Source organism: Lagenorhynchus albirostris, chromosome 17 (assembly GCF_949774975.1).
Source record: "Lagenorhynchus albirostris chromosome 17, mLagAlb1.1, whole genome shotgun sequence".
In the NCBI taxonomy this organism is placed as follows: Eukaryota; Metazoa; Chordata; class Mammalia; order Artiodactyla; family Delphinidae; genus Lagenorhynchus; species Lagenorhynchus albirostris.
This window is the reverse complement of record NC_083111.1, coordinates 40,059,208-40,131,296: the sequence shown is the minus strand read 5'-3', so window position 1 is coordinate 40,131,296 and position 72,089 is coordinate 40,059,208. Positions and strand designations below refer to the sequence as shown.

The 72,089-nt window shown below is 37.2% G+C and overlaps 1 protein-coding gene and 1 pseudogene across 7 annotated transcripts; one reads left to right on the top strand and one right to left on the bottom strand.

Annotated features, from left to right (window-relative positions):
- Positions 1-17,565: 17,565 nt before the first annotated feature.
- TMEM67 (transmembrane protein 67) lies at positions 17,566-63,838 on the bottom strand. 7 transcript variants are annotated; one of them, XM_060128089.1, is made up of 29 exons: positions 63,619-63,838; positions 61,708-61,796; positions 59,977-60,070; positions 58,943-59,042; positions 57,399-57,468; positions 57,232-57,306; positions 52,318-52,380; positions 50,671-50,825; positions 50,449-50,557; positions 49,539-49,625; positions 49,150-49,215; positions 47,313-47,469; positions 46,811-46,934; positions 45,087-45,192; positions 42,323-42,379; positions 41,157-41,255; positions 39,159-39,257; positions 38,817-38,903; positions 37,214-37,313; positions 36,980-37,119; positions 35,300-35,440; positions 31,035-31,115; positions 30,433-30,549; positions 26,421-26,537; positions 26,210-26,314; positions 25,558-25,660; positions 22,402-22,544; positions 21,322-21,460; positions 17,566-17,997 (listed from the first exon to the last, which is right to left on the bottom strand). In XM_060128089.1, the coding sequence occupies exons 1-28, from the start codon at positions 63,809-63,811 to the stop codon at positions 21,380-21,382; spliced, it is 2,958 nt and encodes a 985-aa protein (XP_059984072.1). In that variant the 5' UTR covers positions 63,812-63,838; the 3' UTR covers positions 17,566-17,997; positions 21,322-21,379. The 7 variants fall into 7 exon arrangements, with proteins under 7 accessions (XP_059984072.1, XP_059984067.1, XP_059984070.1 ...); XM_060128084.1 differs by having other exon boundaries at positions 37,007-37,119; positions 63,619-63,828; XM_060128087.1 differs by having other exon boundaries at positions 37,088-37,119; positions 63,619-63,828.
- Positions 32,522-32,964, top strand: LOC132508225 (signal peptidase complex subunit 1-like; annotated as a pseudogene).
- Positions 63,839-72,089: the final 8,251 nt, after the last annotated feature.

Genomic DNA, 72,089 nt, shown 5'->3' with positions numbered 1-72,089 from the left:
CACTCCTACACCCGCTATGAGGGGACGAGCTCCGAGAACAAGAGATGACTGGGTGGAAAAGGAAAGCGCTCTCTTGCGCCACCTTCTGGTAACTATGTGTATATACAGCATACAGACATTTTCTGCTCATAATCTCTGCTTGCTCTTCTAGATGGTTAAGACATAGTTACTGGATTACAGTAGAAGGTAACCAAAAGGTCCAACAGTGGAAGATGGACTGAGAAAATTTTTATAGACGACTACTGTAGAGGAGGAAAAATAATTTTCCTTTTACTCTTCTAAGTTCTTAGCTGAGACCCCTGTAATAAAGACATTAACAAGAGAAAACCAGGAATTTTATTAACGTATATGTCATGTATACATGGTAGAGACCCAGGGAAAAATGTGTGACTCCTTGAGGTGGCTCTCAGAATTCAGACTTAAATGCCATTTTAATAGAGAAAGGGGAAGGGAATGTAGCCCTCTCAGCAGGGAGTGAATGATTTTTAGGAGAGATGGCTGGGCACTTAGAAGAGCAGGTGGGAGGTATGATGATTTGTGGTGAAGCTTGTCTGGTCTCCTCTCCTGTGGTAAAAGTCAGTCTTCCCGGGGAGGGCACTTATCACCGTTGAGCTCCTTTTGGAGAATCTGTCTTGAGGCAGATAAAGGGAGTTCAGAGAAAGCCTCTCCCTGCATTTGCTGCTTTTCCAGTAACTGTAGCTGAAAACTTAAAAAAATATACAAAGCAGCATATTTTGGGGTTGCATACTCTGCTGCCCTTCACTATTTTCTAACATGAAATGCTATTTACAATACGCAGTTGAGTGAAAAAAGCAGGTTACCAAAAGAGTGTGCAGCCATTTCAGTGCTGTGAAAACAACACACAAGTCATATATTGTATATATACAGTCAGAAACATGGAAAAAATATGAAATGGTACTCTTTAAGGTGTTAACAGAGTTCTAGGCCCTGGGGTTAGATACAGAAGCAAACAGGACAGACAAAGCTCCTACTTGTGGACCTTTCATTCTCCTGAAGATATACATAACTTAAGAAACAAGCTAATAAATAAATAAATAATATGTGCCGCATACTGTTACCAGTGCTGGGGTTAAAATTTTGTGTACATGACGTGTGGATATGGTCCATATCCTGATAGAAGTCTCAGTCCTTCTGAGGAGGCAGGCAGGAAAACAGGTTAAGTGGATGCCACGATCAGTGCTATGGAAGAGGAAGTAAGGTCGCTGTGGGCCTGAAGGGAAGGGGTGCCCGACCTTATCCTGGGGGTCAGGGAAAGCTTCCTGAGGAGGGAAGTCCAAGCTGACAGCTGGAAGATGAGGTAGGAGTTAGCTGAAATAGGGGGGAGCTTTCCAGAAAGAGGCCATTGCAGGTTGGAAGGCCTTAAGGAGGCAGGGAGGTGGGAGAACAGACAGACACGCTGGCTGAATGACAGAATGAGTCATTCCGAGAACCGAGTCTGGGTTCTCTGGTGCTTAGAGTTTGAGTATGGACAGAGCAATGAGAAGAGAAGAAACTGGAGAAGAAAACAAGAGAAGACCATGAAACCATGTTAAGCAGTGTTTGGACTTGACCTTGAGTTACCTCTCAAAGATCATCATGAGTAATTCAAGGGATCAGTAAACGGGGTTAGCCCTAGTATGTTCCTCCTCAGGAGGAAAACATTTTAAAATAATGATGTTGTTAAAATCAATTTCTGAAAAATATTTAATCACATGGGAATATTTTATTCTATGTAGTTTTTTAAAAAGTAGGCTACAAAACAATGTGTACCATTATGGAAAAAGGTATAAGTTTGGCATCTATTATTTAAAATGCAAAGAAAAATGTCTAGGGAAATACATTATGGTTAAAAGGTAATCTGTGCTTATTTATCTCTAGTGATAGAATTTCAGGTAGTTTTTGTTTTCCTCTCTTTACACTTTTCTCTATTGCCCAGAGCTTCTACAAGGAATATGTATCATTTTTATGATCAGAAGAGAAAATTTAAATGCATTAGAAGTATGATTTGGAGATAGAGAGCAGTGTCTTAAGGGTCAGAAATCTCCAAGCATCCTAATGATGTGAAAGAGATATAGGCAGTGGGAAAAACTCAGACTCAACACTGAAGGTCCATGAGATTTTACTCTCATTTTTCTGTAACAATTTGAATTGTAATCTGAGCAGCACTAAAGTAAGCTCTGTTTATCATTTGACAATAAGACATAAATTTCCCTATTGGCAGATAAATTTCACCTGTACAACTACTCTATATGTACATATTTTTGCATGTCTAATAGTGTCATTTGCATATAATTTAAGATCATAAGTCATGTTGGAAGAATTCTGAGCCATACTGATTGTACTCAACAAGCAAGGGAAACAATCTAAATTATATCCTGTCTCTGTTTAAACTATTATCAGACCAGCAGTGGATGTCCTGAGGAGGCTTTCATTCCAGCTCTCCACTGAGGGGCCTTGGATCTACCACAGAACTCCTTAGGGCTTCAGTTTTCTGATCCATACTTGAGGGAGGTAAGCAAGTATTGCTAAGGTCCACCGAAGTCTATTATTTGGGGACTTCTTTTTCCCCATGGTAAAACTTGACAACATCCTAAAAACATTCTACACTGAGCACTCTCTTTGGATACTAATAATCTTTATTTTACAAGTTTTACAGAAAAGAAACAATTTTTTTTTAAAAAGAAATGTTTGAAGCTTCTTTCTCATTATGGAAGGTGGAAAAGACAAGGCTGATTTTTTTTGTTTGAGAAATACCTGGAAAGAGCTTTTGGGTTATAAAAGGTGAGCTCTGTCTGGCATATTCTGGAAAGAGATATTTTGACAGAGAACCTAACTGTTCTGTAGGTAAAGTAGAGAGATTGCGGATTTGCAGTGGTAAAATGAGTGGTGACTATCGACAGAAGTGACTTCAGCTGTTATTCTATAACCTCCAGTAGACACCCCCCAACCCACTTCAAGTAACATATAATCTAAGTTTTTAAAAACAAGGTGCTTCTAAACAAAGGACACTTGGACAGAGGGACTTTACCCCTTACCTCCAATCAAATTTTCCTCCCCAAGCCCCTTCCATATAGTCTGATAGTCACCACTGGCAGAAGGAAAAGGTTTAGGAACCCTGGGGACTCCAAGAAGAAGATAAATGGGAAAAAGATCAGGATGGAGAAGAAGGTAGGTCTCAGCAGCACACAGCAGGCCAGCGCCTGAAAGTTAAGAAAACAATGTAAATTCCCCACAGTGGAGAGTTGGCTGAAGGACTCTGAGAACAACAAGGCTTAACATTCAACTTGAAGTTGTTTTCTGATCCATGCTATGCTTTAACCCCTCCTCTGTTATTCCAGGTCTTTGGCAAACTGTTAAAACATACAGTTATCTAACAGGGATAAAATGGATGCAAAAAGGTATTAACAGATATAATCAAAGAAAAAAAACCTCAAAATGAAGATTTGAATCTCCAGAACTAAAAGTACACGTTCTATTTGAAGAAAATTAATATCAGTATGTTTAACTCTAAGGTAAGTAATTGGACTTTAAAGATAAAATTCTTTAAGCATCCAGGCAGAAAAAATAGTCACCTACAAAAGAAGAAAGTTAAACTGCCCTCAGACTTCTCTACAGCATTATTTACTGTCCAGACATCATGGAAGAGTCTCCAAAATTTGGAAATAAAATTTGACTCAAGGATGTTAGACCTAAGTAACCTGTCTTGAATTCGAAGTTTAAGAGACAAACATCTTCAGACATGAAGGAACTCAGGGTATATGACATATACAACTCCTACTTGAAAAAATAACAAAAAAACCCCCAAAATTATTCAATGATGAAATTCAGCCAAGATAATGCAAATGTTAAAAATATGGTAAACGGGATTAATGTAACACTCAATTACAAACAATAAAGTAATGTCTCTGGGTCCAACAAAACTAAATATAAGCCAAGAATTTTGAACGTAGTCAGACTTTTCTTGAGTATAAAGAGAACAAATATTATCAAACACGGAAGAAATCAAGACATGGATCATCCATGAGACTTTTCTGGAAAGTACAACCTGCCAATGGAATTAATTCAATTGAGAGACAAATAGCACATAGACATCAAGAGTTAGATTTTGAATATTAGAAATACTGCAGAATGGAGGCTTCCCTGGTGGTGCAGTGGTTAAGAATCTGCCTGCCAACACAGGGGACACGGGTTCAAGCCCTGGTCTGGGAAGATTCCACATGCTGCAGAGCAACTAAGCCCATGCACCACAACTACTGAGCCTGTGCTCTAGAGCCCTTGAGTCACAACCACTGAGCCCATATGCCACAACTACTGAAGCCCATGCACCTAGAGACTGTGCTCCACAGCAAGAGAAGCCACCACAATGAGAAGCCTGCACACCGCAATGAAAAGTAGCCCCCGCTTGCCACAACTAGGGAAAGCCCACACGCAGCAAGGAAGACCCAACACAGCCAAAAATTAAAATAAATAAAATAAATAAATTTAAAAAAAGAAATACTGCAGAATAATAGGGAGTTTCATACTCTTTTAGTGGAATTTAAATTAGTAACATTGTTCTAATAATAATGGTAATGATTTTAAAAATAGGTCTGAATAGTTATACCCTCTGTTCCAATAATTCACTTCTAGTCATTTATTCTGATGAAATTATTAAGGATTTGAAAAAAAGATATCTGATGAAAGACAGTGATGTCAACACCATTTGTGAAAGGGTAAAATTCTTTTTTGATTTTCTAAGACAAGAATAGTTATGGAACATCTACAATATTATGCATAAAATTTCTGAAAATGTATATCTTGCAATTTTTTATTAGTGTAAATTATGTTCTTTCTGGATACAGAAATAGGCTCATACTGGATGGATAGATAGATAGATAGATAGATCAATAGGTAAATTAACTGATTTGGGAAACCCAGACATGTAGATGAGACCCCGCAAACTGACTATTACACACTCAACAATTAGTATATAAAGTAATAAAGTAAGGTAGCCTTTGACATTTGAAATAAGGAAATTAAAACAATTTTTCTATCCTGATGAATTTTTACAGATAATTTATGTAAGCAATATAAATCTGCCTATGTGTAGTTGTTAGTCCAACTCTGTTGGCAGTTTGGGTTTCTAGAGTGAAATATAAGCCTAAGAAAATTTATGAGTAAATTTATTTTTAGCATTTAATTTTTCAAAATATAGTTTCAATGTATTTTGTATTTATAAAATATTTCACAGGGCAAAAAAAGAACTTGTGAGTAAATTTATTGTTATGTAAACTGGTTGACTTAAAAAAAGGGTGACATAAACTCAAAATGGACTAAAGACCTAAATGTAAGGCCAGACACTATAAAACTCTTAGAGGAAAACATAGGCAGAACACTGTGACATAAATCACAGCAAGATCCTTTTTGACCCACTTCCTAGAGAAATGGAAATAAAAATAAACAAATGGGACCTAATGAAACTTCACAGCTTTTACACAGCAAAGGAAACCATAAACAAGACAAAAAGACAGCCCTCAGAATGGGAGAAAATATTTGCAAATGAAGCAACTGACAAAGGATTAATCTCCAAATTTTACAAGCAGCTCATGCAGCTCAATATCAAAAAAGCAAACAACCCAATCCAAAAATTGGCAGAAGACCTAAATAGACATTTCTCGAAAGAAGATATACAGATTGCCAACAAACACATGAAAGGATGGTCAACATCATTAATCATTAGAGAAATGCAAATCAAAACTTCAATGAGATATCATCTCACACTGGTCTGAATGGCCATCATCAAAAAATCTACAAACAATAAATGCTGGAGAGGGTGTGGAGAAAAGGGAACCCTCTTGCACTGTTGGTGAGAATGTAAATTGATACAGCCACTACGGAGAACAGTATGGAGGTTCCTTAAAAAACTACAAATAGAACTACCATACGACCCAGCAATCCCACTACTGGGCATATACCCTGAGAAAACCATAATTCAAAAAGAGTCATGTACCACAATGTTCTTTGCAGCTCTATTTACAATAGCCAGGACATGGAAGTAACCTAACTGTCCATCAACAGATGAATGGATAAAGAAGATGTGGCACATATATACAGTTGAATATTACTCAGCCATAAAAAGAAACGAAACTGAGTTGTTTGTAGTGAGGTGGATGGACCTAGGGTCTGTCATACAGAGTGAAGTAAGTCAGAAAGAGAAAAACAAATACCGTAGGCTAACACATATATATGGAATCTAAAAAAAAAGAAAGAAAAATGGTCATGAAGAACCTAAGGGCAAGACGGGAATAAAGACACAGACCTACTAGAGAATGGATTTGAGGATACGGGGAGGGGGAAGGATAACCTGTGACAAAGTGAGAGAGTGGCATGGACCTATATACACTACCGAATGTAAAATAGATAGCTAGTGGGAAGCAGCCACATAGCACAGGGAGATCAGCTTGGTGCTTTGTGACCACCTAGAGGGGTGGGATAGGGAGGGTGGGAGGGAGACGCAAGAGGGAGGTGATATGGGGATAAATGTATATGTATAGTTGATTCACTTTGTTATAAAGCAGAAAATAACACACCATTGTAAGGCAATTATACTCCAATAAAGATGTTAAAAAAATAAAAGAAATTAAACAAAAAATTTTTAAAAAGCTGACAAATAAAAAATTCGGAAATCAAAAAAAAATACAGATGTCTAGTGTTAATAGTACTTCAGGGAAAGATGGAAGAGGGGTGGGGTCCCCATAGGGGTGACGTGGCAGGAGCAAGACCTGTAGCTGCAGGAGGTGAGATGAGGAGCAGGACTTCATCAAAACCATTCAGAGTGAGAGTGACTCCAAGAACATAAGCCAACACGGCTCCCACTCGCACCGCTCCTCTGCTGTGAGCCATGCCACACCCCTGAGCACCTGCACTTGTGCACACACACAAGCGCACAGAACTGCCTGACTCACCCCACAGGCCATTTCCCCTTACCTGTCATTAAGGTCTCTTCATTTAAATGATTGAGTTTTAGTATCAGACGCTGTGTATACTCCCCAATTCAGTGTGTGTAAAACTAGGAACACTTAACACGTGACTGTAACAGAAGTAAATATACAAGATGTGACCTGGGTTTCGAGGGTCTTTTTTTTGTTCGTTTTTTGTTTTTTTTAAATAAATTTATTTATTTATTTTTGGCTGTGTTGGGTCTTCGTTGCTGCGTGCGGGCTTTTCTCTAGTTGGGGCGAGTGGGGGCTACTCTTCACTGTGGTGCACGGGCTTCTCATTGCGGTGGCTTCTCTCTCTTTTTTTTTTGCGGTACGCGGGCCTCTCACTGTTTTGGCCTCTCCCATTGCGGAGCACAGGCTCTGGATGCGCAGGCTCAGCGGCCATGGCTCACGGGCCTAGCCGCTCCGCGGCATGTGGGATCTTCCCAGACCGGGGAAGGAACCCGTGTCCGCTGCATCAGCAGGCGGATTCTCAACCACTGCGCCACCAGGGAAGCCCTGCAGTGGCTTCTCTTGCTGCGGAGCAGAGGCCCTAGGCACACGGGCTTCAGTAGCTGTGGCAAGCGGGCTTAGTAGTTGTGGCTCGCAGGCTCTAGAGCGCAGGCTCAGTAGTTGTGGCGCACGGGCTTAGTTGCTCCGCGGCATGTGGGATCTTGCCGGACCAGGGCTAGAACCCATGTCTCCTTCACTGGCAGGCGGATTCTTAACCACTGTGCCACCAGGGAAGCCCTCGAGGGTCTTTTTTTATCCTGATTCATTCTGTGTCAACTGAAGAAAAACGCACAACCTAAAATTTGCGAGTTAAGTTTTATTTGGGGACTTGACTGAGGACTGTAGCCCTGGAGACAGCCTCTCCGACAGCTCTGAGGATCTCTTCTGGGAGGAGCCAGTATACACAGGAGTTTTTACTGGAAAAAAAAAAGTGTAGTCGAACATCAAAAGATTACTGCTATTCACAAAAAAACAGACATCTCAAGTTATTGGTTTTAGTGCTTTTCTATGTAGGGGAAGATGCAGGAGTCTGGGCTCATTGAAATTATTTCCTAGATGGGCTTCTTAAGTATTTAGGGCCAGTATTCAGAGCACAGAATGTTTTCTGGTTTTCTTCCCCCTGAATTCCCCTCAGGGCGCACCATCAGGAGGGCAGCTGCAGTGGCTGATGACTTGCTAGTGGGCAACATTCATTGTTTATTGGGATGGCAGGGGACATTCCATTTCCACATCTGTTAGCTTCCATGACCCACCGCAAGCTGAAGAATGGTCCAAACCCTCTGTCTCTACTCTTGCTGCCCTTGTAAAAGTGAAGTTTAAAGTACAAGATCATGAAACCATTCTGTGAGCCAGAACTTTCTTTGGTTATTCATGAACATATGTGAGTAAATGCCTTTTGGGTATGATGATTATAAGTGTAACAAGATGGGAGGAAAATTCTGTTAGCCACTGATGCAAACATCCCTCTCAGGGAGAGCTTGCCTCCCTTAGGAAAATGCCATTCTTGCCCGAGCTAAGAGCTGAGTCTACGGTGGTGGGGTATGTCTTGTTACTCCGCAAGGAGCTCCTGGGTGAATTTGGGAGGGGTGTGGGGAGAGGAAGAGAGGGAAGGACAGAGACAAAGGGAGAGAGGAGATGTCCAGTGCTGTGCCACGACTGGGATCTCCTGAATCTTCAGAAAGTTAAAAGAAACCCAACACAGAATACTTGGTGTGATTGCATTTCTCATGGAAACCCTCAGTGGGACTGAGAAGCCAAGCAGCTAGCGCCCATGCAGTCACAGGGAGAAGAGCCCCTGTGCGGGTGACAGACAGGATCAGCCTGCTGGGGGGAGATGGAGGAAGAAGCTTAGAGAACAGAAGCCGAGGTCTGCGGCAGGCGTGCACACTCGGGAAGTGGACTGAGATGGTTAGTGAAAAGATACCTATAGGACAGATGAAGGAAATGTAATGAGTTTGAGGGAAGGCTTGAGTGGAAGAGCTCGTCCTGTCCAGCAGGGACATAGGAGCCCAATCCTTATAGGAAGAAGAAAAATATACCTATCTTATTTTCTGTTCTTAAGAGGAGTGCAGGCATTCTTGGAAACTGTGTCATAAAGCGGGATGTTACAAAATAGAATCTATTTTAATCCAAGGAAAATTATTATAGCAGAGTAGCATCCTGACTGAGAACTCAGCATTGCATAAACCATAAATACAACCAACACGAATCGTGAAAGCAAAGATACATATAAATTTACATAACCACTTAAAACTGTAACGTTATTCTTGAGTTCTTTAAAACAGATATAAATGTAATATACACAGAATTTTATAAAAGACTCCAGTATGCTATAAAGTGAATAGCTGTAAAAACAACTAGTGTAACCAATTTAACATGAAATATGTTAGTTATAATAAAAATTAAACAATTAATAATATTGTGTTTGCCTTCTTAGCACTTAAATGTAGTTTTCTGGAACAGTAAGTATAAGCCTTAAAGGGGTTATTCAAGAAAGCTTGAGCTAATGCCTTCTTTTTTCTATTAAATGTCCCTGAATTAAGCAATGCTGCTGGCAGTCAGTCAATTAATCAGAAGTTTCTTAAGGAACAGAGTTGATACTCACTACTTGCTTGCTATTCTTGTTGAGGGTGAAGATGATGTCTTGTCAGAAAACCATGAATAGCATATTTAGAAGAAAGAAGCAGAGAGGAAGGTATGAGAGGAGGATTCTCCACTGTGTCATTGAGTTGAGTGGGCTGTAAGTGGGTATTTGCACTCTTAGGAGGTAGGACATTGTATCAGGTGAAATTCCTACTATGGTTTAACTAGTGTGGGCTGACTGGGAAGTAGTTGTTGAGGGGGTGTTTAAAAGTCAGGATTGCATTATATTGCATGTAATGGACACCTGTCTACAAATAGGGGTTTATAGTTCCCAGTAACAAGAAGTACCAGCAGCCCTGGGCTGACCTAACTGCTCGAGGCAGTCATCAAAGACCCAGTCTTCTGTACTCTCCTGCTCTGCAGCCTCATGCTTGAGCTCAAGATGTCTTCGGCACCTCCAGGCATAATGACCACACTCCAGGCAGGAAGAGGGAAAGGGCAAAAGTATGTTAGTTCAGTTTATCCCTCTTTATCAGAAAATCAATAGCTTCTCAGAAGTACTAATGAACTTCTGCTAGCCTCTCATAGGCCACCATGAAACATGGCCACCTACACCATGGAAGCTGAGCATATTCCATCCCAAATGAAACCAGTGTTCCATAGTGAAGAAGGAGGGGAGAATGGATATTCCATAGACAGCTAGCAGTGTTCTTCCACGGGTTGATTTATTTGGGATAGGAATTCGGGGCTTTGTGGCGGCATACTCCATATTACAGGCTATGTTCAAATGTCGGGGCCATTAACATCTTTCACATACATTGTCTGAGTTTAAACTGATGTGCTGCTTATAAACTTGCCCTCTCAAGATTATTATTTACCATTTTAAAATATATAAAACTATATTTTAAATATATTTAAAATATATAAAATATATATATATATTTAAAATATATAAAACTAAATTTTAGGTTAAATGACTAGTCCAAGGGCAAGTGGGCTCAGTACGAACATTAATTACCTTCATCTGGCATTTTACATAGAGAAAGTTGTCAGTTGTGGATCTTGTATTTAGAGATAGAAGAGGCCCTAGAGATTACTGGGACTACAGATGATGGAACAGAAGCCCAGACAGCAAAACTGGTTTAGCCAAGGTCTAGTTACCAATAGAGACAGAACTAAACCCAAACATTGCGACTTCAGTCTCGCATACTTTCCAAGATCTGCCTGATAAATATTCATCTAACCTTTGAACTCCTTTCTTTTGTGAGGAAGAAGAAATGAGTTTCAGAGCTTTCATTTGATCTCCATCCATTTCAGACTCTCCTGAACCACTTCTTATTTACAGAGCCCCTCAAGACAACCCTAATAACAAGGCTTGTTACTTTGCGGACTTAGACACATACATCGTGGGATAAATTCTATTTCCCAAAATGGTAGGACTATATAAATAACAGCCTGGTGTCCAGTTAGTCTCTGACCCTTGAGCTTATTCTGTGTGCAAGAATAAGTGTTCTTTTTTTTTTATAAATTTATTTATTTATATTTGGCTGCGTTCGGTCTTCATTTCTATGCAAGGGCTTTCTCTAGTTGCGGCAAGCAGGGGACACTCTTCATTGCGGTGAGCGGGCCTCTCACTGTTGCAGCCTCTCTTGTTGCGGAGCACAGGCTCCAGACGCACAGGCTCAGTAGTTATGGCTCACGGGCCTAGTTGCTCCGCGGCATGTGGGATCTTCCCAGACCAGAGTTCGAACCCGTGTCCCTTGCATTGGCAGGCAGATTCTCAACCACTGAGCCACCAGGGAAGCCCAAGAATAAGTGTTCTTTAGTATTTTAGTTCTCAAGGCTCACCATCCAAGGGGCCAAATAGACACCCTCCTTTGATGTGGTGATTTTGTCTGGGAAGGTTTAGAATTAACTTTTATTGCAGTATAGTTGATTTGCAATGTTGTGTTAATTTCTGCTGCACAGAACAGTGAATCAGATATACATATACATATATCCACTCTTTTTTAGATTCTATTCCCATATAGGTTGTTACAGAGTATTGAGCAGAGTTCCCTGTGCTATATAGTAGGTTCTTCTTAGTTATCTGTTTTATATATAGTAGTGTGTATATGTCAATCCCAATCCCCCAATTTATCCCACCCCCTCCTGGGAAGGCTTTGTGTGCACACCCAAGTGGCAGACTGGGAAAGGACCATGGAATCCACATGGTCCATACTTTCCCCAAGGAAGGTAACCCCTCTCTGCATCCCTACATGTGCCGTTCTAAGGCATGTGTAGGAAGACCTGAATGACGAGGAACCACTGTTATTTAGGTGGCTCTAAATTATCTGAAAGTTCTTCCCTCTCTTGAGCTGAAATCCACTGTTTCATAGCTTCCATTCATTGATTCTAAGTCAGTGGTTGGGAGCTGTATGGACATTAACTCCATCTTCCACGGGACAAATATTTGAAGAAAGCCACCGTGGTCCTGGTAAATCTTTTTCCAGTTCCTTCTGCTATTCTTCCTGGGGCATCTCTAGATCCTTCATCATCCTAATCACCACCCTCCAAATAAAATCCAATTTGTCAAGGCCCCTAAGAATCAGGTACGTTTGGAACCAGACACCATGGATGAGTGGCACATAGTAGGGCCATTCCCTTCTTTCTTTTGGACACTCAATTAAAGGGGCCTTAACTTGCATTAAGGAAGTTAACACTCCTCCCACTGTTGTTCCATCTTGAGGTTGTTGGTCAATCAAAGGTGTTTCTCTTTTTCTGGAGCACCGTTTTTTGGCCACGTCTTGTCTTCTGGACTGTCATATCTATACTCACCGCAGGTTTACACAGAGGCATTCAAATAAGTGAATGTGTCACATCCAATTGTTTTGAGGTTGTCAAAACAGTAATTCAGTCACAGTGACGTACATTCATTGTGCAATTACCTGTTCCAGGCTCTGTGCTAACAACTTTATGTGTATTATCTCCTTTGATCCTTACAAGGACCCTCTTGAGACAGTTATCTTCTAGCTTGACAGATGAAGAACAGACTCAAAGAGGTTGAAGAGTCTGCTTATGATCACATACAAAGGAACCAGAGAAGTGGGGAGTTCAGATCCAGGTCTCTCAGAATTCAAAGCTTTTGCTTTTTGCTACAATTCTATTCTGCCTCTTTATGGTAAGCACACAAAAAACCAAAAAAGGGATTAAAGGAGGGCTCTTCCTGCAGCTTTATAATAACCAAAGAGAGAGGGCATAATAAGAGAAATGGGTTTGAAGTTCTGGTTTGGTTAGTATCTAGGATAGATACTCTGGTCATAAGATCTCATAACCCTCTACCCTCTGGGGGTTAGAGGTACATTGCTCTCGTAAGTTACAGAAGTATTGAAAATGTCAATTTAATGAGTCTCCCTGGCAGCTGGCATTGCTGTGCTCATAATACAAAGCAGCTGAAAAGGATACATGGAATGACACCCAAACATTTATTAACATATTGGGAATCAAAGTGCCATGGAAACACTAACTACAAATATTTATCAAAATATTGGGAATCAAAATGCCATGCAGACAGTGGCTACAATTATTCCCAATGAGAGCTGGCTTGAGAAAAGTTCAACAGTGACATAAGGGGAAAAAGAGCTCTATGATTTATTTTAAAACTATTTTTTAAATGCCCTGGTCTACTAACAGCTGTTTTTTCCTGCTGTGTTAGTTCCGTCCTTCAGCTCCTCACAACAAGAGTGGCTGCAAAAAGAAAACTGCTAACATGAAAACATGATCGGAATAATAGGCGACCCCCAGCAAGGAGCAGACCTTCCCCAAGTAGGACTGGAGCCTTGGCTTTGTGTTCTGAGCTTGGTCTCTCTCTCTTTTAGGTAACAATCCTTTGAAAATATGTGTGATGATGGATTTGAGAAAGGCTCCAGAAAATGAGAACTGTCCAGTGGATGGAACCACATTTAGCTAGCTAAATAAAACAAACAAAACTAAATCTTGCTCTGGCTGCTGCAACGGGGAAGTAGATAGAATCCAGAACTTAAGTTTTTTCTTGCTTTGAAACTGTATGCTTGACTCTAAGCAAATCCTCTCTCTACTGTTGGTAAGTTCTGTCAAATGGCCCACCCCGAGCTCCTGTAAATGGAGTTGCTCCTACCTCAGGGCCTTTGCACATGTTCCTTCTCTCTGGAAATGTTCACCCTCATTCCCACCCCATCATCCTGGCTGACTTCTGCTCATCCTTTATGTCTCTGCTACCCTCCCACAACAGGCCTTACAAGGCTACCCAAACTATTTTAGGTGTTGTAGGTTTTATGTTCTTTTACCCTGTACATTTTCTTTTAATTGCTTGTGGTAAGCAGAATAATGCCCCCCTCCAAAGATAGTCATGTCCTAATCTGTGAATACATTACCTTACATGGTAAAAAGGACTCTGAAGATATGATTAAGTTAATGACCTTAAGATGGTGATTATCTGGTGGGCCCAATAATCACAGGAGTCCTTATGAGTAAAAGAGGTAGGCAGGAGATTCAGAGGCTGAGAGGGATTTGAAGATGCTACGCTGCTGGGCTTGAAGAAAGAGGAAGGAGCCAAGAGCCAAGGAATCCAGGTGATCCTAGAAGCTGGAAAAGGCCTCGTATCCTTAGGACCTAGCCCAGTACCTGGCATGTATAAGCACTGGATAAATATTTGAAAATTGATTATGCTCCGTAGGAGCAAGCAGTAATGGCATCACGAGATCTCCCCCAGTCTTCATGATAATAGACAATAACTCTGACCAGAATACCCCTTCATTCATTCATTCATTTTCATTCCTTCACACATTTGCTTTTTTTTTTTTTTTTAATTTATTTTTGGCTGTGTTTGGTCTTCGTTGCTGCAAGCAGGTTTTCTCTAGTTGTGGCGAGAGGGGGCTACTCTTCATTGTAGGGCGCAGGCTTCTCTTTGCGGTGGCTTTTCTTGCTGTGGAGCACGGGCTCTAGGCGCGCGGGCTTCAGTAGTTCTGGCACGTGGACTCAGGAGTTGTGGCGCACGGGCTTAGTTGCTCTGCGGGCATGTGGGTTCTTCCCGGACCAGGGCTCGAACACGTGTCCCCTGCATTGACAGGCGGATTCTTGCGCCACCAGGGAAGTCCCTGCTATTATTTTCAAGGTGCAATGCCAGACAATTGGGATAAGAGAGAAATCAAAACAGACCTGGTCTTTCCCTTAATGATGAGGCTAAGTGGTGCCACCTGCTACCCAGGAGCTTCCTTTTCTGTCACACGGTTGTGCCCAGGTATCCAAAGTGATTGATTGTGGGGCGGGGGGGAAACACAAATCTTTGGTGAAAAATCTTGTTTATATTTGCTATGTCATTTAAACATGGATTTGTAACTGGAAGATGTATATGAGAAGGCTGTTTGTAAGCTCATAGTTATAGGATGTAGTTTTAGTAAGCAGCAGGTCACTATATATAAATTCCATCATTCTCTCCCCAAGGAAAAGAAACAGGTACAAGTTAAAGATGATCAGACTGGTAGAGACCAGGCCTGACAGGCTTGACCATGGCTCTCTCAGTCAGGTCAAGACTGTGTGTGACTATTTTCTTCTGATTCCATCAAGTAAAAGAATAAATATGAGATATAAACTAGAAAACTAATAGCATCATAGTATTAAAAGTACAAATATTGCATAAACAAAAAATAGGGGGGAAACATACACGTGTCATCACACTTATACATGCTGAAAACCTCTCTTGTAATCTTGTTTAATATAGAGGCCTCACTCATGTAAAACAAACTCTAAGAAAATCTAAGAAAAGAACGTGGGCTGCATGGTTTTGGAAACTAGATTGCCTTTTGCTGAAGGTTTAAGGTTGCCACATTAAAACATATAACATATAGTATTAACATACAATATAGTATGTCACATTTTACATTATGATATATCATATATCATAGCATATAAGGAAAATATCATAAAGAGCCCCATTTAGTGAGATTATATTTATAAAAGAGGCCTTACATACTCTGGATAATGTTTTTTTTTTTTAAGATAATGTTTTTTTTTTTAATGTAAATGTGTATTTTATTAAAATGAAGGAAGATTCCATAATCATTAGATTTTTAATGAGCTTTTTTTTCCTCGAGACATGACCTGTTTTGTGATTCTCTCTCTTATATTTCTACTTTTAGCATTCAATTCCCAAACCTGGGTTGAAAAAACCTCAGCATTACATATATGAGGAGGGACATCAGAAGTGAGGAGCGGTGACAAGGTCAAGGTCCTGAAGTGCGGCGCTAGGGAACCCTGTCCCCAGGCTCTGCAGCCCAGGGAGCTCAACACCCTGGAAAGCTGGCCAGAGTTCAGCATGCACTCTACTGCCATCCGCTGTCACCGTTGCTTCAGTCAAACAGGGCAGAGACGTGGAGTCTTTGAGATACCTGGAAAATAGTCCAGTCTAATAAGACAAATCCTCTCACTTTGTATAACATAGTATCAGTCATTTGTTCCACTTCCTTACCAACAGCTGGTATTTTAAGATATTAGCCATTTTGATGGTTGGGTAGTCGGTGGTATCTCTTGATTTTATTTTGCATTCTCACGATGACTAAGGTTGAGCACTTTTCACATGTGCTGGTTGGTCATTTGCGAGCCCGGTTTTGGGAGATGCATACTTCAGTTTTTTGCCCATTTTTCCATTGGAATGTCTGTCTTTTCCTTATTGATTTGATGAGTTCTTTATTCTGGATGGAATGCTTTGTCAGATATATGTTTATAAATTTATTCCTCATATTGTAGTTTGTCTTTTCATTCTTATAATGCTATTTTTTGATGAACAGAGTTCCTAATTTCAACGTAAATGGAAAATTTACATTTACTGTAAATATGCATAATTGTAAATTTAATGTAAATAGTGAAGTCCAACTTACCAATGGTCGGTCTTTTCTGGGTCTTAAGACATCTTGGCCTACACCAATGTTATGAACATATTTTCCAATGTTATCTTCTAGAAGCTTTATCATTTAAACTTTCACCTTTAGCTCTACCATCTGCCTGAAATTGATTTTTGTGTGTAACATTAGGGTAAAGATTCATTTTTTTCCCTTGTGATAGTCAATTGAACATTGAGAAACCACCCTTTCCTCCCTGCACTGCATGTCACCCTTGTCATAAATCAAGTGACTGTATACCTGTGGCTCTGTTTCTAGTCTCCCTCCCAATGGTCATTTGTTTATCCTTGGGCCACAGCCGTGTATTTCTTTTGTAATAATAACTATAATAGAAGGAAAGTTACTTTTTAAATCCTACAGATTGCTTTGATTGGACAGTTTGTCTACTGTTCTAACACTCCCAGCAATGTGACAGTGTCTTAATACAAGCTCCCAGGGGACTAATCTGGGTCTTTCTTTCATAATTAAATATTCATGGGACTTACTACCACTACTACTACTACTACTATTACATAGCTAACATCTACATAGCATTTACTATGTGCCAGGCACTCTTCTAAGCACCGTACACACGTTAACTCATTTAACCTTCCCAATAACTCTATGAAATAGGTACTATTATCCCCTCTTACAGATGAGCAAGATACCCCAAACCACCCAGCTACTACGTGGTGGTGCCAGGACTTGAATACAGGCAGTGCGGCTCCAGAGTTTGTGTTCTCAGCCACTGTCCTTTACTGCCTTACTGCCTCTCTTATAGGCAATGTATTTTCTTGTGAACCATGACATGCAGCCAGGCAGTCTCCTAGCCCATGGACCATCAATTATACCAGAGCCATCTGACTGTGGAAGGTCCCCTCTTGCGCCTCTGTCCATTCACTTACTCTTCGGGGTACTGAGTATTCATTTGTAGGTAGGCTGGGAAACTTAGCTTGGTTAAACTCTGCATACACTGTGGCTTGATGTAAAAGCCTTTAATGATATGGCTCCTGTTTTCCTTTCCAACCATCTCCCTCCAAAACCCCCAAATGTACTGTTCTGTGTTCCTTTACTGGATAGTCAGTCAGCTTTGGCCACAAGAAGAGACACAGTAGAGGCTCAGGAAAACAAAGTTTATTATACTCACAGGTCAGAAACAGGAGGCACCCATGCCATTCAGAGCCACATGGGGAAGCACCAGTGTTGGTCAGGAGGCAAAGGGACAGGAGCGAGGGGAGAGCTTAGGCCATGGCCTTTATTAGTTTCTGCATTTCTGCAGGAAAGGCAAGGCAGGGCAGGGTAACAACTTAGGACTGGTTACTTTGAATAATTACAGCAGGCTCTAAGCTATAGGAGTGGTCCCTGGTTGCCTGGTACCTGGTCCTGGGATGACTAAGGCAGAGGAATATTGCTTCCAGTGGGGGTTAAGGGCCAGATGGTGCAGGTATGGCTCTGGATTGGTGAGTTTGCATATCAGAGGCCTGCTTCTGTGTGGGTCCTTTGCTACCTCTAAGAATTGGCTAGTCCCAGCAGGGCAGTCTCTCCCCAGTCTGAAAAAAATTTTAAGATGTTAAAACATCATAATATACAGAATATTAAAAATATATAAACAATATATGTATTCCGTATTCAAACAATTTGTAGTAGCCAATGGCCACGTGCTTCACCTCAGAGCATATATTGTTCCTTGCTTTGATTGCACTTGTCTTGTTTATCTTTAAATCTTAGATCAAATACAGCTCTGTCAGGTCAAAGCCCTGATGACCAGAGATGCGGTTACGAGCTTTCCTCACATCACACCCTAGTGGCTGCAGCACTTTTCAGATTGCTGTAATTATGGTTAATATACCTGTTTCCTCTACTAATTGTCTTACCCTTCTGAGGGGCCAGGGAGTGGGAATGGGTAGAAATGTTGCTTGAATGAATGTATAAATGAATAAGCAAATGAAATAAACCCTCCCTTCCAGAGACAACATTCCACTCTCTACTCTTTTCTAATCTGTACCACAAACCACACCTATAAAATAAGGTAACAGCTCCTTCTTGCCTCCTTTCACTAAAGGTCTGACATCTACCAAGGCCTCTTCCTTGATGAGGCTGGGGTGACTGAGGCAGAAGTAAGGTCCAGGATTTTCATTGCTTAGTTACTGAAATCAGTAATCTCAGTTTTGATATCATAGAATTAATTTATTAGCAAGATAGAATATACATTTGAAGGCACATATTTCAAACTAAAATATTTTAAAATTCCAGTGTTCATAGTTTACCATTATAAACCTATCTTAATGAATTAATCCTTACAAGTGGTAAGCAAAGGATATTATTTCCATTATAAAGTTGTGGAATGAAGCTCAAAGATGCCAAACAACTTGGTGTAAAGTCACAAAGCCAGTAAGTGACAAAGGGCAAAATTCTAATTCAACTCCACGGCTTCTGTTACTAAATTTGGAGCATTTTTCTATTAAGCCACACTGCTCTTCAACTTACATTTATTTCCTCTCAGCTTTTATTGTCAATGTTTACCAACAACAAAAAGGTACCTGTTTCATGCTTGCAAGCACTGTGTTAATGGTCATTTTGAATGCTTCTCAATCTAGGTAAACAGCAGAGCCTTCTCAAAAGGCAGTTTGCTAGGGCAGCAGTATGAAAGAAGTAAGCGAGTATAAACATCTCAAATAGAGAGACTGATCTGCAGAATTATTTCAAGGGCCTATGCATTTCTAAAGAGTATAGGACTTCCCTGGTGGCACAGTGGTTGAGAATCTGCCTGCTAATGCAGGGGACACGGGTTCGAGACCTGGTCTGGGAAGATCCCACATGCCGCGGAGCAACTGGGCCCGTGAGCCATAACTACTGAGCCTGAGCATCTGGAGCCTGTGCTCCGCAACAAGACAGGCCGCAATAGTGAGAGGCCCGCACACCACGATGAAGAGTGGCCCCCGCTTGCCGCAACTAGAGAAAGCCCTCGCCCAGAACCGAAGACCCAACACAGCCAAAAATAAATTTATTTAAAAAAAATAAATAAATAAGGAGGATAGAAAGCACACAGCAGCTTGTAAAGAACCTCTAGGTGAACCTAGGGTCATTATGAAATGACCAAGAGATTTATCAAATGTTTCTATGTAATCAGTAAAATTAAGGATATAATATACAAAGTACAGTGGGTTGGTTTTACAGAAATAGACAAAAGATTATGGGTCTAGTAGAAAATTAAGCACATGATCACAAAGTTTAAACCGTGGAAATATGAACACAAGAGTCAACAGTATATGAAAACCTGTATACCCTTTTATGTATCTAACCAAAATAAAAATAATATTGTACAAAACTACTTTAAAATGATTTTTTAAATGTCTTTTCTCTGTCTTAATTTATCAGCAGGTGAGCCAACCGATCATATTTTTTGAAATTTCCACTTAGATACATTCACACGAATATTAACTTCTTTTATGTAGAATGAGAGTCGTATTTCTTTCATCAGCTTCTGAGTAGGTGGCTTTAAAAATCCATGCTGGTACATTTACTTATCTCTGAGGCTTTTAGAAAGGCATTTCTGTACTGTGACCCTTAAGAAACCAGAGTTTCAAATCCTCAACTTATTAGCCTCCCCTCTTCTCAGTCGTCCTCAAGATTCAGAGAATGTAAAGGATTCAGCTTTAGCAATGGCTGGGGACACCCGCCCCAATACTGTTGTATTCCTAAATGCTATTTCATAAAATACATAAAATAAAACAGGAAAGAGAAACACCAAATGTTTTATTCTATATTTTCAATTCAGTAATATAAACAATATTTACATAGCATTACACTTAAGTATTTACACATTAACATAGAAGGCAGTAAGAAATGTTGCTTTGGGGGTTAATGACCACTATACTTGAAATAAGGTGACTTTCAAGTTCATGGTACACAATGAAAAGGATTATTAAAGAGCATATTGAAGAAAAATAATACCATGGAAGACTATTAGCTACATGGCTCAGGATTTACATTAATTATATTTTGGCTCCTCATATTTTTTTCCTTATTTAAAAAAAAATACTAGCCTACTAACTTATGAAGCCTAAGTTTATTTTCAATAAATCACCTTGTTAACATAACTTACAGTTTGTTATTTACAATCTTTAAACATAATTGAAGAGCAAAGCTTTGGGAGTGCTCTTAAAATGTTAAGTAATGAATAAATGTATAAAAAGCTATACTGAGGAAAATGTCACATATTACAGCTCAATAATGTAAATGATATTAGAGATATAAACATACTTCATGGAAAGAGTATATTGACCTAATAATACAGGTATACAAAGGAATGACTATGTACCATTTCACGAGGTGCCTATTATTCCAATAGTGAATCAGTCCACTGCCAAACAGGGTGAACAATTAAAATGAGGCAAATTGATTCAGCCCATATACAATTTCAAATTTCTAAGTAAACTTGAAAATATTTTCAACATTTATTTAACCATAAAATATGTAAAACAAAATACTGAATTGAAAACTAGGCTTGAAATTGGAATCAAAATTCTTTTTCAGTGTGAGAAAATATAGGCAAATCTAGGCAAATATAGGCAAATTCATAAAATAATCTACAGAGACAAATGATGGGGACTGTTTTGAATATCATTAAAAGAATGTTATGCTGAAAGCAATATTTAGATTTTTTTTTGTCCCATTGTCAGAGCTATCTAGTCTATAAGCTGGTGAATTAAATACCATGCATAATAGGAAAATAATATTTTCCACTGTATCACACTACATGTTCACAAAGCAAGTTATGTATCTACAAGTTATAAAAATAAATCTTTCTGTAGATTAAAAAATAAAAATAGAATAATTTGTATTACAAGTTTTAAAAAATATGGCAAACTAACCTGATAATCATGACTTTGTTTTTGCCATGATTATAATTGTCTTTATCTATTCAATAAATTAAATCAGAAATCTTTGATCCACCAGTGTTTTGGATGCCAAATTCTTCTGTCCTACTGTATTACGAATAAATCTAAAAATCTGAAAAAAAGTAAAACAATTCAGAAGGAAAAAAAATATATATAAAGGAAATTAATTGTGCACATCAATTAAAATATCTAAATTAAACTAGCTAATTCTCTCAACTATTTATTTTCATGTATCAGACATCTGAATTCCATGGCAATACACAAAATTATTTCAAGACTATTATCATCTTTCATAATACTGAAGCAGTGTGCGTCCCTATTCAGAATATATTTTTATAAATTAATAATACAAATCCCCTTAGGTTCACAGGAATATACTTTTAAATATTTGGCAAGACAAGTTTCCTCTAGCTCTAAAAGCTATGGAAACGTCAAAAGAACTGTTAGGAACAGAATTTGTTCTAATTCTAGATCGCTATCAAAAACTAATATATCTTATTAACTCATATACTTCTTTGACATAGTGGGGAATATCTGGGTGTTATGAATACTAACATTTCTAGAACAAATTTGGTTTTTCTTGAAGTCTCCATTTCAGGCTCCACACCCATCCACGCAATTGTTTTCTAATCCAAGCAGATAGGGGATGTGTGAGAGTTACAAGTTAAAGTGGCTGAGCCTCGAGCTACATCTCAGAGCTTGCCTTTTTGTTACAGTAACATCTGGTGCACAGGGTGAATGGGACTCTAATTACTGCTCACTGCTGGCATGTAGGAGAGATGGGTAATTTAAATGTCTTCCTATTAGGTTCCTTCCACATTTGCTCAAGCAACTTATGCCTTCCCCGAGACCTCAGTACTTCATTGAACCTGAAGGAAAGTGTAGAATGAACCTCGTTGAAATGTTTTTCCTTTTTTTGGCAGGGCGAATCATATTCTAAATCTTTATAAATTCCTAGTGAGAGTATACATTGTTACTCTCTGCTATAAAAATAAATATCTACTTCTAACATACTTCTTTTAAATGAAACCCAGAAAAAATTCTTAAATTTACCTCTTGCTGTAGGTACGTAAGGAAGGATGCTAAAATAAAATTTTGGCAAGCCAAATCCACAACACAGAAGAACATCAGATCATAAATAAGAAGAGTGGCTTCATTTCCATAATACAGAACACTGCTGAAAGAATAACTTTCATCTATCAAAAAAAAGCAATTTGTAAGACATAAATTAGAAATTTAAAAATAGAATAAACCTGTGATAAATTTCTGGTGATAAAACTTGGATATTTAAAAACAACTAGTTACTATAATACTTCATGGCTATTGTATGTCAATTATACCTGAATTTAAAAAAAGAAAAAAATACTTCATGGTTTACAAAAAATAATGGGTATTAAAATTTGCTAATCTAAAAGGTTAATCAAAGAACTCTGCTCATAAAAAGCAGTTTTATTATTTGCACCAAGGGTTGTAATTGCTAGTAGTTTAAGTATACAGTCAATATCTTTCAATGATCAGGTAATGAATATCCCTTCTCTATTTGTTTATATAACTAAAGGCTAAAGAATCTTAGAAAGATTCTCTGAGATAGATTAAGTTTAAAAAGCAAAACACACTTTTCTGTACAGCAGAGAATTAACACAGCATTGTATATCAACTATACTTCAATTAAAATAAATAAATGAAAAGCAAAACAAAACCAGCAAGGACTAGAATAGTGTGCTATAATTTATGTCTCAAGTAGTCCCCTAAGGTTCTTCTCTGAGACCTTTTCTCTTCTCACTCCCCAAGTAGGGGTTCATCCTTTTTGGGATGTGAACACCCTTTTAAGATTCTAATGAAAGCTACAGACCCTTTCACGAGAGGAAGTGGGGGAAGTACACATATACAAATCTTGCACACAATTTCAGGGAGGTACAGAGAATCACTTCAGTGATTCAGCTGCCCATGGATACCCAGTTAGGACCTCCTGTTTTATACAAGAGGACATCTGGCTTGCTGTTAACATTCTTTTTTGATCAGGGAGTTAGTTATAGGAATATATTCAGTTTGTGAAAATACACTGGCCATTAAGCTATATCCTTACAAGATATGCACTTCTGTACATATAGTTGTATACATATTTTTAAAAAATAAACAAGCCAGCAATATACACTCTTCGTGGGTGACCTTTCACTGCCATCGCTCCAGCAATGATCTCATTTGATGAGACTCCCCAGCTTACTGTGTGCCTTTACTTTCTCCTAAGATCCAGTCCCCCAGTTCCTTACATTTAATGGCTTACTGGACATCTCTTCCTAGATGTCCCAAAGGTACCTCAAGACACAACATATTCAAAACCAAATTCATCCTCTTTCCTTCAAAACCTGGTCCTCCATCTGCACTTCCTGTCTCAGAGAAGGGTGGCACCACCACCAACCACCTAGTCACAAAAGCTGGAAATCCGGATGATTTTTGACTACTCTTTCTCTCCTACGCTCTTTTCCTTAACATCTCTGGCAATCTTTTCTTCTTCTTTATCCTCATCACTACTGCCTTAGCTCATATTCTCCTAATTTCCCAATAGAGATGAAGAAATTGTTGATGATGATTGTATTATTATTATTATTAGAAACGGTAACATCATTTTTCTGAGTGCCTACCCATACCAGGTTCTTTACACAATGATTACACATGTGTAAATGCAACAACCTTTAGAAGGTTATACTTAATTTTATAGAGAGGGCATTAAAGTTCAGAAAGGGTAAACAACTTTCTCAAGTGCACAAAACTAGTAGTCAGATTTTGAACCCAAGACCAGAAAACTTTATTGTGAAAGCTATATTCTTAATGACTAAGTTATAATGACTAAGCTATATTCTTTAATATGAAAGCTATGTTCTTAACGACTAAGTTATATTGTTATAGTCTTACATCTGTTTAACTCAACCTATTCACTACTGCCAGAATAATTCTTCCAATTTATAAATCAGATACACTGAAGGCCTTCTGATGACATCCATGTTCATTAGCAGTGGTTTCCAAATTGTTCTGATCATGTATCCTTATCAGAATAAAATGCTGAGCATGCATCCCATAATAGGCGTAGTTTATTAATTACTACTACATATAATTTTTCCAAAAAATAAATTAAAAATGATGGAATTGCAAATATACAAATAGACTTACCCACTTCATTCGAGGCTTCGATCATAAAGTTCCTTAAGTGTATAATACCCTTTCCCCCTTCTGTACAAACGTCTTCACCTCTCTTACCTGGACCCTCCTGTTTGACAACACCACCTTATTTTTTAAGACCCAGTTCAAACTTCACCATGTTGCCTCTCTGGTTTCACCCTGTATCTAGTTAGATTTTCTACTTTCCTTTCTGCACCCAGTGCAACCTGTATCTGCACAGACTTCTATCCCAGCATCACTCCACTCACCCAATCACATGCCTACTTTCCACAGTCTACTAAACAAGATGCCCAAGAGAGGGACCATTAGTCTGTGTATCCCAGGACTGACAATATGTGACACTCAATAACACAAGGGTAAGTGATATCTAGGCCAGGACACTGGTTATACCATTTCCATTCTTCCCAAGCCACACAAGAGGTTATCAGTCACATTGACAGTGACATATATACTTCCTTTTTAATGATAAAAAAACATGTTTAGTCACTATTCCTGTCACACAGATACATGCAATTCTTAAGAAGTTGGATAAAATGAAAAATTAAATGTTAAAGATAAATCATGAACATTATTCTTAAGTGTTTCGTAAGTGTGCCACTGAATGAACAGTCCAATAAAATCTGAACTTTATGTATCTCTTCCATGTCTACCACTGATTTTGTTTTGTTTTGTTTTGGCCGTGCTGTGTGGCATGTGGGATCTTAGTTCCTTGAACCAGGGATTGAACCCATGCCCCCTGCATTGGGAGTGTGGAGCCTTAACCACTGGACCACCAGGGAAGTCTTGTTTGATTTTGAAATTCAGCTTTTTTTTACTTTCTTGTAGAATAATTATCTTTTATATATTTGTTTCTTGCTATCGATACATGACATAATAAAACGGGACACAGAAAACTACTATAATTCCTTGAAGTTAACTAAGTTCATTATGTTTCCTATATAAAAGTATAAAATCAAAAGACAGGAATTACAAGCATGTTTTTTCAAACTTGGAAAATAATAATCAAGTTCAGCAAAGGCATCTGAAGGGTACCATTGTAAAAGATGCTTTTGTCCATTGGTTCCATGAATTCCATTCCAAGAATTCTTTCAAGAAGCAATTTATCTTTTATAAAGTAGTCCATTTCCTTATGAACCTAATATAAAAAACAAGAGTCATTTCAAAAATAGCAGTGAAATGAATGCTTCCCAATTTTTGTAAAATCAGGAGAGAAAAAGAAAAATGAATAGGACACAAAGAAAATCTGTTCTTTAAAGACAATTTACTACACTGGACTTTATAACAAAATACTCTAGGAATGTTTTAAATTTTAAATGCTATTAGTAGTACTCAGGACTAGATATACTGAAAATCAATTTATAACAAGCTTTTTAGGAATACAATCATAGCATATTTCTACAATAAATAATTGATAATATTTGTTAAGTAACAAAATTCCAGTACAGACATATTTTAAGGTAATCATCATGCTAATAGACAGGTAAAAATCTTTTCCTTTTATATAACTTAACTCCATTCCTAAGCCACAGTATTAGTTTTTACAGCAAAAACAAACAAACAAACAAAAAACCCCACAAGGCATAAGTCCACTGACTTGGTTGACTGAAGAAATAATTGACACTCCTCGTTAACTTTTTTAAAATTGCATTTTGATTCTAGCTTAAAAATAAATGATGATACATACATGATCGATGAAAGAGCCAAGAAATTTATTCATAGTATGATATGCTTTTATACTCTGCTCAAAAGTACTTCCTGATGAACTCAATAGTCTAGCAGGGCCATTTTTCTAACGTGAAAAAGAGACAAAGATAAATGCAACATGCCTTGCATCCTTGGTATCTAAATAACATGAAATACTGACAAAATATATGTGAATTGTACTTTATACAAACCCTTGTTAGTGTCTCATGGATTCTGTCATACTGTTGTCTCATTTGGCTAGAAATAGCAATTTGAAAAGTTTGACCATCTGTATTGGGTATCAAACCTCTTTGGCTACACAAATTTTCCTGAAAAGTTAAAAAATTTAAATTAAGATCAAGATTATGAAAATTTTGCCTATCTTAAAAAGAAAATACAATATTTAACATTACAAGATTTGGAAGCCAACTGAAATTGTACTGAACTATTATATTTGAGACAATGAGAGTCCAACAGTATTCAAGGTTCCCACTCCCCTCTAGGTTTTACTAATTTCTATTTCGTCATACTTCCTTGCAGGTGCTGTATCATCTCCTTTACTCTGCCTACTTAAAAAAAACCTCATACTAAGTTCACTGTATATTGATATTCTTAGCTTTTTTTTTTTTTTAAAAGGCTTCAAATGCTTGGCTTTTTATTTATTTATTTATTTATTTATTTATTTATTTATTTATTTATTTATGGCTGTGTTGGGTCCTCATTTCTGCGTGAGGGCTTCCTCCAGCTGCGGCAAGCGGGGGCCACTCTTCATTGTGGTGCGCGGGCCCCTCACTATCGCGGTCTCTCTCGTTGCAGAGCACAGGCTCCAGACGTGCAGGCTCAGTAGTTGTGGCTCACAGGCCCAGCCGCTCCGCGGCGTGTGGGATCCTCCCAGACCAGGGCTCGAACCCGTGTCCCCTGCATTAGCAGGCAGACTCTCAACCACTGCGCCACCAGGGAAGCCCATTCTTAGCTTTTTTATAATTAATTTATTGCTCTTTAATAAATGACAAGAAGTCTAGTCTTAGAATTAGCTACTTTTATAAATGGTCTTTTTTGTTTTCTAAACACTTTAATATGCTTCCTTAATTAATTCCAATAAAAAAGGTAGTGATACATGACCCAATGGTTAATGTTATAGACCAGATATCTATTTCGTCTTTTTTAAATTATTATTATTATTTTTACATCTTTATTGGAGTATAATTGCTTTACAATGGTGTGTTAGTTTCTGCTTTATAACAAAGTGAATCAGTTATACTCAAGTCTCTTTGACATGACTTGAATCCTGAGAACCATATGCCTGTCAGTTTGCCCTACCCCCGACCTAGCCAATTCTCATAGATGCTTTAGGGTTCAGCATAAGTATTCTTGCCTCCATTCTCAATTTTATTTGCCTACTCTGGAGCTTAACACTCTCCTCCTTTATCTAAACCTAAGCTGGAAACATAATATAACACTTGGTTTTCTACTGACTTAAAGGCAGTCTATGTGTAGTGAATTTCTCTATTTTAAAAAAAAAATTTTTTTTTCCTGATTAAAAAAGCACATGCTGCTACAGATAATTTATAAAATATGGAGAAATACAAAAAAAGAAAAAAAATCACCTATAATCTGAACACCAAGAGATACAGGTATTTTAAGGTATTTCATTTCCAGTTGTTGTCTAGGCATATACATATAGATGGCATAAAACTGGGATCGTACTGATTTCTTTTTCACTTAACATTATATCCTCAGCAACTCCCCATGTCATTAAATGTTCTATAAAACATGATTTTTAATGTTTACCTAGGGTTTCATTGTATAGGTAAACCAATTTACTTAATATTCTCCCATTTTTACGTATTTTTTGCCCTTATAAATTAAGCCCTGTGATGAAGATCCTGAACCTAAGTAGTTTTTCACATTGCTAATTATTTCCTTGAGTTAGATTAATAGAATCAGTAAGTCAAAGATAATGAACTCTTTATTTTTTTTATTTTTGGCTGCATCAGGTCTTAGTTGCGGCACGCTGGCTCTTCCTCGTGGTGCGTGGGCTTCTCTCCAATTGTGGCATGCAGGTTTTTCCTCTCTCTCGCTGTGGTGTGTGGGCTCCAGAGCACATGGGCTCTGTAGTTTGCGGCATGCGGGCTCTAGTTGAGGCACGTGAGCTCAGTAGTTGTGGCACGTGGGCCCAGCTGTCCCGCGGCATGTGGGACCCTAGTTCCCTGACCAGGGATTGAACCCGTGTCCCCTGCACTGTAAGGCGGATTCTGTACCACTGGACCACAAGGGAAGTCCCAAAGATAATGAATTCTTAAAAAACTCTTGCCAAATGCTTTCCAGCGTTTGTAAAAATGTATTCTGAGACGAGTGCCCATTTCACCCTGTCCTTGATTCTACTAACTACTAGCTTTTTTAAAACAAGTTTGGTAATTTGAAGAAAGTAAAAATGTTGTTTTTACATTCATTTCTTTTATGATTTATGAGGTGAATATTTTTTAGACGTTTATTAGTCTCTTCTGTTTATTTACATATTAAAAAAATCTTTTTGTCCTTTTTCCATGGGAGTTTTTTGTTTTGTTCTGTTTTGTTTTTGTTTTTTGGCCACGCTCTGCGGCATGCAGGATCTCAGTTCCCCAACCAGGGATTGAACCTGTGTCCCCTGCAGTGGAAGTGTGGAGTCTTAACCACTGGACCACCAGGGAAGTCCCTCCACTGAGGTTTTAACTTAATTTGCTTACTGATTTATATGACTTTCAATAGCTATCAATATGTTTGTCATATTTACTATGAGAATTTTACCCCATGTCTTTTATTAATATAATTGTTGTCTACACAAATGTTCTACATTAATAAAGTAAAATCAACAAATGTTACTTTTTTGATGCTTTCTGTATTTTATGCTTAGATTGTCATCTCCCAATCTGAAATATTCTTTTCTAGGTTTTCATAGTTTCATTTTTAAATTTAACCTTTCAGTCCAGGTATAATTTCTAATAGTTAACCAACTGATTCAGTTCAATGTATTAAACAAATTGTTCTTCTCTGAGATGTTATCATCTATTAAGTTCTTGCAAGTCACAGGTATAGTCCCTTAATCAATAAATCCTCTTGGTTTTTCCTCTTAAGTACATATTTTTCTTTTTAAATTTTCTTATGGAAGTTTTCTAATATACATAGTAGAAAGAAGAGTAAACCATCCATCACCCAACTTCAACAATTACCAACATTTTACCAATTTTCATCTATCCTCCCAACTTTTTTCTTTTAAAGCAAACCCCAGATACCATGTTATTTCATCTGCAAATACTTCTGTATGTATCTCTAACCAATAAGACCTTGAAAAAAAATGCCATTTTCACACCTAATAAAATTAATCTTTCCTTAATATAATTTAGTATTTAGTCTATTAAATCTCCAAGATTTTTCCCAAAGATTTTTTTATAGTTGGTTTGTTTGAATCAGGATCCAATCAAAGTCTACATATTGTATTTGATTATTTTTTTTCTTAAATTTCTCTTATATCTAACAGTCTTCTTCCACCACCACCACCACTTCTCCTTTTCTCTTCATGCCTTTGATTTGTTGGAGACACTGGGTCGTTTGTCCTGTGAGACATCCTAACATTTTGCATCTGGCTAATTGCTTCCTGTGGTATTATTTTGTCTCTATCCCCTCTATTTCCTGTAAACTGGTGGTTAGATCTAGAGGCTTGATTACATTCAGGTTCAATTTTCTTAGGCAAGAATATTTCATGGGTGATATTATGTACTTCCCTACTGCATCATAACAGGAAGTGCATAATGTCAGTTTTCCTAACTTTTACTTGTAGTAAGGTTGGGCCAGTGTGTTCAGATTATATCAACCTGATTCCTCATTATAAAGTTCCCTGTCATCCTTCACTTAATTTTTAGCATCCATTGATGACTGTAGCCTATAGGCATTAATCCATTAGTCATTACAAAATGGTGATTTTCTAACTTAGAATTCCTTTTACTTTCTTCCAACAGAAAGATCTTTCCCTCATGAATTATTTGGTTACTTTGAAATACAGTTCATAAAAGAACTGTAGGATGGAATTTGATTCATTCCCTTTCAGTGTTCAGGATAATGAGCTGGTATCCTAGCAACTTTCAAAAGTAATCAATGAGGATTTTTTAAAAAGATTACTACAAATCCCAGATTAAGAGAAACCATCTCTCAACTTAAAAAACAAAAAGATATAAAATACATTCATACCGCTTCTCTTTTAAGATTCATATTCATTTCTTCCATATTAGTATCAGCATGCCCATGTACTGATCTACCATGAATGTAATAACCAAAACATCTGTGGGATAACAGAAACACTGATATCTATCAAAAGAGAAGAAGAAGCAGTTAGCAACTCAACTGCAAAACAATAAAAATTAAGTTCTTCTTAAAATTGCTTCCTTTCTCTCAAAATAATGAGGGTTGAATTCTTGGAAAACATATAAATAGAATAATAAGATAATAAAGGATAATGAGGTTATTTTAAAAAGTAGATGCAAAAGAGACTGGAGACACTCCCAAGAAAGGAAGAAACAGGGTTGATATATGAAAACTTTTCAGGGACTTCAGGCTGAGTCAACTGTTTGGTGGCATAAGCAATTCATAATTAAGAAACTGCAAATAAAGAAGGAAAAATTAAGACAGTAAATATTAAATTGTAGCTTGTTATAACCATCTCTGGAATTAACCACCAGTGGAAATCAGACTAAAAATACAATCATAGCAAATCACTTTTAAAGCCTCTCTTAGTGTACTCATGACCTTTAAAAAGGGAGAAATAACAGTTGCAAGATAGTCAAAGTACTTACATTGCTCATACAGCACAAATCAACAAACTGTCGAATTTTATCTTCTACAAATCTCTCATAAAAGACAGCAAAGAACACAATCTGAAACATTAAGCCAAGTTTATGTTTATTAGATTTTAGGATTTAATTTTCTTTCATAGCCACAGTATAGTGTCATAAGAAAAAAGAAGTTCCAATCAAGAACATAGTGGCCAATAACAATTCCTGTGGGATAAAATCCTACTTATCATTTCTGATTCTTCTGTCAAAGGAAGAATGCTTTGCAATTGTGTTAAGATTCACTGAGGGAGCTTATTTTGAATTTAAAAAACTTTTCTGTGTCATTAAAATAAGATAGGACAAACACAGGGGGAGGAAGTAAGGGGCTTTACAAGCTTTAGAATAAACCAATGCATTAATGGCCAGATTTAGGTCTGGTTCTGCAATTCCACTCATCTCCTAAATTCAAAAAGCCACTAGAAAAATTGCTGTTTTTCAAATTAATCTTCTCTGATAGAGTAGCACATAAAAAGCATATGTCAAGTATTCTGTTTCAACTACAGAAAATGTGTTAAACATTCAAATGGAATGGTTTCAAGTGTTTTCTTAGATAGATTTAATAACAATACTACAAAGGGAAGTTTTATAAATCACAAGAGAAAAGTTTACATTGTAGGCCTTCTTAGATCCACTTCAGAGAAGGATAACATTTCCTAACCACCCAATTCAAAGCTGTCGCCTGCTGTCGCATTCCTAACTTCCATTCCCCTTACCTCCCCCTCTACTCACTATCTCATCTCCCTGCTGATGCCCTTCACAGCACTTGTCACAGCTGTGACTTGTTCTTGTTACAGCATATCTTTGAGCTCAGCACAGTGCCTCGCACATAACACGTACTCAGATATGTAAAAGAATATAGCAGGTGAACACTGAGAAAACTTTCCTAAATAGTCTCTGAACACATTTTAAAACTCCTTTAAATGACATGAAAAACAGTAACATTCAAAGTTTAAAAACTAAAAGATGCCACTTAAAAATTGAAGAAGCTGGGTTTGGGGAAATATAAGGAGTGAACAATAAAGCCTAATATTATGAGAATCAAGAAGATTTTGTATAGACAAATTTATGGAACTGTAATAGGCTAAAGGAACTTTTATGGATATTTTAGGAATAAACACTGATAGTTTGAGAATGTGACCATGGTATCAAATGACAGCAAAGTGAGAAACAAAGAACGAGGTTAGACGGTAGTGCCCAAGACAGCTAGTTGCTGCCTGAACAATCCTTTCCCTTCCCCTTAGTGACAGACCCCTTCTTTGAGGGGGTCTACCCAGCTGACAGTGCAGTGAAGTGTGGCCATGTGACCAAGTTCTGACCAAGGAGATGTCAAAGACACTTCTGAAAGGGCTCTCAAAGAGGAGAGGGTGAGCGTCCATTGCACTCCCCGGATTGGCAGGCCCACCAATCTGCACACAGGACCAGACCCCGGCCCTTATGGTCGTTGAGTTTGGGCTGCCCTTGCCCCACTGCCCACCTCCTCATCCAGTCATGCTGGAGCATCTGAGCTCACTGCCCACACAAATGGATTACAAGGGCCAGAAGCTAGCTGAACAGGGGTTTCAGGGAATTATTCTTTTCTGCAATACTTGGATTTATCGATGGGTATGTGGCTGAACAGTCTGGGTGGACTACAAAGTTATGGCAGGATTTGCTTTTTCGTGTTTGCTGACATTTTCCTTCATGGCCCATTTATCACTGACACCCCCTCAAGTGGTTCGAGACTTGCTCTGTTTGAGACTCCGGCACACAAGACAAGAAACCAGGGGAAAGAAAAATTAAGAGGCATGCTAAAAATAACTGATAGGGGTTTTCATGATTCAGCTTTACTACTTTACCTGCTTGTGTTTCATGTGAAATGAGCTAAATTGTTTTCATACCTAAAACGTGAGCTAAAAACCACCTATGCTCAGCTATATATAAATTTTGTTCTCTTTATATTTTACTTCTCAGTTGGGTTTTGATTTATAAAACTTTTAGACTTTCTCTTAATAATCTTCCTCTGAAATGCAGAACAGAAAACAACACAAGTATGCAAACTTTCTTGCAGGTCTACAAAATAAGGAAGAATAAATGCCTCATAAATGATAATACAATTTAACTATTACAGTTTCATAATTTATTATGAGTAGTTAAGCTGTTTTAATGTTTTCAGTTAAAACTCATAGTGAACAAATAAAGAGGAAAGGGTGAGGTCTTCTCCCCTGGCTCACCCCTGCAACTCCATCAGCCATTACGGACTGCGAGGTGACCTTAGAGGTGAAGTCCTGAGGGGCAGAGCAGAACAACAGGCATCTGGGCCTGACAGCAGCCACCCTGCTGGCCCTGCATTGCCAACCTCTGCTCTTCTTTCTCACAGGAGACAGAAAAGTCACTTTTATTTCAGCCACTGCTATTTGGGGTTTCCGTATTGTTGTACTCAATCAATACGAAAAGCTTCAGATGGTATTCCTTTAAATTCTCTACACCCAGATAAATCTCATCTATTCACAAAAACTTATATTGGTATATGTAAAAATAAATATTTTCTTACTATTATACTGATGATAAACATCAAACCCCATAATACGGTTGACAGACAGTAACTAGACTTATCATGGTGATCATTTTGAAATGTATAGAAATATCAAATCACTATGCTGTGTTCCAGGAACTAACATAGTGTTGTAGGTTAATTATACATCAAGAACAAACAGACAAATGAACAAACTCTTAGAAGAAGAGATGAGATTTCTGGTTACCAGAGGTGGGGGCTGGAGGGGGAAGTGGGGGGAACTGGATAAGGACAGTCAAAAGGCACAAACTTCCAGTTATAAGATAAATAAGTACTAAGGATGCAATGTGCAACATGATAAATTAACACTGTTTTAGGTTATACATAAAAATTAAGAGAATAAATCCTAAGAGTTCTCATCACAAGGGAAAAATATTTTTTTTTATTTCTTTAATTTTGTATCTGTATGAGATGATGGATGTTCACTAAACTTATTGTGGTAATCATTTCATGATGTGTGTAAGTTAAATCATTATGCTGTACACCTTAAACTTATACAGTGTTGTATGTCAGTTATATCTCAATAAAACTGGAAGGAAAAAAATCAAACCCCATATTCTTTTAATCAAGTTTTATTTCAAATCCTAATTTCTGTTTCTCTTTCTTTTCCAATTGTCAAACTATCCCTCACTAGCTCTATCCTATAGCTTCAAGTTTGAACAAGTCTCACCAACTTAAATGCAAATTTAAAGAGTCTATTCTTAAGTTTCAGAATGACACCTGGGTCCAATTCTGTAGGAATTTTGGGATTTCAATCCCAAAGATCTTTTAAAATAAGCTTTTAAGGCAAATATTTGCTCTCCAGTTTACAGGAAGTTCAACCTATTCTTTCTAGAGGTCCCACCTTCATTTGCTTACTTAAAAGTTAGAGAGTTCTTAATCAAGCAGAAAGCCTTTTTCCACTCATGGGAGTGTCTGTAAGCAAGAGAAAGAAATGCAGAGATCAGAGTTAAGCGCTGTAGCTGCTGCTTCTTTCTTTTCTTCCTTCATTCTTTTTTTTAAAGCTTTAAGAAGATAAGGGAAGTAAGCACAGAAAAGATCCTCTGCTAGAGCCCTGGGACCTGAGAAGATTTATTTTTAGTTTCAGCTATTTCAATAAATATTTCAGAGAAGATTTCAGAAGGGGTACTGGTTTTTGAGAGGTTTAATGATATATAAATAAATGTAAACTATAAGTTATATTTCAAAAGAAAAGAAAAGATTAAGGGTACCTTAGCAATTCCTATCATTATATATAAACTAAATCCTGTGACTAGAAAGCTGCAGACTCTGAAAGACCCTTCAGAGACCCACTATTGAGAAGAAATGGACTCTGAAATCAGATTGCCTGGGTTCAAATTCCAGTTCTGCCAATTTCTAATTGCAGGACTTTAGGCAAATATTTAACCTTTCTGTGCCTCAGCATCCTCAGCTATAAAATGAGGATACTAAAAGAATCTATCTCTGAGGGCTACTATGAAGATTAAGTAAGTTACTTTGTGTAATGCAGTAAATTAACACAGTGCCTAGATTATCATACTATGTAAAAATTAGCTATTAGTTATTATTATTGTTGTTCTTGTCACCTTCTTTATACTATAGAAATCATGTTGTGGTCAATATTTGAGGATTAGCATGTGAACAGAGTTAAAAATATAGAGAGGCAATGTTGCTTAAAAGAACAATCTCTTGTTACCTGTATAATTCCAATGACTAGCCAAAGAGCGGTAGACACCGCATATCTCAAAATGCGGCTATAAGGAGCTATGTAGCTAGGTGGGCTTCTGGAAAGACTAGAAGATGAGTCCATTAATGCTAAGTTCTTGAATCCCACAACCTGAAATAATAAGAAAAAATAATTTAAACAGACATAAAGAAAACTCCTCTAGTCTGAAAATAAGACCCTCCTCTCTACCCCTTACCTTGAAAAACTAAAGTATTCAAGTTTGTATAAATGGTAGAAAATCTAGATAAAAATAATTATCCAGTATTTTAATTACAAAGTATTTAATACAAAATATTTAGCTAGTTCATTTGGTATTCTCTTCAATATGACTAAAGGCCAAATATAACATTATCATATACACAGACAAAGCTCAAAAATTTCTGTCAAGAGAATAAAGCTTTCTTCAGTAAACTACCAATGAACAACCAGTATTTCATGAGTTTTAACATATGCCAGGAACTATGTAAAATACCTTTTATACTTTAAAACAGTATTTTCCAAAATGTCTTTTGAGGAAGATACCATCTTTGATAAAAGGAAACCATGATCAAATAAGTTAAGTTAGTATATTATACTCACCTCCATGCCTTTCACCCTCATAGAATAAAAGCTCTGGAAAGTTTTATGGTAAAGGAATCTACATGACTTTATTGAATCCAGTGTTTTCCAAACTTACTTCATTATAATACTTTTTTCTCACGTAACACCTTTTAAAGCTTTAAAAAACACTACTATAAATGAATTTTTGAGACAGTGTTCATATATCCTAGGGACACACACATTCCTCTAGGTTTAAAAAGGAAAGGAAGGAGAAAAGTGGGAAAGAAGGAAAAAGGAAGGCAGACATACAAGTTAATAATTCATATGTAACCTTACTTAAGCAGCTAATTCTAGAGAAAACCTGTTACTCATACAGTTTCCATATTTCAGTCTCATATTCAGTACTGAATACTTCTTTAATAATTCTACTCAGACCCATGAAATAACTGTAAAGGGATCATAAGCATGTACCCATTCAGTGTGTCTTGTTAAGCTACAGCCCCAGCTCTTAAGACAGAACACAGTCCATAGTAGGTGTTCAATGATAATTTGTTAGAAAATTTCAACCTTCTAATAGTGGTTCTAATACAGGAGTGAGAATATGAATAATGGGGTGGGGGTTTCCTAAAATACAGATACTTGAGCTTGCCTCAGAGCTACGGAATTGACCATAATCTCGAGGGGTGAGGTAAGGCATAGTTATTCTGCAAAAGCTTCCTATGGGGTTCTGCTACAAACCAGTGGTTTAAAAATCACTCCTTACCTACAGTAGACAAATTCAAAGAGACAGAAAGTAGAATGGTGGTTTCCAGGCGCTGGGGAGAGGGGAGAAGACGGAGCTGTTGTTTAATGGGTAGAGTTTTAGTTTTGCAAGATGAACAGAATTCTAGAGACTACTGCACAACAATGGAAGTGTACTTAACAGTACTGGACTGTATATTTAAAATGATTAAGATGGTAAATTTCATGTTATGTGTATTTTTTAATGGCTTGATTACAATATTTTAACCTTTAGAAAACTCTTCCACTGACATGAAAACTTAGCTGGAATTATATTAACATTTATGAGGTACCCATAAGTTGTATACAATTACATCAAACAGTTTATACCTCCAAAAGGAAGAGGACAGTAAGTACTTGAAAGAGTGGGTTAATTTTTCTCACAGTCTGAATTTCATTCCATTCATTTGCCACAAAATATGTTCTCCATATGCTTACTGGAACGGTAGCACTCCGAACACCACCCTCACCTGGTTGGGGAGATAAAATGAGTAAAAGCGTTTCACCTTCTTTGCTCTACAATGGTGGCAAAAGAATCTTGGTACAAATGGTTACTTTCATTACCTTCAACAGCTTTAAGAACCTTTCCTTTAGGTCGCTCCCAATCAATAAAGAATATGTCTATGGTGATCTGGGAGATGAGCTTATGCAAAAATTGCAGAGCCTGAGAATGACAAACAAAGCACCTTAAAGTATCTGCATAAGCCTGCTTATGAAACCAACAGTGATTCTTTAAGAATGTCCATCGACAGATGAATGGATAAAGAAGATGTGGTACATATATACAATGGAATACTACTCAGCCATAAAGAAGAACGAAATAATGCCATTTGCAGCAACATGGATGCAACTAGAGATTATCATACTAAGTGAAGTAAGTCAGAAAGAGAAAGACAAATACCATACGATATCACTTACACGTGGAATCTAAAATATGACACAAATGAACTTATCTACGAAAACAGAAACAGACTCACAGACATAGAGAACAGACTTGTGGTTGCCAAGGGGAGGGGGGCAGAGAGGGATGGACTGGCAGTTTGGGGTTAGCAGATGCAAACTATTATATACAGAGTGGATAAACGTGATCCTAATGTATAGCACAGGGAACTATACTCAATATCCTGTGATAAACCATAATGGAAAAGAATATAAAAAAAGAGTGTCTCTATGTGTATAACTGAGTCACTTTGCTGCACAGCAGAGATTGGCACAATGTTGTAAACCAACTATACTTCAAAAAAAAAAAAGAAACAAACATACCGTAATCACAAGAATATATAACTTTCACAAGTTACAAAGTCGTAATACCATTAGGGGATCAACAGAAGCTCACGAAATAACGGAATCACCAAATTCACAGAATTTTTATATACATATTAATTCTACTTCCCTTTTTCTGTCTTTCTTTGAAATAGGGATATGAAAGGAGACACACTACCTCCTCCTCATACAGGGATCTTGCATTAATTGTCTCTCTTTCCCAAGGTTTCCAAAAGCATACTTTGTTTTCTAGATCATCTAACTTCTTTATAAGTAAAGGTATTTCCAACTATAATTTGCTTGTCCTAATTAAAGTTTTAGCATGCTCTCACTTGTTTTTTCCCCCCTATTTCTGGTATTTTCATTTACAGAATATGTTTAAACTGAGGCTTCCTCCTAGTAGGTACATTATTGATCAAACAAGGGATAAAAATCTAAGTATGGGATGATTCCTCTCTTCGTGGAGCTCACAGATCAGTGGGAACATCAGACACTTAATAATCACAACACAATTGGATGAGATCTACCACAGAAGCATGTAAAGAGCTTCACATCCATCTACAGAAAAATGAAGTAGGGAGGGGGGTTGCCATGGAGAGAGGAGGAAAGGAATATGGAGGCAGAGAACAAATGCTAAGAGTTCAGCACTTTATCCAGCCTGGTACCTTTTACTCTCAATTAACAGGTTAAATTAAATAATAAAAAAATATTTAAGGCAGATCTTCAGAATAAGATATCTATTATAAATAAAAGTAGACTTCCTAGTAAAACAGAATTAATTCATGCTTTCTTCCAAAATTAAACTAAATTTTACACCAAAGATTTTGAAAGCAGTTTAATTTTAAAGACTTATATGCTTATTAGCAGGTCTTTTAAATTCAGTAACCCGTGCTTTGAAACTTACCTTCAGAGCAAAGGCACATCCCACATAAGTAACAAAACGTTCTTCCTGAGCCGGCATTGGTAGCAAAACAGAGACAGACTTCTGTGCCTATGATAAAAATTACGCTGCTAAATATGACCATACAAAGTTTTTACTAAACACAAGTTATAACCCAAAGAAAGCGTAAAAGAGGAAGGTGGTGATGCACTCAGTAAACACAGCACACTCAGGGAATGGTGAGTTTAGCATTTGCCCCAATACTCTTGATCAGAAATATCCACCACTAAAGACAGTTCCTTTATAAAGAAAGCTTACAAGTTATTCAGGTATTGGCACTTAGGTTAAATTCAGAAAATCACTTACTTTGAAGAAAATAAGCCAGTAAAGACCTGTTCCCACAGTGATGATAAAGAAAACATTGGCCAGATCACCAGCATAGTAAACCAAGAATTTCATAACTGTCTGCAATTTAAAAAGAGAATTACAGCCATTATAGACACAATCTATTTATACTATTACTTTTAATAACATGTTATTTACCCAGTTTCTCAAGCTTGAAGCCTTGTTTCATGTATACGTGGATCAGTTAGAAAGACCAACTGCAGCCACTTCCTAGACACCTTTTGGGTCCTAACCTTTTGATCCATTCCCAATAGCCTCTGTCTTATTCAACCCTTCTCATCTTTCACCATCTAAGAAATTTAGAACCGCCTCCTAATTTTCTTCGAGTCTGGAATCCTTCTCTCCAATGTATCCTCTATACTACCATCAGAGTTGGCTTTCTAAAATGTAAATTGGATTGTGTTACTCCCCTTCTTAAAAATGTACAGTGACTCCTTATTAAAATATAAATTCCTGACTCACAAGGTCCTCCACAACCTAGACAAAAATTAAATATTTAGCCTCATCTGCCAGTTCCAACCACTTACTCAATAATTAACTATTCCACACTTTCATCTCAAATGTTTTGGGGAATGAAATGGGCATTGATTCTACAAATATTCTTCTCTTTTTCTCTCTGGCAAACTCTCATGAGCTCTGAGGGCAGAGATGATGTCTCTCTTTGCTCATTATCACAATCCCCCCAGTGCCTAGTAGAGCACCTGGCACTCAGACAGTAGGCTATCAGTGACTATTTGTGGAATGCGCCGATAACCCAGCTTAAAGTTCACTTCTCTTGGAAGCCTTTCTTGACCATCCCAGACAGTAAATCAAGCCCCCCTCCTCTGATTCCTTGGCACATTGGCTCTGGAGCCAGGAAGACATCCCAGCACAAACAAATTTACTACGTGCCTTTCTCATGTTCTTTATCAGCGAAATGGAAATACCACCTATTACTTTGTTGCTATAAAAATTAAATGAATAGGGGCTTCCCTGGTGGCGCAGTGGTTTAGAGTCTGCCTACTGATGCAGGGGACATGGGTTCGTGCCCCGGTCTGGGAAGATCCCACATGCCACAGAGTGGCTGGACCCGTGAGCCATGGCCGCTGAGCCTGTGCGTCCGGAGCCTGTGCTCCACAACAGGAGAGGCCACAACAGTGAGAGGCCTGTGCACCGCAAAAAAAAAAAAAAAAAAAAAAAAAAAAAGTGCCTGGCACATAGTAAATATTCAAAAAATGATAGATAAAAATAAAAACAAACATAAAGAAGACTAATTGAGAAGAGAAACTATAAAGTTAATAGAATAAAATATGGGCGAATACCTTTTTGATCTTGAGATAGGGGAGGCTTTCCTAAACAAGATCCTAAAAGCACATGCCATAATATGAAAACCTACTCAGATGTGACAATATTAAAATCAAGAGTTTCTGTTAAACAAAGTAACACATAGGTAAAATAACACATGAATCACTCTTGGAGAATAAATTTCAACATCAAAAACCAAAAGTGGATTTATATTTAGAAAATACATAAAACTCCAAATAAATAAAATATAAAAACTTGTTTAAATAAACAAGAAAAACTGAAAACTTAATTAGAAAAATGGGCAAGGGATACAAACAGGAAGTTCACAGAAGGGGAAACCCAAATGTTTAATAAAGCATATGAAGAGTAATCAGAGAAATGAAAATTAAATCAAGAATAACATACTACTTACCCCACCAAATTGGCAAAAAATGGAAAGACTTGAAAAACAGCAAGTATTGATTGGTGAGGACGTGAGGAAACAAGAACAGCTCTGCTGTTGTGTGCAGACTGGCCCACAGCAACGTGGGAGGGAAATGAGCATACACCTCTCATAGTCATATACACCAGAGAAACTCAAGGCAACTTTTGACTCATTCTCTAGCTGTGCTTTATTAGAAGGATATAAAATAGCCAAAAGATAAAAATATACTTAAAAAATTCCTGTGATCATACCTGTAAATCGATCATGGGACTCCCAATGCGTCTCTTCCAACCTGCTGTCTTCAAAAGAGACAATAAAACAGCTAGTCCACCCAACACACCCAAAGCAATCTAAAGGAAAAAAAAAATTTGGAATTTATGTAATTTCATAATGTAATTTCATCCATGTTCAAAGACACTGTAAACAGAAAGTAAGGAAGTACTCAAAAAATGGTGGTGGAAGGTGGCTAAAAGGACATAGGAGCCAAATTTAAGGAACTCCCAATGGTCAAATCTGGGACAATTTGAGCAAGAAAATAGATAGTAATGAATTATTATTGTTAGAATAAATAAATATCCATGAGTCCATACTGATTTAAATAAATAATTGAATAAATAAATCAATGTGGACAAAGGGACAGTTCCTCCTTATAGCAGAACTTGAATTAACAAATATAGAAGAAATGATGGAAATACACAATCACCATCAGACAAATGTCACAGTAACACTTTTTACTGGCAAGAATTAACAATGGGTGCTAAAATTAGAGGGCAAAAGAATAATGAGGAGCAGGATGTTTGCATAATCTCAAGTATCTCCTCACAAGATACAAGATACTTATTAATTATAAGTGGAAAAATACAGTGGAGAACTCTGTGGACACCATCTTAGCCATATGATCGAAGGTGACATCACTGTTAATAAGATACACTGACATCAAGTATCTTCTGATATGATTTGCTGAGAAGGGTACAACATCATTTCTGTGGCATTTGTGCTAAAACTACATTTAATCATGGGAAAATATCAGATAAACCCAACTGAGGTCCAAAATACCAGTGTCAGTCATGAAAGACAAAGAATGACAGAGCACCTGTCACAGATCTAAAGATACACACGATGGCTAGAAGTAATATGTGACCCTGGACTGGGTCCTAAAACAGAAGAAAGATAGTGAAAAAAATCTGTAAAATCCAAAGAGTATTTAGATTAGTTAACAGATTAGGACTACATCAATATTAATTTTCTGATTAACATCACTGTACTACCATCATGTAAGATGTTAACATTAGGGGAGGCTGGGTGAGGGATATATGGTAAATCTCTCTATTTTGACAACTTTCCTGTACATGTAAAAACTTTTTTTTTAATTAAAAAATATACTGTAAGTATTTTTAACAGGTTAAAATAAACTCACATCTGTCTGGACATGTGCTTCTCCTTGATCCATTTCATATGTGACCGAGAAAGAAACCTGATATTTAAAAGAAAGTGAATTAGCCATACTGAAGTTATATAACACAAACCTACTTTTACTAGAAAAATACATTTGTAACTGAATTTTACCATAAATGCCATACTTTTGAACTATCAATGTTACTAGAGTTGACCCTTATTTGTATCAATACATAAATGAATACGCTCTTGGGAATTATTCATGCTACTTTAAACATCCCTTTTGAACACATGTTAAAGAAATAGGGCTTCATTAGGAGCTAGGTTAGGTTCATTAATAGCAGTCAAGCCAAATTAACCGTATTTCATTTTCTGATAGGTTTCTGTAACTGAGGAGTGTGACTGATCTTACATATCAAGAATTCAGCAACTGGCTAAACAATCACAGCCTAAGATGGCAGATTAATCAAAGAGCTGAACAAGAATCTTAGGGATACCATTATATTGAGACAGTAGAAAGAAGAACCAGCAAAGGGTTAAGAGAAACAGGAGTATGAGAAGTAGGAGAGGGAAGATACCTAAGTCTTAGCAAGGTCATAAACAGGGAGTTTCAAAAAGGAGGAGGTCACCAGTAGTGTCAAATGTTGTACAACTGGCCCTTGAACAATGCAGGGGTTAGAGACGCCAACCCCCGTGCAGTCAAAAATCCAGATAGAACTTTAGAATTGGCCCTCCGCATCCATGGATTCAACCAACTTCGTGTAGTGCTGTGGTACATATTGAGTGAAGGAAAAAAAAAAACCCATGTATAAGTAGACCCATGCAGTTCAAACGCATGTTGTTCAAGGGTCAACTGTGTAAGTGTCAAGTTAAAGAAATAAAGCCAGTGTATGTGGAATTCATTGCTGACTTCATGAAACAGGTTTTCAAAGAAGCAAATGGCAAGAGCAAAACTGCAAATGATGAAAGAGTAAATGGTTGGGAAATCAAGGAAAGACACACGATAGCAAGCCGAACAGTTGGCAGAGCTGATGGATAATTTTACTGTTTGGTTGTGTTAGTTTGTTTTTACGATGGGGCAACCTGAAGGGTATTATAAGCAAAGGAAAGGGACCAGCAGAGAAGCTGGCTGAATAAAGGGTTGTGGGTGAAACAGGATACTGGAGGAAGTACCCTAAACAAGTACAGGTTGAAAATTTGCTTAAGAAAGTGGGAAGGGTCCTTTCTTCTTAGAAATAGGAACAGGAGTTAGGAAAGATAATGAAACAGAGATACCTAAGTAATTAAAGAGGAAATCTGAAGGAATTCGTATTGGATGGTTTTGATCTGCTCCGTAAAATACAAAGATAGGTTATTTGTCTTTGGTGAGAGAGCAGAGATGTAGCTGGATACTTAAAATGAATGTAGAACTTTTACAATAGCTGTCATGAGAAATTAAGAAATGATGAAAGAACTGTACATTCTACAATTAGAATGAATTTGAGGTGGACTTCCTCAATATGGTTTTATGATTCTCTCAACTTTTTTTCCAATTTGTCAAGACTTAGTTTAGAATATTTTGGACAAGAAAAATATTTAAAGAAAACACCCAGAAGTGTTTTATGTTAAGATAAATATACTCTTGACTACCCAAGAATGACCATTCCAGGAAGACGTAAACCAGGCAGTCTTTTGTTGTTACTAAGCATGTTTCTGGATTTTCTTCTCCTCTCACTATAATGTATACAAATACAGGCAATCGAAGCTAATTTTAACATGAAACCAGGTAATACAAATGAGGATGTGAAATCTTTCAGAGAAAAGTTATTTATGTGCCTACTTTTCACTTAACGAAAGCCTGAATCCAATAGTAGCTGAGCACACGTACAAGTAAAACAGAGAGGCCAAAAGCACTGGCTGAAGAACTGGAATTTTAAAATTCAGAAAAGTAAAATAATAGAAATTAAAAGCTATTAGTGAGTCTTGGAGTAAGGAATGCTCACCTTCCAATTCTCATGTTTCTGGAGAGGACAGGGAATGAGGAAGAAGTAGAGAAGGATTAGCCTGCTTTTGACCTCTATCCTCTCTCATTTACCCCTCATCAAAGCAGGGATGCTTCATCTGCCTGGCAAGGTAGAGAGGAGGAACTGTGTCGTGCGGCTCGGCCTTTCCCAGGCTCATTCTCTTTGGTGTATCCCGTTTTCAGTGTGTACATGGTATCGCTTCCATATACAGGCCCTGCCAGGCAGGGGAGGATTATAGTTCTGTGGTTAAACTTAACTGAGTTGGGAAATAGCAGAAGACTAATTGGCTGCAGGTCCAAACTGCATTCTCTAGCTCACTTTAGCGCTACTAGTTATAAAGCTGATAATTTGATTCTCTTTCTGCCTGTTGAATTGTGTCTCTATCAAGTGGGCAAGGCTGGTGAGAAGAGGAACACACATGCCCACTTAAGGTTTGAGCTCCTGGTTTAGTTAGTCAAGGAGGCAAAATCTTAACAGAAGCAAGGTGGCCAAAGAGGATGGGAGCAGATGCTGCATGGCTCAGCATACCCCAGGATACTGACAGGGAGGCCCAGCTGCTGGTGACGCTGTCTACTGACAAACATAATCCTTGCTTTTTTATACCCAGGATCCATAAGAACTCACCTCTTACCACTATCAGTAAAAAAATAATTAAGTCTTGACTATATAATGTGCCATGTTTATTTAAAACTTTAAAAAGGACTAATTGTCTTTTGATCATAACACAAACTCTATCAGCATTATACGAACACATAGAGAGGCAATGATTAGGAAGGAACTCACCTTCACAGACTGGCTGTTGGGATCTTTGATATCAATGTCACTGTAGGCAATGGTAATTAAGGGAGGGTAGATATTTCCATTTTTTGTGTTGGGTACAAGGCGGATACTGTTTAAAAGAAAATTCATTTTTAGTTATAAATACATCTAGGCCCTTAAACATAAATTTAACTTATTGTTTCTTCTGAATTAGATATGGATAGTCTTGGTGATCTCAGAACTACCAGTTACTAAAAACTAGAGGTCAAACATAAACTAATGGTAACAACATAGGCTATTTGAAGTGGTCAGAACTTTATATTGAAATATAACCTCTGAGACAAATTAGAAACTCTTGTTGATCTAGGTCCTACGAAGTTTACAAATGAAATCAGTGAAGTACTGTGCACCACTTTTGAGGACTACTCAAAAGACAAGTGTTACATGAAGCCTAGAGGAAGGCAGATAATATCCTAATTTTCAAAGAAGATGAATTCTTAACAAAATACTGTGTCATATCTAATACTGTTTAGGGCACATAATGGGGCACGTTTTGCTGAATTCAATGCATTAGTAATGTACAGTTTGTAAACTCAGAAAGGAAAATGCCAAGCACCAGTGGCCAGCATAGTTTCTCCAAGAGCAAATCAGGAGTGACTAGTTTCAATTTCGTTTTCACTAGGGATACTACATTAGATTGAGGGACTGCTAAAAACAGCACAGTTGGATTTCAGCAAGGTATATGACAAAACTTCTGTACTGCCTACCTGATAAGATTATCATAAAAATCAAAGTGAAAAAAATAATGTATGTTGAAGTGCCAGAAAGAAGATGGTACTGATTTTCATCAGTGTATTCAAGGTGCACATCATAAAATATTGGAGTGGGAAGGCTGGTTAAGGTCTTAGAGATAGGAATCTCACACTGGAGAAGACGCATGAGGGCTGCAAGCCACTACCCTAAGGCAGGGTCATCATTAAAGTATCCCAGGAAGGGACTTCCCTGGTGGAGCGGTGGTTAAGAATCCGCCTGCCAATGCAGGAGACACGGGTTCGATCCCTGGTCCGGGAAGATCCCACATGCCGCGGAGCAACTAAGCTCGTGTGCCACAACTACTGAACCTGTGCTCTAGAGCCTGCAAGCCACAACTACTGAGCCTGTGTGCCACAGCTACTGAAGCCCGCACACCTAGAGCCTGTGCTCCACAACAAGAGAAGCCACCGCCATAAGAAGCCCGCGCACCACAATGAAGAGTAGCCCCCGCTCGCTGCAACTAGAGAAAGCCCGTGCGCAGCAAGGAAGACCCAACACAACCAAAAATAAATAAGTAAATTTATTTTTTAAAAAAAGTATCCTAGGAAGAGTGAGGTGTTGATAATTAATTAGGGCCAACCTAGAACAGTAGCTGTTAAAGGAGATGGAGCCGCAGGAGGCCTGCCTATTGCAATCACCTGGCAGGCTCTAACATACCTGCTTCAGCCCACTGATCTTCACTTTCCCCCTCTCAACCCATTCTAATTTAGCAGGTCTAGAGTGGGCCTACAATATGAATTTTGGCAAAAGTCCTTAATCTCTTCTGACGTAATTTTCCCCTCTATTAGTGTAGCCCAATCTATCGGGACATCTAAAAACACAGTCCAGTTCAGGTGTTCTTATTGTTTTCACCTGATAATTACAGGTCACTACTTTCACTACCACATTTTCCCATATACTCCAAGCCTCATTTAGTGCATTAGACGTTTGTTTACCTCAGTGATATTTGGGTAGCAACTCGAATTAATCTTGGCTGACTTCCTAAGTCACTTTCTCTTCCACTTAGTGCATCCACTAAGAAAATGCGCCGAGTCAGAAGCCACTTGCCAGAGCTACTGTCTTTTATAATAATAAAAAAAAAGAGATGGCATTTAAAAAATATCTTCAATTCTTCAAGATGGCTCTCAAGGAGAACTTTTTCCGTTCTACTAATTTTTCTATTAAAATTAGCCCTGACTTTACAGTTCTACTAATTTTTCTCAGGATACACTTTTAGCAATAACATAATTTCTTAATAATAAGCCTGATATATTTAGTAAAAATTTCTAAATATACCAGCAACCTTACTGTTTTACTTTTAGGCATGCTATATAGAAACTTATACTCAGAGAGAATCTATGACCATTCTTATAATCTGTGATTTATTAAATTATCATGTTGGTTGACTGGTTAATTGATTTCAGCTCAGAGGAAGAGTGGTATGTATGGACGCCTTACCTTGGTTCACAAATATTTTATTGTGCTGAAGATTTAAGTTTAACACAGGCACAGCCCAAATATATTGGTGTTGATTTTCATCAGTATATTCAAGGTACACATCATAAAATGTAGGCATGGGGAAGTCAGTTAAGATCTTAGAGATAGGAATCTCACACTGGAAAAGAAAATGAAAAATGAAAGTATCCAAATTGAAAATTAGAAAGCATATTTATTATCTTTACAAGTTTTTTTTAATTGTAAAATGAAATATCTTTCAGTTACCTTGTTTATCCACATTTCCATGTGTCTTTCAAAACATGAATACTATGTATGATTCTTTTATAAGGGCCAAAATAACTAACAGTAAAGAACCACCTGGATCTTGTCCTACAGCCCACTCATTCTCAACAGTAAGTGTACAGTGAAAAGGTTTAAAAACTCCTATCCTATGGGATGAGGTCCCAATTCTTTCTCCTGATGTACACTGCTGTTTATGATTTGGCTCCCCTTAACAGAGCCAGGTTTATCTCCCACTGCTCCCTCTCTGTCTATGGTCCAGTCAAACTAATCTACTTACAGTCTCTAAATATGCTGTGCTATTCTACATCTCTCTGACATTGCAAATGGTGTTTCTGCTTGACATTCCCTTCCCCACTGTGCTCTCCTGGCAAACTCATATTCATTCTACAAGCTCAAGTATCACTCACTCTGTAAAGCCTTTCCATATTTCCCTAGGAACTGCTAATGAACCCTCCTTTGGACCAACATGGTACCTTGTTCATATCTATAGAACAACACATCACATTCTTTGCAATTCTTTGTCTGTCTATATAGCTGTTTTCTCTACTAGGCTATGAACTCCTTGAGAGGCAACCAGGTTCAATGGAAAAACCATGATTTTCAAGCCTAACAGAACATTTACTTGATGCAACACCTTGAGTAAATTACCTAATCTTACTGAGCACCATTTCCTCATTCATAAAACACAAATAATATGTATTTCACATAGTTATTTCATGGATCAGATGAGATAAAAATGATAAAATGCTGAGCATACAGCAGCGGGCATTTAACAAGTCTTGATTCTCCTGGCCCAAGGTAGACACAAAATAGCATTTTTTAAAAATAACATAGAAGTCGTTTCTGATAATAAAAGTAAATGCACGTTCATGATAGAAAATTTGGAAAATATAAAAAAGAGAGAAAATCACCTGTAATCCCACCATTCAGAGATAACCGCTGTTAAAAATGTTTATCTTCTAATCTGTTTTCCCTGAGTATTTTTCATTGTGGTTTTAACAAAACTGGAAGCACAGTTTTGTTCTATGGTGTACGTATATGCATTTTATCAAGAAGTATTTTTGTAGACTAGTGAATTTCTTTCAAACGTTTAATGGCTCATAATATTCCTTTGTACCATACTGTAGTTTTAAAATGCATTACCAAAGGAAGGAAGGTCAGGGAGGGAGGGAGGGAGGAAAGCATGGAAGGAGAGAAAAGGAAAGCATTTTTATTTGTTTCTGGAGGGTAGAGGGAGGAGGGAGTGATAACACTTTATTGTTCATTAAAAATGAAGTAATACTTTTGCTTTATTCTAAAATGCTCAAAAGTAGAGATTATTTTTATGACCTATATGCCTAGAAGTAAATAAACAACTAATTATGATGTTTAAGACTCTATCTATGACAAGGTACTCTTTTCATGCTGATTAGATTAATAAAAACTATATCAATCGGTGAAATTATTCATTACTACAAGAAATTTCCAATTTCAAAAATTCAAAGATATTCCAATTATTGCTGATGTGAAAAAATGAAGCTAAAATACAGACTGCCTAAAACTAGTTCCAACTTACATTCTGCTGATAGGTTGTTCCAAAGGAATAAGCAGCATTTAATCTTGTCTCTGTGTCTGGACAAAGCTACAGCAAAAGAATACAACTGATAAATATCTCTCACAAATGTTTTCTTTGCTTATAGTCAAGGGTTCTCAACACTCAACATGGACATATACTTTATATAATACTCATTCAATGTATCAAGGGAATGAAGAGTTAAGGGAGCATCTTTGTTATAAGTCATAACTTAAAGTAGTTTTAAGAAATTCCAATTTAAAACACATGAAAAAAATCAACTCTACCAAGCAACTGATGCTCTATCCAAGCAATAATCTAGTTTTTTTCTCATCTTTGCCTCAGTCAAATATAAGACACGTTAGGAATTCTCTAGCTAGAATCATACTCACCTGTAAAACACCTCCTTCTAAAGTTTGCCACTTGAGAAAATTTCCTCTTACATCATAAGAAGCAGCAACAAACTTCAGTTTTGTATACTGATTAAAGAAAAACAAGAATAAAATAATGTCACATACTCTGAAACTCTATAAATATATATATTACATACAACAGTCTATACAAACTTTCAGAGTTTAGACTTCCAGAGCATATATTCAGTAAAATAGCCTATAAAATTTTTTTCATTGTTGATTGATCTTTTCTTTTTCCAGAGATCAAATATTGAATTCAACTATCTTTACTTTGAAGCAACATTAATCTAAGTATCTCTATGATTAAACACACCAAAATAAATGGACTGGGTTTTCGCACAAAAACTATTATTTCAGAATTGAGAGGCAGCGCTGGTGACAGATAACTGCATTTGAAACCTGTTAAATGTGTGTGTGTTTGTGTGTGTGTGTGTGTGTGTGTGAGTGTGTGTGTGTGTGTGTGTGTATGGGGGGTGAGTAGGGGAGGGAAAAATCTGTTCTTTCATTCTAGAAGGTCAAAAAGTTGAGGTAAGAATTTGGAGCTGTGAAGTGCTAAGGAAAGGCATAAGAATCCCAGTCAATCTCTGGAAGCCCTTTTTAAACATGTGGAGATACAGGACAGAGATGGCTTTGCATTTGGTGATGAGAACTGTCCTTCCCAACCCCACAAGTACTACTTGCTGCCATACGACATAATCCAGAGGTATCATATACTCAAGTAAGGCAGCTAAACTTTATATTTTTAGTTCCTCAGCAGCTAATATTCAGATTTAGTTTAGTAATTAAATTTTTAAAAGCCTATCAAGAATTATGACTAGTAATATTCTTGTTACCTTTTAAAATTGTAAATCAAAATGTAGTTATCCTTTAATAATATAGTGACCTGTACCTGGTTTTCCCCTTTAAAACTGAAATTTGTGGGAAGAGGTGTAGCACTGAGTACTTGAGGTGCTAATCCTAGCTGGTCTCCATAGAAGAGCCATGGAAGATTCTGTCTCCTATAAACAATCACAATTGTTTTAATAATGGGGAACAATTCTTAATATGTATTTGTGAAAGTAATCGCACTGAATTTCGTCAAAATATGGTTCATCAATTAGAATAGCCTTACCAAAATGAAACAGAATGAACAGTGCCCAGTCCAGCAGTATTTTCAAAGATAAACTGAAACAGTCGACATGCATCAAAAGTGGTAGAGTCATAAGAATTCATATTCATCACACACATATTTCCAAGAGCTTGGCAAGATGTTAGATTGGCATACACCTACAAGAGAGCAATGACAAAGAAATGTATGGACTTTAACATCCTAAGCAAAAGTTGACATAAAAATTATGCTCGGTTTTAACTTTACCTATTCTGCAAATTCTTTTTTTGGACATTCTTTTGCTTTTAATACCTTTCCTCTAATTTAAGTAGAAAAGAACTTTCTATATGGCAGATAAATAATTTGTACATTTTAACTGTAAATTTTAGGTGGAAATATAAAGACAAGCAATTAAAAGAAGAACTAACAGCATGACATTTAAAAAAACTATTATGCAGAATAATTATTTTTGAAAGAATAATAATTTGTTCCTATATTAGAGCTTATGCATATAAATCTAATCCATTTTAAGTAATTTGTTTATGAACAGCAAAATAAGATCATTTGTTGAGTTTGCCCCTCAAACTTCTTTTTCAGTTTTCCCTTTCAGGAAAAGACCACTCCATTTTTAGTTATTCAAATAAAAATCACTGCAGTAATATTCTTTCTCTCTCTTCTCGTATCCAGCTCATCATTAAATCCTATTGGCTCAATCTTCAAAGTATATCCAGAAGCTAAACATTTCTCACACTTCCATGGTACCACCCTTGTCCACGAGTCCACTTTCTCTCACCTGGATTACTCTAATACTCTCCTAAATGGTCCCCCCGCTTCTGTCTTTGCCCCAACAGAATGTGCTCTCCATATTAGAGTGATCTTTTCAAAACCTGAGGTCAACCATTGTCTTCCTTTGCACAAAATCCTCTACATCCCTTCCAGTAAACTCCAAGTCCTCAACATAGTCACTCCCTTCACCCGTGAACTCATCTCTCCACTTTCCCTGCTCACTCTGTTCTAGCCACTCAGGTCTCCTTCCTGTTTCTTTAGCATGAACACCAGAGAACTCCTGCTTTGGGACCTCTGCACTCGGTATAGTCTCTGCTTAGATTACTCTTCCCCTAGATATTTACAAGGCTCTCTTCTACTTCCTTCAGATCTTTACTCAAATATCACCCTCCTGACCTGTGGATGCCTGTCCTGACCACCCTCCATAAAATAGCACCACCTTCCACTCTCTATGCTCTTTACCCTGATTTATTTGTCTTTATAGCACTTAGCACCACCTAACATTTACTTACGATATAATTCTACAGGGGATTTTTCTTTGCCTTTTCCTGAAATAGATAACTTAAAGATTTGAGAACAGAGCCTGGCATACAGTAGGTCATCAATAAACATTTACTAAATGATAGTATGAATCAGTTTCCCCTAACATTCAATTTCTGCTGAATAAGTTTGGACACATTCAATTTACGAATAATGAAATGTGAAATGAATAACATTTTCTTTAGTATTCTCTTTCAGTCCACTTAGAAAGGGTTTATTTTTCTTACAGAAAATGACCAAGGAGATATATCTACTTAGAGAGGAAAGTTTTATTAAGTGGGGAAAAAAATGGTATCACAATTCTTTGAAATGGAATAAAATTATTTTCTAGAAATTCAAATATACCCAACAAGCAGCTGCTGATGACTGCAAATACTCTGCAAACCATTCTGAAGTGAAAGACATGCCCTGTAAACACAAAGATGAATTTTAGTTTTAAGTTCAAATAGAAATTCCTTAACCCTACACTGTTTAGAAGACATTAATATGTATATTGCTGAGTCGGAAATAACTAACATTACTTTCTCAATATTATCAGCAAAATAGATTCTAACGGCAATATAAGAATTAATTCTAAGCAATGTCAGTAATTACAAATAGGACTGAATTACAAAATCACATCACTTAGGCAAAGGATATAAGGAAACAAAGTATGTCTATAATCAAAAAAAAAAAAAAACAAGAAAACACTATTATGCCCATTTCACTAAAACAAAAATCAAAGTGCAAAAAAATAAAAGAAAAACTAGATTCTGACTTAGTATTGGTTAATATTTGCTGATTTAGGATTATTACACTGTATTAAATTGGCAAGTAATAAAAAAGAAATATTTGTGAATGATTTCTAAGCAACTGGAGACTGGGGATATACAGAGTAACTAATATGTAAAATCTCCAAAGTGGTGATTCTCAAACAATGATGGGTATCAGAGTCAACTGTGGAATTTCCTAAAAACAGAAAATGCTTGGCTTCATTCTAAACCAAACGAAACAGAATGTCTAGGATGAGACCAAGGCATACATGTGCTCTGAAAGCTGCAGATACAAGCCTCTAGTTAAGCACCACTGCTGTAAAGTTCATCTGCATATCTTGCTAAAAAATGAGACACCGAGAAGCACCATTCAGAATAAATTCTCTGAACATGGACAATGGAGATAAAACCAAATTATATGAATCGTGACACCACAACTGTCAAAGAAATCTAAAATAAAATTATGAGTCACTTCATTATTCATTATTTTCGTCTCTTCAATAAGCAAAAATTCTCATTTTGTAAGAAAAAAACCTATGCATAGAAGGTTGACTAACACACACAAAAAGGCTGAGCAAAAATGGAAAGCAATAACAACAGTACTGGCAAATGCATGTAAAATGAAGCCACAGACAATGCCAGTGATAAAGTTGTATGATCCTTTGTAAAACAATATCCACGGAATTTTTAGAAACACTTAGGAAATTTGTCTTAAGGCAATAATCTCTCCAAAAGGAAAAACACATCTTTGTGCATAAAATGGTTGACAGCAATATTATTAATAACAGAAAACCTAAATAGTCAATAGACATACAATTACATGAATTTCAATGCATAAACTAGAGTATTACGTGACTATTTAAAATTATAATTACATTGGTTGAGCCTGGAACACAGTATAGAGAAACTAAGGTAGTGCCGAAAGACTGAAAGAGACATGTCAAAATAACACAGGGGCTATACCAAAGGGAAGTCCAAATTTGAGGCAATTTGAGCTTTGAAAAGAAGAGTAACAGTGACAGATTATAACACACTCATGATACCTGGAGTTTGCAGTAAAGCTAAAAAAAAAAAAAAGCACAGAGAGAAAAGAAAGCACTCTTTATAGAAGACTGCTAACTAAAAATATAAAGGGAACAATAGAATTGTGAAATCATTTTGAAATAACCAATTTAATAATTGATTCAGGTAAGGTTCATCAATGGGCTGCTACAACAGATATGTACATAGTCTCAAAGTAAAATCTCAGACTAACTTATTAGTCACAGTACCTTTCCAATGGAGAGAAGTGGCAGACAGCACCATGACCAGGCAGTCAATTTAGCATCACCACTAACTGAACATCCTGACCTTATGTGCTCCTTGTTGATGCAATGGGCTATTCCCAACACCTATATCATATTTTTGCAAAAAGACATTTCACTGAGTCTAATCATGAGAAAAATCCAGAGTGTGGGATGCTCTACAAGAAAGCTGGCCTTGACTCTCCAAGAGTCAATGCAAAAAAAAACACCAAAAAAAAAGCCAAAACAAAAACAAAAAACCCAAAAAGCAAAACAGAACAAGGGTCTCTCTGTTCTAAATTAAAGGAGACTAAAAAGATTAACTCAGTGCGGGGTCTTTCACTGATCCTGGGTCCCCCTTGCCAAAAAAAGTGGGGAGGGATAAAAGACTTTATTGAAACAAGTGGGGAAATTTGGGTATGAACAGTATATCAGGTAACTCTATTATATTAATTTTAATCTTATTAGGTGTGATACCAGAAAAATGCCCTTGTTCTTAGGAGCTACATAATAAAGTATTTAGGAGTGAAATGTTATATAGCTACAAATTATTTTCAAGTGGCTCAGAAAAAAATATGGATGTGTATGTGTGCATATGCATACATTCACATACACAGAGAGAGATAAAGCAAATGTGGCAAAACATTAATAATTGGTTAAACTACTAAAAGATATATGCACAGTTATTATTTTTTTCAACTTTTCTGCAACTTAAAAATTTTTCAAAATTAAAGTTGGGAAAACAAACCAAGATATAAGCTGTTTTTGGAAAAAGGGAATGGGAAGACACTGATTCATATATTTGGAAAGTTTTTATTGATTGGTATATTACTTGAGGAGGATTGGATGTCTCTTATAAAATTATATAAAACTATAGGATAAATACAGAAATAGTTATAGACGTGTGTATATATATACATAATGTTTGTATATATTTTCTAGCTATGTCTGCTAAAGAGGGCATACTAAGCATGGTAAACTTGGTTTCTAAGTATTATCCTTAAGAGCTTCTTAGAGAAATAACTGTTTCCAGGGCTGAAGCAGGAAAAGTACAAGATGAGCCTGGAAATCTTATTGTGCCAGAAAGTAAGGAAATGCTCAAAGAATGATAGAGATATGTCAAAAAGACATAGGAACCAACTCAAAGGGGCTTCTAATAATGGCTAAATCTATGACAATTTGAGCACCAAAACAAATAATAAATATACTGGATTATAAAACATGAATAAAATAGGAACCCACAAATCCATACTGTCCTTACTGAACAAATAAATGTATAAAGGTGAGGAAGGGAAAATTCCTTACAGTAGAATGTTAATAATGTGGCAGGAATGATAGAAACATTTGGCAACCATCATAGTAGTGGTTGATGAAGGCAAGTGACATCAGTGGAAACTAAAGCTACTTAGTTTAGAGAAGGTTTAGAGAAGAAGAAATGTAACCTTGGAAATTCTCCTCAAAAATACTACCAAATACAGGGGCTTCCCTGGTGGCGCAGTGGTTGAGAGTCCGCCTGCCGATGCAGGGCACACGGGTTCATGCCTTGGTCCGGGAAGATCCCACATGCCGCAGAGTGGCTGGGCCCGTGAGCCATGGCCGCTGAGCCTGCGCGTCTGGAGCCTGTGCTCCACAACGGGAGAGGCCACAACAGTGAGAGGCCCGCGTACCGCAAAAAAAAAAAAACTACTAAATACAAAGGGAAAATGGTAACTTAATAGCAGATGTGGTGAGTTTACAGCAGGGGGTGATGGTTAGGTTGACACCACCAGTGGTGGGACAGATGGACAACATGTGTCTCCTGATGTGACGCAATGGATTGAGAAGAGCACAACATGTTTTTTGTGGTTTCCTGCCAGGCATGTCCTGATTATGAAAAAAAACTGGATGGACCCAGGTTGAGGGTCACCCTCTGGATTGTAAGGCCTGTAGTCTTCAAAACTGTCAAGGTAGGGGACTTCCCTGGTGGCCTAGAGGTTAGGATTCTGGGTTTTCACTACTATGGCCGAGGGTTCAATCCCTGGTCAGGGAACATGATCCCGCAAGCCATGTGGCATGGCCAAAAAAAAAAAAAAAATAGTAAAATGACAAAATTGTCAAGTTCATGAAAGGCAGGGAAAGACTGAGGACCTGTTCCATACTGGAGGAGACTGAAGGGGACGTGACCTCTAAATGACTGGTAATCTGAGACCAAATATGAAAAAGAGACATTGTTGGAATTTTTGGCAAAATTATTTTTACTTATTTTGAAAAGGAAAAAATGAAAATTAAAGGCCTGCAAATTTGATAATGGTATATGTCACTATAATCAGAGACTGGAGAAGAATGCCCCAGAAAACATGAATCTTACTACAAACGAGCCAATATTTGGATGATCTTAAGCTCCCTATGTATATGTCTATTTTAGCATTTGTTTTTCTGCAAATATTTGGTACTTGCCTGTAATCCCACAAGACTATACTGGACGAGAGGAATTTTTGCTTTATTCATGAGGATTCCAGATTCCACCCTCATCACAGCTATCCTTACAGACCCCTAGTCACTCCCATTTATTCAGTGATGATTGTAGCTACCAGATCCTAGCCTATCCACACAAGCTCTACTCTGACTGACTCCTAGTTAGTCATCTAACTCCTATTCTCTTGGACTGATGACCTCTTCAGTTTCGATTCATCCACTTCCCATTTTACATCCCAGATCTTGTTATCACCAGATTCTGTTGCATAAGCTCTATCTGCCATCACACTCTCATCTATAAACAAGGAACTTGGTCGGATAGAAATAATCCTCAAATCTCCAGTGACTACCATGTACAGGCTCTGTGAGGTAGGTATTATTACACCCAACCTACAGACAATAAAACTGATGTTTAGAAAAGTCCAAAGGTATAAAACTAATGACTGGTAAATCCAGGGTTCAAATCTAGAGTCTCTGGTGCTCTTAACTATATTATACTGCAGTCTTTATAGGATCTATAAAAGACCTTTCCAGCTTAAACATTCTGAGATCCACTGAAAAAGAAATGAGCTAAGGTAGAGAAGAGAGCAACTGTACTTATAAATTATAATGCTGAGTTGTTGTCTAATGTTTCTTATTGACTGATAATTTCTATTTTAAAGGGATTTACACATAAATGTTTCTCATTTTAGCCCCAAATTAATTACCAAAGGAAGAAATGCAGAAATATCCTTAACAATAGAACAAAAAAAAAACTGAAGCATACTCACAAGATCTCCATAACGTGCAGCTGAAATCATACGTGGAGGGAAATTCCCTGTGCTGCTGAAACATAATCCCCCTGTCTTCATTAATAAATAAGAAAAAAAAAAGTTTATGGAAGAATATAAGTAATTTAATTTAAAAGTATATACATTATCAATTTGATTAGACTTACTAAAATGTTAGGTTCTGAACACACACAGGACCTGCTGGTATTAATGAATGTTGGTTCACATTGGACACACCTGTCGATATAACAAAAATAATTTGTTAAATGTTAATAAGTTACACTAGCCCTAATTTAATTGAGAACTTGTCTTCCTAACTGATTATATTAGAATAGATTCATTCAACTAAGCAATTACTTGTAATAAAGTAAACATATTAGAAGTATTAATGCTGATATACTACTCTTTGTATTACAAGGCAAGGTATAAATAAATAAAATTAACCAATAATAGGCGAATATTCTTTTGAAGCCGCAGGTAATATAAAATAAATAGTATTGAATAGCAAAGATGGTTAAGTCACTCAAATAACAAAAGAGCCCAACAAACTCATATAAATGAAACCAAATCCATTTTTATAAGTAGTTATTATCGAATATACTTTCCTTATTTTTCTGCCAAAGCAAAAAGGTAACATACGCTGAAAAGAAACGAGTATCTATACCCTCATCAAACCTACAACAAACACTCTTAAAGTCTTTTCATCGTCTTTATTTATTTTAGGAAAATACTTTATATTTTTCATTAATGAATGATATAGGGGGAGGGAGGGAGGGCAGTGGACTAGTGGGGACACTGATAGGTTTCTATGGGTACTCATTACAAAACAGAACAGGTAGGAGGAGGAGCTGGGGCACAGCACAGAACTCAAACTAGGCTTAGGGAGGTATAAGAGGGGAGGAACGGGGGATCAACCCAGTAGTCTGTATTAGGATGCTACAACCTAGGTCAGCCTGAGAGAAAAGATGATCCAACACTAAGTATCCCCAGGAGAAACTGCTCAAGTATTTTCTATCTCAAATTTGGGAACTGAAGAGAAAACAGTATTTAGAGGGAGGTCAGCATGTAGGCAACTAAAAATATTGAAGAACTGGAATAGGGATGATGTGTTTGAGTTAAAGAAATGGAGGGGTGTGTGTGTGGTGTGCAGGTATGCATGCATAAACGGGGAACAGGAAGTGAAAGAGAATAAGGCTATAAACCAGGATACCTGGGTTATGATAATTATCATCACATTTATTAACATATTTTTATGTAATATAATATATAAAGATAGTACCTAGTATATAATAAGTAGATTGCAAATAAAAGTTACTATTATATACTATGCATTATATTATAGATTATGTACAAATTACATGACAAACAAAAATCGCTACCTTTTACTGAGCACTTACTCTGTAGTACTTAGCTAAGAACTTCAGATATGTAAAGTATGTTTCTGAGCTGTGGTAACAGCCTATGAAGTGGGTGGTATGTCCCCATTCTGAAGACAAGGAGACAGACTTATCGAGTGAGGTCAAACAACCAACAAGACACTGAAACAAGAATTAAACCCTATTCTGTCTCATTTTCTGGGCCTCAGCTTCTTTACCTGTTTATTTCTATCCTTCCTTGGGTTATTGTGAGGAGCAAGGAATCTGATAGGAAAGGCACAGATTCTACATAAATATAAGATATTAATGAAGTCAGCATCCAGCATACTGCTTACCTGTTTCCTAAAGCATTTGCTATTGTAAAAGAGTTTTCACTTTCCTCACAGAGCTTACAAGTTGCTTGAGACAACAACGTTCCATTAACATCTCTTTCCACTAAACAATTTAGAAACAATAAGATGTTAACTCATAGTCAATATATAAGCTTCTATACACTTAGTAAAACCCAGTTGTAATTATTTTTCTAGTAATTCTCAAAACAACTTGTTTGCATAAAGACATGTCAAGCACCATCCATAATAAAGTATCAAAAAGTGAAGCCTTCCCCATTCCCACATAAAAAATACAGAAACCAATTTCCAAATCATCATCATCATCTTAAATTAATATATTTTCCTCAGAGAATTTCTTACCTCTTACCTGCATGTTCCTGTTACACTGGATTTGGGGAAACAAGTATTTTCATAGACTTCTGATAAGTTTCACAACTTAGAGGGCTTTTGGTGGTATCTATTACAATTGTAAATTCATATACCTTATAATACTACAGTTTCATTTTCAGATACCTAACCCACAGAAACACTTGAAGATGTGCATAAAAATATTCATCAAAACATTATTTGTGGGCTTCCCTGGTGGCGCAGTGGTTGAGAGTCCGCCTGCCGATGCAGGGGACATGGGTTCGTGCCCCGGTCCGGTAAGATCCCACATGCCGCGGAGAGGCTAGGCCCGTGAGCCATGGCTGCTGAGCCTGCGTGTCCGGAGCCTGTGCTCCGCAACGGGAGAGGCCACAACAGTGAGAGGCCCGCGTACCGCAAAAAAACCCCAAACATTATTTGTTAGAAAATAATCTAAATATTTTAAATAGCAAAATGCTATGAAATACCATGGAGTGGATTAAAAAGTATGTGGTAGATCTAACAGATCATACCATTAACTGAAAAAAGTATGCTGGAGAACAATGTTTTTGGTATGAAATAGTTACATAAAAAATACCACTTATATTTCCTGTGGTTACAATGTATACAATGTACATTAAAAAGAGGAAAAAAAAAGTCTATAAGGACACATTCTAGAATCTACTTCTTACCTAAAATATGGCCAGTGGGACAGTGGCATTTTCCTTCTGCAGTTAAACCACCAGGGCAAGAAATACAGTTCCAGCCATCTTCAGTAACACCTTTCTAAATTAAAAGAAAAAAATTATTTTCCCTTTCTTAATTAATGTTCTCCTTAATTTATCATGTAAGTCCAAAAAGCCACAATAGTGTATAATTTGCAGGAGATATGCAAATAAATTACATAAATATGAGCCACATAAAGATTTCCTGGATAGACAATTTGTGCTTATATTCAAAAATCAAGCTATACATTGTTACTATAAGTACTGACTACTATTAACTCCAGGCAATAGTTCTTTCTTCCTTATGATTTTCAATTTAAATGAGTCCTTACTCTCATAATTAATAGTCATTCAGTTTTTCCATTTACAAAGAAAAAATGCAACGAAATTCAACACTATTTAATCAACAGATATCCAATTAATAGTTTAGTCTTACCTGTTCTAAAATAGTTATTCTAATTTTTAAAAATTCAAATATAATAGCTTTTAACAATTAAGTTAGGATTTAAAATGGATGAATTTTATCATAAATAAATATACTTAAAGTTGTTTAAATTATGAGATCTTTCCTTTTATCCACTAATAGTAAAGGTTTTTGATAAAATATGACATCATCAAAAATTGGGCTTAAAATATTATATGGTTTAGAAAAAAACCTGGGGTAAAAATACAGTAATTTTATTACAAATATGGATGTAACCAAAATTAATAGAAAACAATGGTAACAACAAAACAATGCCACAAATTATTTTAGGTTTTGGTTGAAAAGACTGGATATATCAAGAAATGCTCCTATATTTGTTAGTACACTTATACATGTAGGACTATTTAAACATTATGATAGCTTAGTAATGTCACTGAAAAATAAATCTGCTTTGGCACCATTTCATATTAGCAGCTTTTTATCACTGTAATTCAGCTAGGGTCAATATTTCCAAAAATATAAAGTTTCAAAATGATCATCAAACCTGTAAGTACTAGTCATAAACAAGGACTGGTTTATATATTAAATATTAAATTCCCAGACTCAATTTTTTTCATACAATAATGAGAAGAAACATTACTATAAAGGCAGAACTGGCACACTGACTCCTAATTACCCAAAATGATTCAAAGATATATTTCTATTAATTAAGAATCATCATATATAGTAACTATTAATTTACTAGTTTTCCAAAAACTATGATATAATGAAATGATTAACAAAACAGCAACAGATATTAACCTATTTACTGATGAAACTGGCATTTCATGAACTTATCATTCAGATATCATTATGAACACGAATCATTATATAAAACTGTTGACGCTAAATCTAAGACACTGAACTCACTCTGTACCAAATGATACAAAAATGCAAAACTGCTCTATATATGTATCATTCACTCATCTATTGATATTTGCTTTTATAACTCAGTTTCTCTATGAAATAAAAATAAAAATAAAGACACTCAAATGTTCACAGCTTTGTGTTTTTTCAGATTTCAAAAAGTAAAGCAATATCTTTGTTTTTTTCCAAGTTTGCAAAATTTCACTGATCTCCCAAAATTTACTCTAGTAAAAACAAAGTTGGCTTAATAATTTTAAAATCTGTGGGAAAATATTAGAGTACAGCATTAAATTGTAGTTTAAAAAACAAAGGTATTTAATTTACTATTTTTTACAGTAAGATTATTTTTTAAAATAAATACTCCATACCATGTTTTCTGGGCACTTTTTACATATAATATCAGGTCCTCCATTATTAGAGATCATCTGAAATCCTGGTAGACACACACATACAGTTCCTAAAAAGAAAAGAGCCAATTTTGACCTTGATAAATAAAACTCCAAGATAGGAAAATTTTCATAACTCTTAAGATCTTGAGAAGTAGTAGTTAAGAGCAAGACAGCAGAGGGACTTCCCGGTGGAGCAGTGGTTAAGACTCTGTGCTCCCAATACAGGGGGCTGGGGTTTGATCCCTGGTCAGGAAACTAGATCCCACATGCATGCCACAACTAAGAGTTTGCATGCCACAACTAAGGAGCCCACGAGCTGCAACTAAGGAGCCCTCCTGCCACAACTAAGACCCAGCGCAACCAAATGAATAAATATTAAAAAAAAAAAAAAGAAGCAATACAGTGGAGCCAGTACTGCCTAGGTTCTAATCTTGATTCTGCTACTTAGTTGTGTGACCCTGAGCAAGGTACTGAACTGCTCTGTGCTTTGGCTTCCAATTTGGTAAAATGGGAACAACAAACAGTACCTACCACGGGGTTAATATAAGTTAGTTATTATCTGTAAAGGTCTTAGAATCCGTCTGGCACACAGTAGGTATTGTGTTTGCTACCATTTTAAGTGCAAGCATAAATAAACTATTAAGTTATAACTATTAAACTAATAACCAAACTACTGATTAACTGCTATGGGAGATTTTACATTTCTGTTTCATCCAACCATACACATATATTCAATGAATTCAAATTTACTTTGTCAAAACAAAACCTTATTAGGAAAGTTATCTCGATTGGAATAAATCACTGTTTTCCTCTGTTTGGAAAGATAGTAAACTTTATAAGATAATCACTACTCAATTTGCTGAATAAGTAAGGACAGCATTCTCTAAGAAGGCATTAAGTGGATACAGCACCCATAGGAATCCATGTAGTAGAATGTTTATGATATCAGGGTTCATAACTATGAACCTTACACTTTAGAGTCTGGGAAATGCTTTCTCATTCATATTTCCTCACCTGAGAATCCTGACCTGTCCTACACAGTGACTTAAATAAAGATACATCAAATTTAAAGATGGCAGAAAGTTAATACCTGGGTGCCCAAACCGAGATTAAAGACATTCTAAACTTTATAATATGGGAAAAGTCTTATTCTGAGCAGTTTCAGTGAGGACAACTAGGACCAAATGATGAACGTTTCAAGAAAAAAAAAGTTAAGTTTAATCTAAAGAGACTTTAAGGGCAATCAGTAATATTCAACAATGAAAGGGCTAAATCCTAAGGAAATCTATAATATTACGGACAGACTGCATAGTGGAAACACATAGGTCAAGACTGAGGGCAAAGAGACAGGAGTTCTTCCTGTCCCCAATTTAGAAGACAAAGAAGACATTACGACCTCATCTGGGCTTCCATTTCTGTATCTGTAAAACGAGAAGACTGGACCTGATTACGGTTAAGGTCCCTTCCAGCTCTAAATTCTGGGATTTGAAAAGATCAAAAACTATCAAAGTTTACAAGCGCTAATTTGCATTCCCTCCCTGACCTGTTCTGTCACCTGCTCCCCTGCACCTCAGATTACTTCTCTATTTTTCTTCCTTCGGTAGTCAGCTTTCCAGGTGCCTCTCTAAAGACCCCCCGGATGAGGAGTGAGGGACTGGAGCCGCGAAATTAATTTCGACAGCCTATGAGGTAGCGGACTCAGGGTTTCCCCAACCTCACTCGTTGTGTGCAAACTTCAATCCTCCAAGAAACCCTCCTCTCAGGCGTTGGCAGTTAACCCTTCTGAAACATTCTTCCGCGGACGAAAAGATATTTTAGTGACGAGGGGTCTGGGGACAGCATCAAGGCGGAGGTGTTACTTTGGCTAGGGCCCATCCCGGACCGTCTCACCTCGAGCATCCTGCCTCTGATTGGCTCCACACGCGACACAGGAGAGCGCGGAGATATCGAAGTACTGGTTGTGACCGCATGTCTCCGGCTGCCGGAAAGGGAAGAAGAAGGTCTGAGCCTGTGAGACGCGAAGAAGGACCAACAAGAGGACCAGTGTCACACCCGCAGCGTTTAAGGTGGACCAAGCCGCCATTGCCACCACAGTCCCGCGTCCGCCCGTCACCAAGATGCACTCGCTCGCGGCCGCGCAGTCTCCGGCGCCCCATCAGCCTCCGCGACAACTCTGCAGAGCTGATTGGACAACTGCGGTCCGGAAGTGTCTGCCTGCGCTGTCTGGTTGCTAGGTTACCAAAGCCGCGGGAAGCTGGCTGGTCTGGGAAAGGATGAGTTAGAGACAAGCTAACCCTGGAGCCTGGCAAGTGGGACCGGCTATTTACAACGTTTGCTTCAAACTCTGCTACTCGACCCATTAGCGGCACGTGAAATCAATTTAGGAGGTCGCAAAATAGATAACCACAGAAAAGAAAATATCTGATTTTTATCACACAAATTAAGTATTGCTTCATTAAACTGTTAAATCATATTTACATCAAAATTTACACAGACTAGGTCATTTTCGTGTTAAAGGCGACATTCCAACAATGTATTTGTCAAAATTCATTGGTCAAAAAAGTAGGAAAAACACTGATTTGAAATAAGCAATGTTGGAAGATTGACTCAAGCACTAAAAACAGATCTTTCCTGACAGACCTTTCTTTGTGTTTCTATGTTCTGTGTTTTAAGCATAGACATCATGTTTACAAAATGAGATCTTTAGTCCAGTTGTGAATAAAAAAGGGACTTATTTTTTTTTAATCAAATATACACATACACGATTGTTGTCTTTCAAAATGGGCACTCTTGGAAGCTGTTAACCCCAAAACATTTTAGAATTACCTTCAAAGCCAGTTTCTGGGTCATAAAAGAAAAACTTATTTCTTAATATTTAAATTTCACTTCTGCTTTTGTTGTATTCTATTTGTTTTGTTGTATTTTGTTCTCCCCCCCCAATAAAATCTGGCATATTTTGAAGCCACCTTATTCATCAGTGGTATCTTGAAATGACTTTTGACTTTCCAAAAAACCCACAAACTTCATAATAAAAATGATGATTTATCACTATTAAAGAAAATACACACACACGTATAATGTTCTCAATACGTGTGGGAAAATGCATCTAAGGAAGTTAGATAACTTTAACTATTAGCCACCATTAGGCCTATTATTTGTCATGTGACCTTCCCCAAAAGACCAGCATTCACTCTGTCGCTAATACCTATGACACAGAAGGTGTATGTTATGAAAAATGTTCCTTAAAGAGGCATTATAAAAAATGTTTTTTGAGTAATTACCATATTGTTGGAGTGTCTAATTTGAAGTAGAAATCACTTATCTGAATATAATTTTTGAAAAACATATGACTCCGTAAATGTTAATCGGGGCTCAGAAAGAGTATGGTCAGAATAGTTGAGATTAATCTTCAAAAGCTTCCTGTGGGTGAATTTTAACTCTAGTCCTCCTTAATGCTCTGTGGGAGTGGTCAGGGCAGTAAAATTTACTCACTGTCTACTATATAATTGAAGCAATAAAAGAGCAGATTCTTTGTATTCCACACTGTGCACTATGCTAGGCACTTGACAGCATTAACCTTAGCTCTTCATAATAACCCTTTGTAGGAACGCTATCCCCTTTTTAGGCTACTTTTACAATTAAAGAAACTGAGGATCAAAAAATTTACATTTTAGGAAGTGGTGAAACTAGACTCTGTCTCCATCTGGCCAACTCCAAAATTGTTATCTTTTCATACTCGTTATGTTGAACGAGTTGCTTTACTCAGTTGCTATCTTCTCAATCTATTTAGTGGCTTCTTTGCAGAATAGATAGAGAAAAAAGGCATATTCTATATGTAGGACAAACCTATTGTCTTTAGTTAACAAGATGATACTGCCATTTTATACCACAGACAGTGGAATTATGTGGTTGTCTAAGACTTTTGGGCACTGCACCTAAAAATACTTCCCCAAAGAGCTAACTAGTTTATCTGTAGCACAAGGATTCAAAATAGATGTAGTTAAGTTGGAAATAACTGTAGATACTCTCGGTTCATCTTTATAAACTGCCTAGAAGGATAACAGAAAGACTGTTAGCTACAACTGTTAAGCATAAATTGGGACTGTATCATTAGGAATATTTTCATTGCAAGTAATAGAAGATCAGGTAGTTTAAACCAGTTCACAGTGGCTTAAACAAAAACAAACATAGGAATTCTGGAGGTAGGGGCTTCTGGTGTTCATTCAATGATATCAGATAGTCATCTCTGCAGTTTTCTTGGCTTTTCCCTCCTACCTGCAATGTGATTGCCTTACACCAGATATCAACATTCAGATTTAAGACAGGAAGAAGGAAAGTTACGGAACCAGAGATGTTTCCTCTGTTTCTTTAGTCAGAAAAGCAAATGTTTTCTGTATGCCAGATATTGTGCTAAACTTAAACGTCTTACATGTATCATTTCAATCTTTTTATGAATAGGTAGTAATCGCCACTTATCAGGCTTAAAGACATGCCCAGTATCACCCAGCAAAGAAGTGAAAGAGTTATACATAGAAGTGGATGAGAAGAAGAACATGTTTTAGTGTCAGCTTAAGAAGAACTTTACCCCCCAAAAGTGAAACGATGGGTTCAAACACTATCGCAAATGCTTATTGAACACCTAGAATGAGATAGGCACTGCAACATGCCTTACCAAAATTATCATCCACTCAACACCCTTATGAAACCTATACTGCTATTATCATCTCTTTTTTTTATAGATGACAAATGGAGACAGAAGATTTTTAAAACTTACCAAAATTCAAGGCTTGCAATTTACAGAAGCGGCTTTAAATTATGGCAGTTTAACTCTTGGGGCTGCTTAACCACAATGCTGTATGTCCTAACAATATAAATGCTACAAAAGGTCAAGGAGGCTGAGGATGGAGAAAAAGTCTTTGGATTTGGAAATTAGGGGATCATTAGTGATCTTTTAGAGCACAGTTTTATTACAGTGATAGGGGTAGAAGCAAATCATAGAACAGTACTGAGAAAAAGCAACCACCAGATGTAGACTGAGCTAAAAGAATTTTAATTTTTTCTTTAGGATAAGGAGAATAGGTCTATAAGTGGAGAGTAAAGGAAAGGAGTAGTAGAAGAGAGATTTAAAATAAAGAGAGGAATAATTGACTCTCTCTTGAGCTCCTGAGAAGGGGTCAAGGACTTAAAGTAAGAGTGGGAGGAAGACCATCTAAGGGGAAGAAAGTCATTCTTGGAATAGAAGGAAAAAAGAAAGATGAGTGAAGCCATCAATAAATCTTGGGCTAGGGATCAGAGAAATTGAACAAGATCAGTTTTCTAAGTAAAGAACATAGGTAAAAGTAAGAAATACTTTGAAAAGGTAGAGTGGATAATTGGAAGGGAAATCATTTAGAGTTGAAAATTGGCAGCAAGTCTAGACCTTACCTGCAAAAAGGCTAGATCACGTTGGAGTGGGAGCATCTAGAGGATAGGCTAGGAAAGTCCTAAGGTCAAAGTGAACAGTTTACGGAGAGGACAAGTATAGTTTGGTTATGTTGAACAAGTTGCTTACTCAGGTAGAGAGGTATAACAGAAAAGGATGTGGAGGTCTAGGGCTTGATGAAGAGTTTGGAGCTGGAAATGGGAATCATCTTGAGTGTTCCAAAGACTATTGTGTTTTTGAATCCCTAAACTGAGTTACGAGAGGCATAATCGCCAGGAAAGAGAGCCCTATGGGAAGTCAGAGGGCATCTCATCTTTGGTGGGGAGTTCAATCATTTTTCAAACATTTACCGAGCACTTCTATGAGTAGACACTTGTTAGGGACAAGAGCTATCCCTGGCACTTTCCCTCAGGGGCTTCATAGAAAGAAATACATAGAAACGAATCATTAAAATATTTTGAGATAACTGCTCTAATTGAGACTGTGCAACTTGAAGATTACCCCTGCCTTGGTGGGTAGGAGGGAGATCAGTGAAGAAGTCTCAGAGTAAGAGACACTGTAGGACAGGACAGGTAGTGGGACCAGCAGAACAGACCCAGAGGCATGAGTGAGGAGGCACACCAGTGAATGACACATATCTCAGTATCCCTGAGACGTGGGGTGTGTATGGTCAGTGGCAGGAGATGAGGCTGGAAAAGTAGGAAGAAATACAAAAGAATGTTCTTGAATGCTTGTTATTTGCCTACCATTGTTGATCAGATTTGCATTTTAGAAAATATTCTAGAAAAGAGGTATATGGAAACCTCTAGAGGTAGAGACCACTTGGGAAGCTAAAGCAGAAATCTAGGGTCTAAATAGGGCAGGGGAAGAAGGGAGAGGCAGGAGAATATAAATGAAAGAGCTGTTTGGGAGGAAGAATTGTGAGAATTTTATGACTTGGATAGAGGAAGTAAACAGGAATAAGAATCGTTCCCAGGTTTTCTGATTTGGGTGGCTGGGTGAACTGTGACATTAAAGGAATATAGAAAATACTTGGGGCAGATAAAGGCTTCTTACTGATTAAAGAAAAAAATTTAAAGGTAGAAATTCAACTTATAGGAATTATCTAATATGTTGGTGGGAGTTAAGACCATGGATAATAATTGAAATAACTGATATTAATTTCTTGCTTTCAATGTGTTAGGCACTGAAATATCTCATTTCATCCTACATTGGGACCATTATCATCACCTTTACTTTACAGATGAGAAAACCAAGGCTCAAAAAGCATCTAATGACTTCCTAGGGTCATACTCAAATCATGATTCTAACCCTGATAATTTGACACCAGAGGCCACGCTTTTTTAACCCTGATTCTCTTGTGGCCTCTCCCATTGTGGAGCACAGGCTCCGGACACGCAGGCTCAGCAGCCATGGCTCCGTGGCACGTGAGATCTTCCCGGACCGGGGCACAAACCCGTGTCCTCTGCATCGGCAGGCGGACTCTCAGCCACTGCACCACCAGGGAAGCCCTAACCCTGATTCTTTACTGGTGCTCTTGAGTCCCTAGATGTGCTTTCCTGGGCATTAACAAATAAAAGGGAAAGGTAAGTGAGTCCATGAGGGGATTAATGAACTAAAATACTACAAAGAACATGAAGGCTAAATGCAAAGTGCAGAAATGGAGGTTGTGGTCAAAAGGGGAATTAGGTCAAAATCCTACAATTGGGGCCTTTTGTGTGGTGAGTCTTGCACTCTTTCCCAATCTCCAGATTCTTAGATATAAACAACTGCTGCTTTGTATTCATTATGTTCCAAACTGAACTTGGCCTCCATGATGGAACACTCTCCTGGTTTTCCTCCAGGTTATTCCTAGAATAAACTTTCTGGTTATTCCTGCTCTCCGCCCTTTGTAGGCCCAGACTCCTTTACTTGGCTATTAAATGTGGAATCCCTGAGGGCTCACTCCTAGACTTTGACTCTTCTCATTCTTTGGTTTTGTTTTCCTCCTAGGGAAAGTCACGTCCATGACTTCAATGACCACTTTTTGTAGATGACTCACATATATATGTATATCCAGGCCAAATAATTTTTCTGAGCTCTGAATCAGTATTTCCACTGTTTTCTTGAAAAACTCCATTTGGGTGGAATGGAGTATCTTTAAATCCAGGTGTCCAAAAACAGCTCATGATCTCCATCCCTTCTCCCACCCCCAAACTTGCTCTCTTTTAGTGTCCTCTATCTCAGTTAATGGCAACATCATCCAAACTGTAATAAAGGCCAAAACTCTAGGGGTGACTTTTGATACTTTCCTTCCCTTCAACTTCCCATTTCAGTCCATTAGCAAGACTTCTTGATTTTTATCTTTTAAATATCTCTTGACTTTATTGCCCAAATATCCCTTGAATTCTTTTACTTTTCTTAATCTCTGCCATCACTGCCACCCTAAATACAACTTTCCCCCACCCCTTAATTACTGCAATGGCCTGTTTTAAACTTAATTTTTCAGCTGTAGGCATTATCAGTTGTCTGCCTGCTATGGAAGACGAAGATTTGCTTTTTATCACATTTTATGAACTTCTCCATCTTTTTAATATATTAATTTTAAATTTTCAGTTAGAGTAGTAATCACTTTTACATTACTATGACTACTTAAATGCTGTTCACATTTGAGTCATGTACTGTACCACAATTTTTATCTTTCTCTTATTTGAGTGTCTTCTTTGCTTCTTTAGTTATCATATGCTATCATTTAAAAAAATCCTTAATTCTTCCTCAGAACTATGAATCTCCTTTCAATATATTTAACACATTTACTATGGGCCAGGTTCTCCTCCAAGTGGTTTTAATCTGTACAGTGGCCCTTTGAAGTAGATACTGTTATCCCCCATTTATAGATGAGGAAATTTAGGAACAGAGAGAGCCAATAAGAGCTTGTATTAGGATCCAGGCATCTGTGTTCCTTTTCTCTTCTTATTTTTTTTGGAAAATATTTTATTTTATTTATTTATTTTTATTGAGGCACAACCGACATGTAACATTAGTTTCAGGTGTACAACATAATGATTCAATATTTGTATATATTGCAAAATGATCACCTCAATAAGTCTGGTTAACATCTGTCACCACACATAGTTAAAAATTCTTTTTCTTGTGATGAGAACTTTTAAGATCTGCTCTCTTAGCAACTTTCAAATATACAATACAGTATTATTAACTATATTCACAATGCTGTACATTACATCCCCATGACTTATTTATTTTATAACTGGAAGTTTGTACCTTTTGACACCCTCCACCCATTTTGCTCACCCCCTGCCTCTGGCAACCACCAATCTGTTCTCTGTATCTATGAGTTTGGCTTTTTTTTTTTTAAAGATTCCACACATAAGTGAGATCATATGATCATATGGTATTTGTCTTTCGCTGTCTGACTTATCACTTACTATAACGCCCTCAAGTTCCATCCATGTTATTGCAAATGGCAAGATTTCATTATTTTTTGTGGCTGAATAATATTCCACTGTGTGTGTGTGTGTGTGTGTGTGTGTGTGTGTGTGTGTGTGTGTGTGTGTATATATCTCACAACTTCTTTATCTATTCATCCATTGATGAATGCTCAGGTTGTTTTCATATCTTGGCTATTATAAATAATGCTACAGTGAACATGGGGGTGCATATATCTTTTTGAGTTAGTATTTTCATTTTCTTCAGATAAAACCCAGAAGTGGAATTGCTAGATCATATGATAGTTCTATTTTTAATTTTTTAGGAACCTTCATACTGTTTTCCATAATGGCTCACCAATTTACATTTCCACCAAGAGTGCACAAGGGTTCCCTTTTCTCTATATGCTGGCCAATACTTATTTGTCTTTTTGATCATAACCATTCTAACAGGTGTGAGGTGTTATCCCATTGTGGTTTTGATTTGGATTTCCTGAGTGGTTAGTGATGTTTAGTTCCATTTCACATGCCTGTTGGCCATCTGTATGTCTTCTTTGGATAAATGTCTATTCAGATCTTATGCCCCTTTTAAAATTGGATTTTTTGGGGCTTTTGCTACTGAATTGTATGAGTGATTTATATATTTCAGATAGTTACTCTTGTTAGATATATGATTTGCAAATATTTTCTCCTATTTGGTAGGTTGCCATTTTATTTTATTGATGGTTTCCTTTGCTGTGCATAAGACTTTTTAGTTTGATGTAGTCCCACTGGTTTATTTTTGTTTTTGTTGCCTCAGGCATCCAAGTTCTTAACCACTATATTATATGATCTCTCCTCAAGGGAGTAAACCAAGATTGAAGAGAATATGCACTCTATTAAGCTGGAAGAGGAAAAGAGAGATCTCAGGCTTAGTGGATTGTATATCCTCTTATTTCCTGGTTTACTTCTTTCTTTGGGCTGAGCACATACTTCAGCAGCTTCCTGAGAGGGGTCATAAGACGGAAATTTTAGAGACCTTGGATATCTGAAAATGTCTTTAGTCTTCCCCCAGACTTAGTAGTTTCCCCCCTGTTGTGCTGATCGAATTCCCCAGAAATAATCTTCTCCCTGAAGGATTTAAGCTTGGTTACCAGTTATAGCAGGGAAAAGAGTGTGAGTTTCATCATTCAATTTCATCATTCACATGATGCCCTTCTTTTCTACATAGAGCCTCTGATCTCATCTGTATCCATTGTCCCTACGTCGTACTCTCTCCAGAGAATAAACCTTCAATCTTCTGCTATAGTGGGGGAGAGACAGGTTTCTTGTACTGGAAGGAAAGAGCCTTAAGTGCATGTCTTCCGTGCTTTGTAAATTGATGTTCAATCAACTCTGTTTTCACTTCCTTCCGCAGCAGAAGATATTGAGGCCTCTTAAGCCTTTGAGGACTTATTTGGTGCATATAATGTTGCTTCTTAGCTTTTTCCACTGTCAATTCAGAATCCTCTTGGATTCACAAAAGAAACGATCAC

Excerpts from the sequence above, each read along its gene's own strand:
- TMEM67 (XM_060128089.1), bottom strand. The coding sequence starts at position 63,811 with ATGGCGGCTTGGTCCACCTTAAACGCTGCGGGTGTGACACTGGTCCTC. Across the intron at positions 60,071-61,707 it reads AAAAGTGCCCAGAAAACATG|AAAGGTGTTACTGAAGATGG; the intron begins GTATGGAGTATT and ends CTTTTAATTTAG. Across the intron at positions 26,315-26,420 it reads TCCATGAGACACTAACAAGG|AAAAATGGCCCTGCTAGACT; the intron begins GTTTGTATAAAG and ends TTTTCACGTTAG.